Raw genomic sequence first — 52,628 nt, 5'->3', positions numbered from 1 at the left:
TTACCGAGACGAAACCGACCGATCTAAAATGATCCGGTCGAATGCATTTTTATGCCGCCGATTGTGGCTTTGAAAAGACCGTTGTATGTCCACAGATCGGCTGGGCCTGCAGGTGGCTACGTCCACAGATTGGCGACTCCGCTGGGGAAAACTAGGACACTTACGTCTTTGTGATCCCTAGATGGTGAGACTCGAACGAGGTCTTGGTTGGAATGCATTAATTGATATTACGGTCACGGTCGGGTTCCTTGTCCGGGCCCACAACCTAACCCTTTATCGACCAATTGGCTTGTCTCGTTGGCGTGAGTTTTCTCATCCCCGGGTTTCGTATCCCGATTGAGTCAAGCATACCATTGACGTTACACATTTCTGTTTCGTCAAAGAGCTTTCATCACTTTCGAGCACTAGGCTAGGGCACCTTCCTTACACATTTTGTTTGGATTGGTATCCCTCTCGCAAATCGGGGTTTGATTGCTTGGTGTGTAATCCACCCTCCTAAGCCAAAACTCGTGTCAGCATAATGCATAATATAATGAACTGTGAGTGCTTATGTGCTACTTGATCATAAGTCCTTCCGTGTCATTTTCAAACTTCCAAAATCACCTTTTTGCGCCGCTCTAATGGTCGTTACAAACCTCGGTCTTTCGCCGACCGTTGCACGCCTTTCTAGGCCGTCGTAATACGATTTTCAAACCCGTTTTTTATAACCATTTCAACATGCTTTTCTAGGCCGTCGTAATAACGATTTTCAAACCCGGTTTTTATAACCATTTCAAACACGCCTTTCTAGGCCGTCGTAATGACAATTTTCAGACTCGGTTTTTTACAACCATTTCAAATCACCTTTTCACGCCGTTATAATCGCCGCGTCTAGACACGGATTTTAACCCGTCTTGCGCCGACAATGGCTCTTTCAAAACCCGAGAAAAGCACATACCCTTTTCTCGAGACACTTTCGAGATCCCGAGGACCATGCACCTTCCCCGAGACCTCTTCAAACATTTCAAACTCGATTTTCAAAACATACAATTTTGAATTTCAAAACCTTCTTGGGAAACAATACACTGTTTTCCGAGCCGATTCAAACTCAAGACCGTCTTTTGCAAATAAACTTAAGACAACTCTTTCAACTGACCGACTTACGGAGATCTCTATCTTCGGAAGCCGTCTGCAAAGTGACAAATGAATCTTTTTGAAAATTTCTATTTTCGAAAACTTCAGTCCACCATTCCAATTCCGCCTCGTATCTATCAAGTCGAAACAAACGTACTTATGGGTCTTTACTTATGAGTCGTCTCACCACGAGACCCGTCCAATGGCCTCGCGCCGTCATGCTGGACACGTGTTAAAAGTTCGGTCAACACCGTCATGTCATAAATCGAGTCAGCACCGAGGGACCACACACGATCACCCTCGTCTTTTTGAGTCTGATCTTTGTCTCGTCCTTGTGTTGTCTATTTTCAGTCTTTGAACCGTGTCGGATTGAGTTGTAATGTGAGCCGTTTTTCTGCCTCAGAGCCATGGCCCCGTCTTCAACTTCGTCTGTCAACAACAACAACAACAATGATAACAATAGAGATGTCACGACTTATCAGCTAGCCAGCCTGCTCACCGCTCTTATGGTCACCCTGGATCGCGTCGAGACCCGTATCGACGCCCTTGAAAACAAAGAAGTTGGAGAACATAATACTCCACCTCTGACTGGAACCGAGAAGAGGCTAAAGTTCTTGGAAGAACAGCTCCTAGCCCGGGTAACAATATCCATCTTGAGAACAACCGAAGGTTTGAACCTGTTGGGGATCAATTACCCGACAACTTTACCCTGACTGATGTACCTAAGTTCAAAGGAGTGGAGGACCCGCTCAATCATATTCGAGCTTTCAAAGACTACATGGCCATAAAAGGGGTCAAACAGGAGCTCTTCACCCGGATCTTCCCATCATCCTTGGAACCGATCTCTAGCCAATGGTACTACTCCCTTGACCCGAAGAACCTTACTACTTGGGATGAGGTCGCGGTTGAATTTGCTAAGCAATACGCTGACAATGTTGAAATCCAAGCCAATACTCGTACCCTTGAGGTCCTAACCCAGAACGACAAGGAGGGATTCACCGAGTTCTAAACCCGTTGGAGGAGGGTAAGTACTCATCTGGTCAGCAATCCGAGTGAATCAACTTTGGTGGAAAAGTTCGTCAACAATCTCCGCCCAGTGTATGCCAACTTACTGAGGTATCAAAATATTAAGACCTTCCAGGATCTGCAAATTCTGGGGACACGCATTGAAGATGACCTCCGAAAGGGTGTCTTGGCCAAGACCACTGGCAGAGGCTACCAGGGATCCACCTCAACCGGATCTCGCCTTTATGGTCAAACGAACAAGATCGAGGAGGTCAACCTCGTTGAACCATCTGCTAAGAGAGCTGAGCGCCCCCAGAGAGTGTTCACTAATATAGGGTCAACTTATGCAAGTACCCTAAAGAGGCTCATGGACCAGGGAAAGTTACAACCAATCGGACCCACTCCGGATCCGACCGATGCTAAGAAATCCCGCTTCTGGAATCCCAATGCCTACTGTCAGTACCATCAAGGGAAAGGGCATGATACAGAAACCTGCTTCAAACTCAAACACATCATCCAAGACATGATTGAGAAAGGGCAATTGCCTTTACCCCCGCCAACTAAGCCGAACAACAAAACAAACCCTATCGGAATCCACGCTATCTCCAATGATGAACCAACTCTGGACTGCTCACACCTCATCCTGCCGGTTGATAACGAGGTGAATTCCTTTGAGAAAGATCCCTCGGACGGGATATTTGTGTTTAGTGTCGCAACTATGCTCACCATGTTCCAACAGGTTGAGGAAGCCATAGCCAGTCTCTCCGAGAGGATTACCCGACTTGACGATGCCTACCGCCGGCTTATCTTCAGTCCTCCACCACCACGCCCGAGGGAGAGTCCCCCGAGCGCCCAAAACTACCCTCACCAGAATGGATTGATCCCGCGACCATTCTGACATGCACCCCACAATAATCACCCTCACAATAATCAAACCCACAAAAACTACCCTCACAAAAACTACCCTCACAAAAATTACCCTCACAAAAATATCCCTCACAAAAAATGCCCACCAAGAAATACCCCTCCAAGGTGCCTTCGAGATCCTGAAATCAATGGCATCTGGAGAGACGACGTTGAAGATGTCTACCTTGTCCCAGAGAAAGAGAAACGGGCAAAAGAGATCGGTCACCTTACCCGGTCCGGACGCCTCTATCAGAACCCGAACAATCCAACGGTCGTTCCAACAACAAACGACCATGTTGTCCCGGAAGTAGACACTCAACCAAAGGCTCCTGAGAATTCAATCCTCAAACAGCTTTAGAAGGCAAAAGCCGAGATCCCGATCTGGCAACTGAACAGCGACATCCTTTGAACATCGACAGGCTTTGCTACAGGCCTTGGGAAAATTAACTGTGCCCTCAAACTCTTCCCCTGAAGAAATAGTGGCACATATGACGAGGTATGCCCCTGACTTGAATAACCCAGTCGTCTTCTCTGACGAAGACATCCCTCCATTCGGAGCTAATCATAACCTTGCCCTGTACATTACCGTGCAATGTCTCAAGAAGAATGTGCCCATGGTTCTTGTGGATGATGGATCCACGGTGAATGTCATTCCCCTAAAGACTGCTCACAAGCTGGGTATTAAGGAAGCTGATTTGGTCCCGACAAACCAAGGAGTACGCGCCTACGACGGCACTCGTCACAAGGTCGCAGGGCTTATCACTCTAGCTGTCGCAACCGGACCACTGGAAAGGCAAACCAGTTTAAGGTGATCGACATCGACGCCTCTTTCAATATGCTCCTGGGACGTCCCTGAATTCACGCCGTCAAGGCAGTTACCTCGACTCTCCACCAGAAAATCAGGGTCCCCTTCAACGGGAAAACAATCACAATTCCTGCTTCCCCGATCAAAGACGTCATGAGAAAGGAAATAGCCTCCCAAGCCATTGAGGAGGATGATAATGAAATGTGGGGATTCCAAGCTGTGAATGCCATAACTGATGAATCAACACCCTTTGATTGTGACCCGTTTGCCAACCTTACAGTCAACCGCATCATGATGCGCCAGGGTTATTTCCTGGGTTTGCCCCTCAATCCACTGAAGAGCACCTTACCTCCCTTAAAACAGGCTAAGGTCCCCAACATTCCCTTCGGACTGGGAAATGAGCCTACCGATGAAGATATCCAGAAGATGGACCTCCTAGTTCGAAAACGCAAGAAGCACGGAGTTATCCTCCGTCCCTATCATCTGACCCTCAACGGATACTTTGTCCCCGAGGGAGAATCATAACTCTACCATGGCTTTCCGGAGCCGATCTATGACTCTGTGGCCAAGGCCAGATACCCGGGTGTGGAAGTCTTCCAGGACTGCTACTTCATCCCCGACAACACCGAAACTGCATCAACCGAGTCTAAGCCGTCGTCATGCCTCGATGGACAAGCTGTTACTCTCCTCTTTGGAGAAGATAACATCAAGCACCATGACTATGAGGACATCATCAACATCGCCCTGAAGGACAATCAGTTTAACCCAACTGCCTTGATCTCCGACACTGACCGAGAGAAAGCTACACAAGGCTGGAGGAAGACCGTCAAGTGGATAGATCGCCAAGGCCGCATTCTCAAGATCACAACTGGAGAAGGCCCTATGTTCAAAGAGGGAAGTGAAGAAGAATCTGAATCTGAATCTGAGTCGGAGTCAGAGTCTGTCATAGCTCCTAACACTCCTGATATCCCAGTCAAGGTCCCCTTCCCACTGTTTTATCACAAGGTCGTGGCTGATCCAGAGGCTGAGTCTACTAGGGTCACCCCCACTCCCATGAAAGGTGACAACCTAGAGCCTGTTCCAGGGACCACCTCCTCTGTTGTGTCGCCTCTGACTGACCACGATATGTCTCTCCTCTCCGAGCTTTTCGCTCGTGTCAACTTAATGAACGGTAAGTTTGTTTATGACTCATCTCAATTTAACTGCAATGCAATTCTGAATGACTATGAGGAATTTGACTTGAGTGACTACCCACCTCACTTAGCCAAAGAACTTGACAAACGGGAAACCAGAACCCCCATCATTGAGGAGACCGAGCCTATTAACATAGGAACCGACAACACGCCTTAAGAACTTAGGATAGGGACAACCCTGGACCCCTCGGAAAGACAACATTTCATTGACCTCCTCCACGAATACAAGGACGTATTCGCCTGGTCCTACAGAGATATGCCTGGGATTGACAGAGAAATTGCAGAGCACCGGATACCCATTAAGCCCGGAGCTAAACCCGTGAAGCAAAAGCTACGCCGGATGCGCCCTGAATGGGCCCTGAAAATCAAGGAAGAAGTAGATAAACAGTTCAAGGCCGGTTTCATCAAAGTGTCTGAATACTCTGATTGGGTGGCCAACATTGTGCCCGTACCAAAGAAAGACGGAAGAATTCGGGTTTGCGTCGACTTCAGGGACCTGAACAAGGCGAGTCCAAAGGACGACTTCCCTTTGCCACATGTTGACATTCTGGTGGACAATACCGCCGAGCACACTCTCCTATCATTCATGGATGGGTATGCTGGGTACAACCAGATTAAAATGGCTGAAGAAGACATGCACAAGACTGTGTTCACTACCCAATGGGGTACATACTGCTACACGGTCATGCCCTTCGGCCTTATCAACGCCGGAGCAACTTATCAAAGAACCGCTACCACTCTCATACATGATATGATACACAAGGAGGTAAAGGTGTATGTCGATGACATGATTGTTAAATCAAGAGAACGGGACAGCCAAATAAACGCCCTTCGGAAATTCTTCGCTCGTCTGCGGAAGTATAACATGAGACTAAATCCTCAGAAGTGTGCATTCGGGGTCACCTTCGGAAAACTCTTGGGACATGTCGTCAGCAAAAGAGGCATTGAGATTGATCCAACCAAAATCAAAGCCCTTCAACAAATGCCTCGGCCTAGAAATGAGAAGGAGATTCGGGGATTTCTCGGTCAGGTTCAATACATCAGCCGCTTCATTGCCAAGCTCACTATGATTTACGAACCGATATTCAAGAAGCTTCGCACCTCCGATCACACTGATTGGGACGACGATTGTTAAAAGGCCTTCGACAGGATAAAAGAAATCTTATCCAAACCTCATGTCCTCATGCCACCTCAACCGGGGATTCCTCTATCCCTATACCTGACTGTTACCAACACGGCCATGGGAGCTATGCTAGCACAAACAGTCGGCATCGAAGAACGAGCCATCTACTACATCAGCAAAAAGTTCATCGAGTACGAGACAAGGTACACCCAACTGGAAAAGACATGCCTTGCTCTAGTATGGTCAACAAAGAAGCTGCGGCATTACATGCTCAGCTACACGATCAACATCTACTCCAAGATGGATCCGGTTAAATATATCTTCGAAAAACCCGTACTAAACGGAAGGCTGTCTAGGTGGACACTCATGCTGTCCGAGTTTGATCTCAAGTTTGTACCCCTCAAGGTTATCAAGGGAAGAGCAGTTGCCGATTTCCTAGCAGAGAATCTCGTCAACGAGGATCCAACGACTGACACATGTTCACTTCCTGACGAAGACATCCTTTGTGTCGATTCCGACGCATGGGACCTATACTTCGACGGTGCATCTAGTCGGAGAGGCTTCGGGGTAGGAATCCTTCTAATATCACTGAAAGGAGAACATGTTCCGATCTCAGTCAAGTTGGACTTTGCCGTCACCAACAATGCCGCTGAATATAAAGCATGCCTCATTGGCCTACAAGCAGCCATCACACTTGGCATCAAGAGATTGAGGGTCCATGGTGATTCCTCGCTCATCATCAATCAGGTGTCCGGATCATGGAAAATCCAAAGTGTTAGCTCCCTACCGAGCAAAGATCAATCAAGAGGCTGAGTTCTTCGACCAAATCGACTATTTCCACTTGCCACGAGAGGAAAATCAATTTGCTGATGCCCTGGCAAAAACTTGTCGCGCTCGTCAACATACCTGACGACATGACATTGATGCCCCTATGTGTCGAGAGAAGGAGCGAACCAGCTCACATTTGTGGCATCAACGACGAAGAGGAAAGCCATGATTAACCTTGGTACCAAGCCATCCTCAACTACAAAACCAAAAACAAATTCCCTCCTAACTCTGATCAAAGAGGACAAAGACCCATCCGTTTACTCGCATCACAATTCGTGATAAACCAAAATCAACTCTACAAAAGAACACCCCAAGGAATTCTCCTCCTTTTCATTGATCATCACAAAGCCAAAAAAGTTATGGGAGAGGTCCACGACGGAGAATGTGGCCCTCACATGAGCGCAATGATGCTTACCCGGAAAATCATGCGGCTAGGTTACTACTGGACCACTATGGAAGCTGATTGCCGTAACTACGTCAAACATTGCCACAATTGCCAAATCTTCGCCAACATACAACACATACCACCATCCCTTTTATACACCATGACATCACCCTGGCCTTTCTCGACCTGGGGCATCGACATCATAGGGAAAGTTAACCCGGTGGGCACCAAGGGACATTGTTTCGTCCTCGTTGCCATCGACTACTTCACTAAATGGGTGGAAGCGCGGTCATATGTAGTCTTGACCGCTAAACAAGTGGCCAAGTTCATCCAAAATAACATCATCTGCCGATATGGGGTACCCCATGAGATCATCAGCGATCAAGGCTCTCACTTCCGGGCGGAAACTCAGGCCTTGCTGGACAAATACATGATCAAACGACATCGATCATCCTCCTACCGTCCCCAAACCAACGGAGCGGTCGAGGCAGCTAACAAAACTCTCGTCACCATTATCAAGAAAATGCAAGACAACTACCGCGATTGGCCGAGCAAACTGCCATTCGCACTCTGGAGATACCGAACCTCCATTCGAACACCGACAGGCGCCACACCCTTCTACCAAGCATATGGTATGGAGGCAGTTCAATCGGTAGAGTTAGAGGTCCCTTCGATACGCATCCTACTGGAGAGTCAAGTCCCTGAGGCGGAATGGACCCGTCGAAGGTACGAGCAACTCACTCTTCTAGACGAACGGCGACTCAACGCCTTGCACAACGTCCAGCTATACCAACGACGTATACAACGGGCATTCAACAAGAGGGTCAAACCCAGGAACATTAAGGAGGGCGACTTGGTCCTCAAGTCGGTCAGAGTACCGCTACCCGTCGATCCGAGGGGAAAATTCAAACCCAACTGGGCCGGGCCATACCTGGTCAAGAAGATACTTTCGGGGGGGCGAGGTGAGACTGAGTGACCTAGATGAGGAGGAATTTACAAACCCGACCATCCTAGACCAACTCAAGAAATACTACCCTTGAACCATAGCAACCAACGATCCAAGCCTAGTTTTACAACTAGCGTTCACTTTAACCCTTTTCAAGTCAAGTTCCTCAAACATGTTCTGATTTGAAATTGCATGTTTTATCGAGTCTAAGTTGCGGCACCTTGCCCGTTTCGAATGTCCTTTGATCTGTCAAAGGTAACGTTCATTTTCACTAAAAAAAAAAAAAAAAAAAAAAAAAAAAAAAAAAAAAAACCTGAACTACGAGCATGGTTTGATTTCACCTCTTCAGGTGGATACGTAGGCAGTCCCTCTTATACATGAGGGATACAACCACAAAGCCCAATCAAATTTACAAAGCATTTCGAACTACGATCATGGTTTGATTTCACCTCTCCAGATGGATACGTAGGCAGTCCTTTCTTACACAGGAAGGATACAACCATCCCCATAATCAAAAAACATCATCCACATACAAAAAAAAAGCATCACCCATATCCCCATCAAAAAAAAGAAAAGGGAAATCCATTCCCTTTCCCACAAAAATACAAAAAGATCCTTTCTCCCTTCACAAAAATCCCACTTTCCCAAGTGCAAGCGTTTAGGACGTTTCAATTCGAATTGCCTTTACAAAGTGGATGGAAGAAACGAGCGTTCACAATTTTTGACATGAGTAATCCTCTTATTTAATTAATAATGGGAGGGATTATAATTTCAACAACAAATAAAGTTCGACGAGTCTGCAACTTGTCAAACTTAAGGTGTCGACTAAAACACCTCGCATAATAAAACTAGCACAAAACACACAATAACTAGCTAGTACAACATAATAAAAACTCACAACAATAATACAACATAATAATAAAGTGGGTAATGGAGGTCTTCACTCTTCCATTCTACCCTTGACTTTTCCCTCGGGGTACATCTTCCCCTTGTTCTTCTTGTTGGCCCGCCTAGTATAGATTTCCTCTTCAGAACGGATCCTCTACGGATCTAAGACGGCAACGGCTTCCGGTCTAGTGCAAGACCCCATGTTCGGCCCAAAACGAGCCCATACAGAGCCCACCATGTTCTTGGGACCCGAGCTTCTCCTCTTTGGTGGTCTCATCACATCCGGGCTAGCTCCATCAACGTGCTCCTCGAAAAAGGCACGGTTGGCCTTTTCCTGGTAGATTGAATAAAGCTGATTGTAATGTGTTAATTGAGAAGATTGTTTCTAGAGTCAGAGGGATTGGGGCAAGAAAGCTCAGCTATGCTGGTAGACTTGTGCTAATCAATTCTGTTTTCAATACCCTTCATAATTATTAGGCTTCTATTTTTCTGATTCCTAAGGGAGTCATCAAAAGAATAGAGGCAATTTGTAGGAACTTTTTGTGGTGTGGTGAGTCAGACTATAACAGAACTCCCTTGGTGTCTTGGCATGATGTTTGCTTGAATAAGAAGGAAGGTGGTCTGGGTATTCAGAATGCAGGGGTGTGGAATGTAGCAAGTGTGGGTAAGCTTGTTCATTGGTTGTATACAAAAGCAGATAGATTGTGGGTGCTTTGGATAGACCATGTCTATATGAAAGGGACTGATTGGGTGCATTATCAGCCTCCTCCTGATTCCAACTGGAATTGGAGGAATATTTGTAGAGTTAGAGGTATTCTTGAGGGTGGTTATCAGGGTAATACCTGGATAGCCTCTCCGGTGGTTACACTGTCGATTCGAGTTACCATTGGATGCAGGGTTCACACCCCCCTGTCCTATGGTATAAGGATGTGTGGGATAATTGGTTACTACCCAAGCATTCTTTTATTGCTTGGTTGATTCAGAAAAAGGCTCTTAATACCAGAGATAAACTTCACGGGATGGGTATATGCTTATCTGCTAAATGTGTTCTATGTGAAGTGGGAAAGAAGACATGCAGGATGGCAAGATTGGTTGCGTTCTATATGATTTGGAATGAGAGGAATGTTTGCAGGCTAACTCTTCAGCTTAGCAGACCTGAAATTTTGGTGTCCAGAATCTCACAACAAGTGCATAACAGATTGGTTTGCAAAATGTCTACTGTGGTGAAGGCTAATGACTGTGCTTGGCTAAGTAGTTTACATATACGTTGTAGTTTTTGTACTTAGTCTTTATGATGAAAGTTGAAATTGGATGATATTGTAATATTTTTGATATATGAAATACAAATGCTCACATGTTACAAAAAAAAACCTCTCGATACTTCAAGTCGACGACCTCGTCCTTACGGAATTTGGACCTCTCTTCCAAGGACGGAGCTCTTGACCACTTGACATAAGCGGTAGTCACCCATGTCGTGGCAACGGGGTTTGGTACCTCCCAAATCGGCCGAGTGGCCCACCATCTTTCAAAGACCTCCATAAGCTCGGAGTTCCGGAAAACATTCTCTTGGACAAGGGTATCTTGAGCGGGAACCTTTTGTTGACGCCCCATTTGCCTCATGAGCCTTTCGGGATAAATGAAGGAAGCAACCTTCAAACCCGCGACCATCAAAGAACGAGGACTAGCACCCGAAGCGGGCAACCCCGTGAAGGACCTCAAGTGCCACCATGGCACCACCCAACGGATGTGAGGACCACCCTCCTCCGCCAATCTTGCAGCCCAATAAGCCTCGGTAGAAGCAAAACTATCCGAGTACAACTTCTTCCTCATGGTAAGGTGACGGAAGGAATAAGAAGAAGAATCAACCGGAGGGTCTACGTACCTTAGCCTCTCCAATAGCCACACTTGGAGGATCCTTGGGGATCCGAATGAGGGAGCTTCCCCGAAAGAGCCTTCCTGGTCCAAAGCTTGGATGATCTCTCCAAGCACCAACCACGATGGATCTCTACCATGCTCCATTTGCTCGACCACATGAACAAGGGTCATGCTACCGTAGTATTTCGGCCCCTCCTTCTTCAAAACATCAACAAAGAGGTATACATGGACAAGGCAAAAGGCAAGAGCCCTTCTCCTAGCCACCTCCGAAACATTGGCATCTAATCGATTGTAAAAGATGTTGATAAGAGCCAACATGTCCACACCATGTGGAGCAAGAAGGAAGTTGACTTAACTTGTCGACAAACCCAACATGGAACGGAATTTCTCCTTGTAGAACAACCGAGTCGGGGGAAGCACCGGAACACAACCCGGCCACCCACCAATGGCTCCAACTTCTTCGGCTAGTGGACAAATTTCACCCTTCGGGAAAACGAAAACATGGTGTTTTGAATTCCAAAACCGAGAACATGCTTCGAGAAATGAGGGTTGCACCTTGAGTTGACGGAGCACCAACAATTGACCAACTCCCATGCAAACGAGTTGATACTTTTCGGGAGGCGACAAATCCCGGCACCATTGTCGCAATGCATTCTCAAAAGCATCCATGAAATATTTTTGTGGAAGAAGAAGAAGAAGTTTTGTAGAGATGTTTTTCTGTTTCGGATGATGAAACAATGAAGCGCAAATATCACTATTTATACAAAAATGCTCAACGCGTTTTTCAGAAAAAGGGGAGAGCTGGCTTCCATCACCAGGCAGCTCGCGCCTCTTTAGGCCTTCCCCAGGACTCCCGCTTTTGACTTGTCTCTTTCAAGTTGTGTTTTCTCCTGACACCTCAAACCTCCCACCAGGATGCTCGCGCCTCTTCGGGATGATCTAGGACATTTTGTGTTTTCTCACACTCACATTTCCTTTTTTTCGCGTTTTACGAAATCCGACACGGTTTCCATGACGCAACTTTAAACATACGGATTTTTCTTTCTTTTTAAGGGGCGAAGGGCTAGTCGCCCCAATCCGCGACGGATCGTTTCAATGTCAGTCGAAATTCCGAAAATTTTTCGCTTTTTTTTTCAAATTTTTCCATAAAAAAAACGAAAATTGATAACACGGCATCAGTTTTCCTCAAAATTCAAGCACTCACAAATTCGAGTCTTGACCTCAAAAATCAAATATGCTCGTAAAAATATTTTATAAAAATTCATCCCTGACGATTTGAGTTTGAATTTTTCGAGTCACAAATCAATTACAACATTTTGATGCAATTTAATTCACGACACGAGTTAATTGCTCAATTTTCAAATTAATTCCTTTTATCTGAAGTGACGACTTGTCGCGGAATTTTCAAATATCATCTCATTTCAAATTTTAACATCAAGTCATCTTGGTTAATTTTTGTTTTTCAATCAAATGCTTTTACGTGTTTGCGTTTATGTATATGTGTTGTTTGTTGCCTGTTTTCTACACTAACGATGCAGGGACTAGTGCAAAACAGAAGGAGAATTGACAGCCGACAACGCTCCTCCGAAACACAACACAAAAAAAGCCAAAAATCACAAAATGCGCCACAGTCCAAAAACACAAACATACAAACCGCCTCACGCAAAATACATCGACACACGTTTGATGCAAACGACTTACCATACAAACAGGATCCAGTACAGACATTTATCATACAGACACTGGCCTAAAACAACTATCTATCATACAGACACTGGCCTAAGAAAACGAACTGGGGGCTATCCGCCACCTACCGAACTAAGCACTCTCTATCCTCTCAGACGGAAAAGAAAGGGAGCAACACAAGAAACAGAGGAGCAACAACGGAAGCAGAGGTGGTTACCACAACGGTAAAACCTCGTTCCTGCTCCACGACAAAAAGAAAAATGATGCCTGGCAGACTTCGGACGACACGACAACCAAGGATCATAACTCAGCACATTACCCCGACGTTGGCCTCCAATCAGCAGAATTCAAGAGTGAATGAGGACCATGACAACGGACACTACCCCGATGTTGACCTCCAATCACCAGAATTCGACAACGATCAAAAGTGGCAACATGGGATGACACGCCCGTATTGAAACCCACTCATCGGGCATCCGAACCTCTGCAGACAACGACCAACGATCGATACCCAATCATTGGCCGGACAAAGGCCGCCAGGGAGAAACACAACCAAGCCTGTAACAAAAAACAGTCGCCTCTCCTCCTCCAGGATCATCCTCCTCTTCCAAAACCTCCACGACGGACCCTATAGGTCCCAAATGGTACCATGCGATCAAAAGAATAAACAAAGAACGTCAGCCGAAATTTCGGCATTATGACGGCGTAAAATGGACAAATCCAAAAAACAACGACCTGCAAAGCAAAACAAGGGCAATCCCGCCCAAACCCAGCCAAACAAAACAATTCACAAAAAAAAACGACTCGCTCCTCTTTTCAAGCAAAAGACGAGTCAAAACAACCACAGCAAAAAAAACGGCACCCCAAGACCCACACGAGGTCCGCCAATGAACCAAAATGCATTCCCAATGCAATGGAAAAATTTTCTATTGCTCAAAAAGGCAATTTATACGCCGATTTGAACGCAAAACGGTCAAAAATTCAAAAACGACCGCAAAAGGCAAACGTGATTTTATCACACCTCAAGGTGACCTAAACTACAAATAAGGTCCATTTTAAGGCAAATTGACTCAATTTAAGCCCAAATAGGCGTTTATTTTGTCAGACATAAGACCGTCACAAAAGGCAAAAATTCCAATTTTGCCCACAATACCCAACAAGGGTCCATGATGGCAAATACGATCTTTCCCGACTACAATGCAACCTAGTGGGGCCCATTATCCAAGCAAATAAACTTGGCATTGTGAGATGAGACGGTTTCTCCACCTCACTCGCGTTTTTTTAGCATAGGGAGCGGGAACGGGGACCAAAATGCAAACTAAAAGCACCCCTATACTCCTAAACGAGTTTCTAACCTAATGCAATCATCAATTTCACTCGAAATGGGCTCAATAAAAAACGCCCAAATCAATTTTCTAGGGTAAAATTTTCGCCCTAATTCAATCCATCAAATGACCAACAAATTTAAATGGATTCAAGAGGAAATACATACCTTGAGATTACATTATGGTTGATAGCACGAATGGAAGCAAACAAAGGTCCTTCAATGGCGGATTTTTGCGAAAGGTTGAAGGCAATGAATGATGAATGACGAGCAACCAAACCTCGCGTCTTTTACAGAAAAATAGGGAAGCCCCCTTGGTTCGCCAGGATGCTCGCGCCTAAACCAGGCCTCCCCTTGCTCTATTCAGCGAATTTTGGGCTTTGGCCCAATTTCCCGTAATAAACTTCAAGTTTCAATGACGATATTAAGGACCATCATTTTCTCAGATACAAAAAACAAATAGTAAAAATATAAATTCACTATTTTCCTTCAAAAATTTCAAACAAACGGCGATCAAAACCGCCATTTTCCCTTCAAAAAAAACAAAATAATAGTGAAGATTCAAAATTCACTATTTTCTCAAATTTCAAACGACGGCAATCAAAACAGTCAATTTCAAAAAAAAAAATAGTGAAATCTAAATTCAATATTTTCCTTCAAAAAAAAAATTTCAAAAATAATAGCGAAAATTCAAATCCGCTATTTCTCCAAATTTTAAACGACGGCAATTAAAACCGTCAATTTCAAAATAATAGTGAAAACTCAAATTCGTTATTTCTTCAAATTTCAAACGACGGCAATTAAAACCGTCATTTTCAAAATAATAGTTGGAAATTAAATTCTGCTATTTCCCACACATGTCAACGGCGGCACATAAACCGTCACTTCAAACATAATAATGAACATTCCAAATTCACTATTTCCCACACATGTCAACGGCGGCACATAAACCGTCACTTCAAAAATAATAGTGAAGATTCCAAATTCACTATTTCCTTCAAATGTTAACAGGGGGCTTCCTCGCGGAACCCGCTCTTGTCAAAAACAGTGATAGTGAAAATTCGAATTCGCTATTTCCACGGCGGCATCATGAGTCCGCTACTTTCAAAACAAGCCCATCCGACGCGGCTATTCTCACGGTCCATTAACCGACCGCATCATGGCTGGCGAGCCTTACTACGCATCGCGGCTGGCGAGCCCTCCTCAGATACGCCCCGTGGCTGGCGAGCCTTACTACGCATCGCGGCTGGCGAGCCCTCATCATATACGCACCATGGCTGGCAAGCTTTACTACGCATCGCGGCTGGCGAGCCCTCCTCATATACGCCCCATGGTTGGCGAGCCTTACGACGCACCGTGGTTGGCGAGCCCTCCTCACGTACGCACCACAGATGGCGAGTCTTTGTCCGCATACGCGCAAGGACATATCCGAAGATGCCTCAGGTATTACTCCTTCTTATGGATGGCGAGCTTTTGTACGTAGTCTAACGGACTTTAAACGACCCGCACGGATAGTCGACAGACTCTAAACTGTTCCCGACGATAGGTCCTTGGCTCGTACCCTCGAGTCGCCTTGGCGTCGCCATTCCCGACGGCAGGTCCTTGGCCCGAATCCTTTCAAGCCGCCTTGACGTCGCTCGGGTCTCCAGGTTCTAATCTTCGATTGACCTGGGGCTCTACTTTGACTTTCACCATGTCCAAGCCTCAGTCAAAGTGGGGGCTCTGTAGATACCCAGTATCTGCTGAGACAACAACAAACACCCGATGATTATCGGACTATAACATGCTTTGGAATCGCGGCAGTTGATCAACAGTTTGTGTACAACTTTACGTCGGAAAACTTAAAACGATTTCGAAAATAAAACATTTCAAAAATACCTGGAGTGTTTAATGCACGACGTCGGGGTCGCGATGACACTAACTAGAGTCAAAATCGACACCGGACCAAAAACCGACTCAAAAATTCAAATCCCGACTCCAACAACGAGTCAAACCGAGTCAACCACCAAAAAAAAATGTTCAAAGCCTTCTATGTTAAGGTTTCACGGAATCTTACATATTCAAATATCAAACATGTTCATCCAAAACCTAGGATAGAACAAATCATGATTGCACTTGTGTGAAAGTGACAGGATAACTCGAAAAACCACGACGTGGCTCGCGCCTCTTTGAGCAGCCCAGGTGGCCACGTCGCTCAAAACTCACACAACCACTCATTTCCCTATAAATACCCTCAAATGCCCCCATTTGAGAACTTACGCGAGTGTCCGCTCCCTCTTTTCTCCCTTAAAATTCTCGACTCGACTTCTTAAGTCACAATCCGACGCGTATTTACGACCTACCGATCGTAAATACAAGCCTTACACATTGTTTGGTACCGTCATCGTGCATTAAATCACTTGACCGACCACTTCGACCACTACACCGTCACTAATCTTAAAACACTCTTTTTATTTACCAAAACGGTTTTAAACCGAGTTTTTTCCAACCAAACGAGTTGTTACACTTACGTCGGTCACTCGCCATAACCAAACATGTAAGTATGAGGGTGTAAAAATCCTTCTTTTATCATGTTTTTATTTGTTTCATGACTACAACATGCTAAAACATACATAACATGAACCAAAACATGGAATAAACGAGCCAAAACTGATTTTTGGCCTGAGACAGAAGCCCTTGGTTCGCTGGCTTGCCCGCACCTCAAGGAGTGTCCAGGTCAGAACTCAACCGTGTTTGTTCTCGTCATTTCCCTTTAATTCATTTTCATATTTACAATCGGTTTTACCATTTCAAATATTTTCAAACCCTTTTTTATTTTATTTCATTTGTTTTGACCTTAAAACATTTTTCACCCTTGGTTCCTCATACCATGATGGTTAAATCCGTGTTTCGGTGATAATATTTGGTTAATAACATTTAAAAGGTATTTTAAAGCCTTTTATTTCATTTTTGGAAGGTATTTTAAAGCCTTTCATCATTTCTTTACATTTCCAAAACAAGCATATTAGTCACCAACACAAAGTCATCCTTGGTTCTACATACCATGCCGGATTTTAACCCGGGTACGATGATGAGTATCGACTAATGATATTCAAATGAACTTAAAACAATTAGTTCATAATTATTTTCAAAACTATTCATGTCAAGCTTGTCAAGTCGAACTCGATACCGAATATTATCAAAATAATGATGATTATTCGAGTCTCATTCCTCAAATCAACAAATGCAGTCTAAACGACTCTTTCAAACCAAATCGGGTCAAATACCCATTTTTCAATACGTTTCCTAAACGTTTTTTTAAAGGTCAGAACACGGCATATCACTGTAGGTTGACCCGCGCCTAAAACAGGCCTTTCAATTCTCATTTTCAAAACCAGGAGAGGCCCCTTACACCGTCGGCTGGCTCGCGCCTCATGTAGCCGTCTGGTACATGGCCTGTTCCCTTTCCAGCATTAGTCTAGGACGATCCCGACTCAGGTTAGCCGGGATATAGGACGGATCAGATGACTATTTGCTTATTCAAAATCATATTTGCAAAATGCTTTACTAAGACAAATGGATCACGTTATGCACCATAAGCCTAATATGGTAAATGGATGTTTAATTGCCGTCTTGCATGCAAATCAACCATTAATCCAACTCGACATCTTATACTTGATACTTGGATTAAATCAACCGACTTAGAAAGCTCTCAAATGTTAGGTTTAAATTATTGGATGCGCATTAATGCATTTAAACCGTTTTATCAACTTTTGCATTCAACCAACCAAGATCGATCAGTAGAGGCCGCTACCGCGGGCGGGATTGGGTGTCTGATTAAAGGGCTTCCTAATACGTACCTTCACCTCTTACTCAGAAACTTTGGATAGTGGACAACCTTATCCAGAGCGTACGAGAGTCATTCTAGAGATAGGATGCTAAAGAGGGACGATTTCCTTATCTTTAGTACCTATGTCAAACGCTGCTTTGTGCTTCGATTTGACCGAGGTATAAAGTGGATTTTGAACGGGTTCCAAGCATCCCACAAATGCTTGGTGGCAACTCCAAATATCTCTAATCGTTTCAAGACCCTTACCGAGACGAAATCGACCGATCTAAAATGATCCGGTCGAAAGCATTTTTACGCCGCCGAGCGTGACTTTTAAAAGACCGTTGTATGTCCACAGATCGGCTGGGCCTGCAGGTGGCTACGTCCACAACCACGTAACATGAAACTTCAATTATCAATTCAAGGTTATCAGGAAAAGTCATCAAGAAAATCAAAGATGAAGATTGTCAATAGTGTTAAAGTCATGTGTTGTAAGAAGATCTTTAACTCGAATTTACGTCTAGGTGCAAAAACAACAGTTCAGTCAACTGTTACTTACGACTCGTCCTTCAAAGAATTATTTCGAAAATATTGAACTATTGTTAAAATGCTTTCAATGTTCACAAATAGTTTTCTGAAAATGTTTTTATGCCTTTGAAGAAAATAAGAGCTTTCAATATCTTGCTAAAGAGTTTGCTTGCACAATAAGACACTTACTATAAATGAGCTATGTTTTTTACATTTATGTAAATGTTTATGGTTCCATAAATACAATAATTTATGCTTGTTTCTTGATGAAAAACCCAACCATATTTGTGTGTGCACCAATCTGATTTCTTGCATTCTTAGCCTCTTAGGCACCGATTTCTTGAGGAAGAATACTCGGTTGCTTGATGAAGAATTCGGTTGTCTTGTGCATGTTGCCCAAGCAAACTATTTACAATATTTTAATCACTTGTGCTTATGAGTGTGAAATATTTTAATCACTTGTGCTTATGAGAGTGAGTGGTATTGGACGGTGGAGTTTTTTGTGCATGTTTTACAGGTTGAGTTTGAACTTCGGGGACGAAGTTCGTTTTAAGAAGGGAAGACTGTAATACCTCAGATTTATGAGCTGTTGGATACTCTATCGAATAGGGTTTACTCTGTCGAGTAAGTCAGTTTTATGTTCTAGAGTGAGTACTACATGTAGGGTACTTCAAGAGAGTCGCTGGCTCATTGTCAATCTTCAAGGAAGGCAACATATCATTTCCTTCCGTCCAATGCAAAGTGTAAGTAAAATCCACACTAACCAAATATAAAACAAATGTAAATTCACCATAAAAAAAGGCATTAAAGACACTTATCACTTTATGAAACATGCGAGTTCAATAAAGAGAACAAAAGGTAGCAACCATTACAAGTTAAATCATTTATAAAGAATATACATGACCCTCTATGAGAGATACACAAATCAAGGCAAACCATCTCATTTTTTTTTTTTGATTAGGTAAGAAAACTAGGTTGATCCTCGAGGGTAGGACCAACCTATCTTATCCTTTCGAATGAGGGAGGTAAGTTGAAGCCACCGGCTATCAAACCATCTCGAAAGAGTTGGACATGAATGTCCAATAGAAGCCATGAAGTCAGCAACCTTGTTGGCTTCACGAAAGCAATGTTTAATTATCACTTCATCAAAAAAATGAAGGTCTAATTTCACATCCTTGATAATACTAGAAATTTTCCAAGGGATTTGCCAAGTACCTCGAATTGAGTTAATAACACATAAATTATCACCCTCCACAATTAATTTTGAGATTCCTAAGTATTTAGCTGCTAAAATACCTTCTTTTAAAGCGAGAGCTTCCCCAACAAGGATACTATTGGATCCGCACTTTTTTGCTCCTAACAAAACGATTTTATCATTGTGATCTCTTATAGAATATCCTAAAGAAGCTTTATTACCTTCTATTCTCGATCCATCAAAATTTAGCTTTAGGAAACCGTTTCTAGGTTTTTCCCACCAAATTTCTTCCTTACTAGAGTTGTTTTTAGCTGACTCTTCTATCTCGGGATTGTTGGGATCTTTAAATCTAGTCACATTCCAGGTCTTAATGCTATTATTACATAAAGTAATAAGTTTACTGATACTTAAATTAACATTATTAAAGATAATATCATTTCTAAGAAACCATGCATTCCACCAAATAAAAATAATCTTAATGAAATCATCTTTTGGAATTAAATCTTTGAGATAATTAAGTTTTGTTAGAAAACTTTGACTTGTAATATTATCATAATTTGACAAAAACTCGTTGAAACTAATAATGTTCAGGTCTTGGATAATAGACCCAATCAAGGGACATTCGTAAAAGAAATGATCTTTGTTTTCAATAGGATTGTTGCACATAACACAATGAGGTGGGACATCAATATGACTCTTGAGAAGTCTATCTTTTGTTGGAAGGCCGCCAACACATGCTTTCCAAAGAAAAAGTTTCAATTTTAGAGGAATATTCAATTTCCAAATCCACTGAAATTTGCACTTGTCAAGAGCTTGGTCGAACAAACCTTGCGCTAGCCAAGTTGCTGTTTTGGTAGAGAAATTTCCATCCACGGACAACCCCCAAATGAGGGTATCTAGAATATCATTATGTGGCAGTGGGATGTTAGTAATCTGACTCACAATATCGTTTTTCACTAAATTGGATAATTTACAAACATCCCATTGTTTGTCAGAGGTTATAAAATCTTTAACCAAAAGGTTAAGATCACGACTACTATTATCATCATCCATACTGCTCGTAAGAGGGTGTGAGAAAACCCAATTATCAGACCAAAACTTAATATTGCTACCAGTACCTACCTGCCATCTCAGTCTTTTTCTAAATAGAGTCTGAAGGCTCATAAGGTTACGCCATTGCCAAGAAGAGACTGAATTTGGCTTATGATCAAAGAGTGAACAGTTTCTCAAGTATTTTTTAGTTATCACTCTAACCCATATACTTTCCTTATCCATAAGAATTTTCCATAGAAGCTTAATTTGAAGAGCTTTATTGGATGCTTCCGAAGATTTTATTCCCAGTCCTCCAACCGATTTCGGTAAACAAACTTTATGCCAACCAATCAAATTAGGGGAACGTTGTGAAGGACTCTTATTCCATAGAAAATCTCTATTAATTTTATCTAATCTTTTATGGATTGACGAGGGAAGAAGGAAACTTTGCATTTGAAAAGTTCTCTTCGAAGCTAAATTAGCATTGACGAGAACTATTCTACCTGCTTGCGACAAAGAATTTGCTTTCCATTTCGATAATTGGGTGCAAGAAGACTGAATAATACTTTCAAAAGTATTTTTCGTCACTCTGCTGTCAATTATAGGACATCTTAAATACTTACCCAAGTGAGCTTCCTCGTTCATACGAAGAATACCTCTAAAGGATTCCCGAAGAGATCAGTCAATATTTCTAGTGCATTGAAAAGTGGATTTGTCAAAATTAACAAATTGTCCTGAAATCATGCAAAATTTATCTAAAATAGACTTTATGGTTCTACAACTCTGATTAGATGCTTTAGCGAAAATGATAGTATCATCCGCAAAAGTGAGAAAAGGGATTTTCTCCACCCCAGATCCAATTCTAATACCAATATCACTAGAACTAAGATCACTATTTTTTGTAGTGATCTTGCTAAAATTTCGGCACACATAATAAATATATACGGCGAAAGCGGGTCTCCCTGTCGAATACCTCGAGTGGGTCTAAAAAAGTCGTATGCTGTTCCATTTACTAACGCCGAGAAAGAAACAGTTTTTATACATTCCATAATCCAAGAAATCCACTTAGCATTAAAACCCATTTGCTTAAAAGTTTCCTCAATAAAGTTCCACTCTAGTCGGTCGTATGCTTTTTCCATATCAAGTTTAATCGCAATCCAACCGCCTTTGCCTTTTTTACGTTTAAACGAGTTGAAAATCTCGTGTGCTAGAATAATATTATCTTGAATAAAGCGGTTAGGTGTAAATGCACTTTGAAAAGGATGTATAATCTTATGCAAGACACTTCGGAGACGACTAGCCAGTATTTTTGCAATAATTTTATAAATTGTTGAACACAGACTAATAGGGCGAAAGTGGTTTGTTGTTTGAGGATTATCAACTTTGGAAATTAATGCTATAAAAGTATGATTTATTTTTTTAAGCAATTTATCCGAGTGAAAAAAAAGCTAAAACTGCTTTAGTAACAGAATTTCCTACGATATCCCAATATTTTTGAAAGAACTCGGCAGGAAATCCATCTGGACCTGAACATTTATCAACAGCTAAACTAAACACAGTTTGTTTAACCTCTTCCATACTAATATTTCTAGTAAGAAATTTGTTATCTTCATCTGTAATTAAGCCACTAATAGACTTAAAATCCTCATTTTTGTCGAAATTACAAAGTTGATTTTTTGTAAACCTAAGTTTAAACTCGTCAGAAATTTCTTGTTTAATAAGTTCTTGATCAATAATACAAGCACCATTCTTATTAATAAACTGCTTAATACCATTTCGACTACGTCTGATCGTGGCGTAACTTTGAAAAAATTTGGTATTGTTATCTCCAAAATTCGCTTTGGTTATTCGAGATTTTTGTTGCCAATAGATACGTTTATAGTCAAGAAGTGCATCACGCTTTTTCAGCCATCTCAGTTGTGCGTTTTCTAAATGGGTAATATGAGAAGAGCCTTGTTGTTTTTGAATAGTTTCTAACTTTTTTTCAGCAATTGAAAGTTGTCTAAAAATATTACCAAAGGTAGACTGATTTCTTAGCCTTTTGTTTTAAAAATTTGCATTTTTGAGAAAGACAGAACATATACGATCCTTGAAACTGATATTGCCAACAACTTTTGACCATCTTACTAAAATCATTCCGCATAGTCCACATGAGTTCAAAACGAAAAGGAAGGGCTTTTTTATGAACCTGGTCATGAAAGTTCACAGAGATAGGACAATGTTTTGAGCTAGTAAAAGCATGGTGCATAAAATGCATATTTGGATAAATGCTAATCCAATTAGGGGATGCTAAAGCTCTATCTAGAATTTCAAAAACATTATCAGAACCACATTTCTTTTTTCTCCAAGTAAAAAAATTACCGGAGAAAGGGAGATCTATAGAATTGGTATTATTTAGAAACTTACTTAATCTCACACAACGCGCATTGGTAACCTTTGCACCCCCTTCTTTTTCACTAGGGCTCTTAATCTCGTTAAGATCTCCTAGTAATAAGAAAGGCAAATCAATATTAAGGACAAAAATCTCCAATTCATTCCAAAAGTCCAACTTGTCAGCAGGTTGTGGTGGAGCATAGACAAAAATAAGGCAAAAGCTCACATTTTTCGTTAAGTCATATACCTCACAAACAATGAATCTTTTTGATTTAAAAGTGGTCTTTATCGAAAAATTCATGGCGATGGTTTGTTTCCAAAATAACCAAATTCCACCTGATAAACCAACACTTGGAATAAAATCACATTCACTAAATCCAAAATTGGCAATCAAGAAAGGTTCGGGTTTATCAATCGATTTAGTGTCACAAATAGCTAAGATTTTAATTCCATTTGACGAGCAAAAGAAATTAAGTTCTTCGGCAAAATTCTTTCTTTTAGTACCTCTAACATTCCAAAAAGCAATATTCATGGGAAATTCATTGAAAGAAAAAATAGTTCCGCTACAAACTTCATAGTGTAGCGAAGAACTAAAGACAACAAATTTCTCAGAGTCCACCAAAAATAATAGTGTGCAATTAGGCCACAAAGACATTCTCTCTGGTAGCATGCACCCTCTAGGATAGTAACCAAACATGAATTTGTTTCATTAAGTCTCAATCTCTCTTTGGATCCTTTAAGATGGCTATAGATTACAAATATGCCAAAAACATGAGACAAATTGAAATCGATCGTAAAAAAAACGGGACATCTTGATGTCAAGACTAAAATTATTCCGTGAAAAACGAAAAGCACACCAAAAGAATGTGGCCAGGTCAAAAAGGAGTCTACAGACGAGGCAGGCACGTCGGAAGTTATTGGTAATATAATTTCCATAATGCCAAAAACCGTCAACAACAATGCTTGGAAAACCATACAGACTAACCTCATTTTCAAAGGATAGAGTGAAATCGCCTAAAGCTAGAAAATTACTGCCAGAGGTAAGAATAAATTTGTCCAACAAACAAAATATTGTCGAAACAGTTGCTTTAGTAAAAGCCACGAAGCAAATTAAACACGGGACAATAAATCATTCACACATCTCATTTGACTCACATTACTTAGTTCAAAACATCACTAGTAAGGGAGGACAAGTTCAAATCATTCACACATAAGTCAAACGCAACTCTCTCGTGACATGTTTAAGGTGGGAGTAACTAAAAAACATGACCCAAATCCTCTCAGTAGGACGACAAATATAATACGACCCTAGTCTAAGCTTAGCGCCTGATTTTCGGGATACATGTTTTCCATTTCGACATGCGATAACATTTCACATTCAAGAATCGATACTTGGCTCACAAAACATGACCAACGGCGGAGTAACACCAAATTCGATAATATGGTCCTTACAACGTGACCAACAATCCGGAAGAGGCGAAAGAGTGAGTCAAATAGTGAATCAGTGCACAATGATATTACATCGCATAAGTACAACATTTGATGGCCAAGTCGATCAATACTACCTTAAATAATAGGAAAAACAACGATAAAAAAAAAATCGTTGTAGACAAACCGCGGGCTTAAGTCAGACTATGATTTATCAAATCCGAGTCGAGTAAAAGCATAACCATATATACGGTTTCTTTTTATTTATTTTTTTCTACTTTTTTTTAATCCAAAAATCTTAATTTCTTATTTTCATTTTGAGTTAGTTTTTGATATTTTTTTACCAACTACTAGTAATTGTTATTGACTTTCTAAACTTACAATAGCTTCCTCCTACCTTCCCCCATTTCCCGGAACACCGCCAATTACAACCAACCCCATCCACCGGCTTTCAAGCCTATACCAAACCACTGGCACCACTCCAACTACGTCCGAGCATAGACCACAACCACCTACCTTATCCCACCATAACCTAGCCTCCTTCTCTATCCAAATTTAGCCTTGTGTTTCAGTTTCCGACCACCACCGGTGGCTTTTATCTGTAATCTCTCTAACCACAACCACCACCACCACCTTTCTTGTGTCGTCCTCCTCTGATGCTTCATTCCACCACCGCCACCTTTCTTGTGTCGTCCTCCTCTGATGCTTCATACCACCACCAACACCTTCCTCACTGGTTATTTTGGGGACATGCTTCACAAGAGATAGGTGTCATTGAAGGTGGTCAACTTGTCGTGGTGGGTTGGTCTACGGACGGTGAGGGTGAGGTTGGGGGATGAAGTGAAGTTAGGATGAGAGAAGTTACGAGAGAGGACACTAAACATTAAACACTAAACTAGATTTGTATACATAGATTCGTTATTTACGATTTTTCCAAGTATTCAATAACCTTATAGTCAATTTTGTGATTTTTTGAAACCGTATATCCAATATAGTTTTCAAATTATATTCAGGTATACAGTTTTGCTCACCCTAGACCTAATTGGCGGGTTAGGATTCGTCATTTGCTAGTGAAGGCCATCTCTAAATCATGAGCTGGAACAATTTTTTGTTCCTTTTTTGCCGGGTTAGGATTCCGTCATTTGCTAGTGAAGGCCATCTCTAAATCGGTCTAGTGTAGGGACAAGTCGCGTCTAACAGACGTATCAGACGGGCTACGCTATTGGTCCCCACCCGCCAAGCGGTATTGATATGCCTGAGTCGGATGCTATTGGTCCCCACCTCTAGAACACAAGCGAGTAGTAAATGCTTTTAGGTCTACTTAATGCTCAACAAGTATATTCTCTCTTATATGAGTCGGTATGGAAATGAAGATTCTCAATCATAAAATTTGGATGGAAGAGGGTTCAGGAAAATATCAAACATTGGTGCATCCATATTTGTAGTAGTGCATGGACATTTCACAACAAAATAAAACATAGTTCTTGCTTTCCCTTCAAGAATAAAACTTGTCATATTGGTTATAAAATGCGAAGTCATTATATTATTAGCCTATTTTCTTTCATTTCTTCTACTCGCAACTGAAAATTAAAGGATTAAAAACTGAATTATTTGCATATTATTGAAATAACACCATTACTACTCAAAAATAAAGAATAATATGAACCTTCATGATTAGCCTTAATTAATTCATGCACAAGTTTGATCTCTGTGTTACTCTCTTTAGCGAGTTGACACAGACAATTTCCTGCTCTCCACATACTTGCCAGCTAGAGAGTCGAACAACATGCCAGCTCCGACACCAACACCGAGGTCGATTGTGTAGTGACCTCTTGTTCCTAATAGTCTCACTATTTGTAAGACATTGAGAATATCGAATGTCCATGCCAATTTCTTCCTTTGCATCCGCCTCATGTCTAAGGATGCAATCACGGCACTAGCAACATGCCCAGAGTAGAACAGGAAGAACGATACATTTCCAACAGGGAAATCCGCACCTGAACCCAAAAATTCCTGGCCACAAATATCAACTAATTATAATGATTTACACCAAAAATAAATGCACAATCTATACAGAGAGGTAGACAACAAAAACATGTGTTGTAACTCTTGTAAGGAAGTGAAAAGCATCAACAATAAGTCGATTGAGACACATTTCGGACTCTTGTAAACAAATACTCCGTACAAAATATCAAAAACGTTCCTAAAGAAGCTAATGGCGGAGTCAAACCTAGTTTAGGGGGGCTGACCGCTCCTTCATTAACATATGGCTAACTGCTACAAAATACTCCGTATGTGAGAAGAAGTCTTACTGCTACGAAGTATTAAATATCACCTCTTCAGCGTATTTTAAAGATGTTGACATGATTCATGCTTGTTCTCTAACAAGTAACAAGTACATGTGGAGAAGATGAGGAGTACGTGAAATGCAATAAATTTCAGTATCAATTACAAAATATTCATAGTATGGGAGACGAAAGTTGTGAGACTAATAAAGAATGACAAGCAGAATAACCAAAACGCCAAGCAACAAGATGCTAAACTTGTTCCTACCCTCCTACGCGAAGTTTGTGCCTTAACTAACAATACTCCAAATCCAGCATAAACAAATAGAATGATATTTGGTCCCATTACAGACTAGCCTGGTTTACATCCACATGAATTGTCCCTTCTACTTTCAAAATTTCGCATTATCAACAAGTATGATTGTAGGCTTGCAGCACTCGGTTTATGACAAGAAGATAAAGAGTATGAACTTGTGGTTTTAATAGACTTCCTCAAAAACTAATCAGTAAAGTAATTAAACCAAAGGACCGTGTAAAGGTACGAAGGGAGGAAATTTAGCTAGTCATAGAGTCGGAAATTAAATTAACTTTACAAAGCTCCAACTATCCCCAATCTTTCATTTCTGAATCATATTATCCAAATTCCGCGAAGATAAACAATGACTAGTCATTGACTCATTGGACAAGTTTTATTATCAACATACTCCAATTACTCCCTCCTACCTCAATACCATTTACATTGTGCCCATTTGACTTTGTTCGTCAATTCAAGTAGACAATGACCATTAATCTTTGCGGGATATATGCAGAGTGATGATTTGAATTTTGTAATGTTCAATTTATCAACACACACACACACAAAGAAAAAAAAAATTCATACTGTCATTTAAACAAAATATCTAAAATTATATTACGAGAAAGATGTGGCGGTATAAATGGCATGAAGGTCAATAATACATAACTAAACGGAGTGGAGTGACCAATAGCAGAAGCCTCTTCATGAGGGCAATGATGACAATGAATGAAGATAAAACCGTGTTCCAAGTAAAGTTGTAATCATCAAAGATTATAAGAGGAGAGATTGTTGGATTATTAATCGGTTAGAACTAAAATTAGATTAAGTTTTAGTTCTAACCGATTAATACTCTTAACATTAATATTGACAGTGGCTTCCATCAAAGTAATTGGATAAACATATCATACATGATTCCTCACTTGTTAAAATAAAACAAAAGATACAGGGAATTGTGATGGACAAAACCAATGTCAATTGTGGCAACTAGAACAAATGGATTAAGGCTCTATTTAAGTTTGCAGAGAATTAGCGACACACGATAAAACTTTTCAATATAAAATTAAAGCATCCGACATCACATGCAGAATCTCACGCAGTAATTGGCCAGATTAAATCGTGCTATAACAATGAACCACGAACAAGATTCGTACGTTAATTTGATTTTAACATAGCATAAGCGGCTCTGATACATGGTCGGTATCAGAGCCGCTTATGCTATGTTAAAATCAAATTAACGTACGAATCTTGTTCGAGGTTCATTGTTATAGCACGATTTAATCTGGCCAATTACTGCGTGAGATTCTGCATGTGATGTCGGACGCTTTAATTTTATATTGTCAAAAGTTTTATCGTGTGATAGAGCCTTAATCCATTTGTTCTAGTTGCCGCAATTGACATTGGTTTTGTCCATCACAATTCCCTGTATCTTTTGTTTTATTTTAACAAGTGAGGAATCATGTATGATATGTTTATCCAATTACTTTGATGGAAGCCACTGTCAATATTAATGTTAAGAGTATTAATCGGTTAGAACTAAAACTTAATCTAATTTTATGTTTACCTAATTTATTTAGGGCATTAATCTGATTAGTTTAATTTCATGCCTAATACTCCCTCCGATCCAGACAGATGGTAACACTTACCTAAAATGGATGAACCACACCAATGGTAACATACCATATTTGGCATGAATAATAACTAAATTACCCTTACATCCACTACCAATTTACAACTCTACCACCCACTCACCCACTCACCAACTACTTATTTAATCCACCAAAACTCATGTGGCCTCAATCAATATTTCCTATTTTACCCCTCACTTTTCCACCTTTTCTTAAATAATTACTTTTTGCTTATGTTTACATCTGTCTGGATCGGAGGGAGTATATATTTGATATATGTTGTTACTCTTAGACTCATATTTATTTGCGACTAATTTTATAAGATTAAATTAGATAACACGATTTATTGAAATTGTTTCGTAAATATTGTTCATCAATTCCGAGTGGTCGGATTTTGATGAAAGAGTAGTGTTTTTCGCATGTAAACGGCATTCTAAACAGGACTGCAAAGCAGGGTCTGCGTTTTAAGGTCAAATTCGAAAGGTTCGATTGAGTTATGGACAGTTTTTGATTTAAAAGTTGGAAATTTTAATATTTTATTAACCTATCTTGAGATTGTTAATGATATGTCTTTGTTTTAATATGAGACATGCTAATGTTGATTTCTTTATGTATGAGATGCACATAATATATACATTTGTTCATTAGTATGCATTCATAATCGACATATATGTTTAATCCCTCAATCTGAATATTAAGTTTATGCCTTTCCAACCTAATGACTAAAATAAACTTACATCATCAAGTGATGGGTCTGCCAAAGTAGAGGATTCTGGTTATGTAAGTTGAGCAGGTGGATAATAGTTATCCACACATGTAGGTTGGTTGTCTTAACAAAGTTTTTCAAAACAGTTTTGAACTTTGAGGCATGTAGTTAAAATTCATATGATGATTGTTAAACAAACTGAGAGTTGTATATGAGATGCAATTAACATAGAGATGTTTACCTTAATCCTTATAATTTGGGCGATGAGCCAAAGCTCACTTAAGTTATAAGTATTCAGGGTCTTGGAATATTGTATACGTATGAGGGTTACTTGTACAATTTTTATAATTATCTTAAAATTGTTTAGGATTCATTTGTTGCATATTTGAACATGTTACTTATACTTGCATATTTATATTGTTGTAGATAATGTCTCATACCACCAATTCATTTTCTCTCCGTTCCCTCCTTGAGAAGGAAAAGTTGAATGGTTCAAACCTTTTGGAATGGTATCGCAATTTGAGAATTGTTCTTAAGCAGGAGAAAAAGGTATATGTCCTTAGAGAAGGAATTGCCTAAGAAACCAGATAGTAATGCCCATACCACCGCTAAGAACGCGTGGAAAGAGCATTCTGATGCTAATACTGATGTTTGGTGTCTGATTCTTACCACCATGAACTCTGAGCTTCAGAAGCAATATGAGAACGTGGAGTCGGCATATGAGATTGTTAAAAACCTGAAAGCTATGTTTCAGGAGCAAGAACTGAAAGGAATAATATTGTTAAGGCTATCTTTGACTGTAAGATGGGAAAAGATGAGCCAGTTAGTCCATATGTCATAAAAATGATAGGTTATTTTGATAACCTTGAAAGATTTGATGCCGGAATAAGCCAACAGTTGGCTACTGATATTGTGCTTCAGTCCTTGAATCCAAGTTATAATGTTTTTATTTTAAATTATAATATGCATAATTTGGACAAATCTCTGGAAGAATTGCATGGGATGCTTAAGACAGCTGAGCCTAAGAAAGCTCCTACCTCTAATGTTCTAATGATACAGAAGGGAAAGGGCTTTAAAAAGCAAGGTTCAGATAAGGGTAAGGGTAAGGGTAAGAGTAAGGCAAATATCGCCAAACTCAAACCTAAGCCCAAGTCAGTAAAGGGTGCCTTGGGTGCCTTCTGAAGATGTCTATCATTATTGTAATGAAAAGGGACATTGGAAGAGGAACTGCAAAAAGTACTTGGAAGATGTGAAGAATGGAAGTGTTGCTTCCACTTCAGGTATTCATGTTATAGAAGTAAATGTTACTACTCGTTGTTCTACTTCTTCATGTTATAGAAGTAAATGTTACTACTCGTTGTTCTACTTCTTGGGTATTAGATACCGGTTGTGGTTCTCACATTTGTTGTAATGTGCAAGAACTAAAAAGGAGTAGATCATTGGCGAAAGGTGAAGTGGATCTACGTGTGGGCAATGGAGCAAGAGTTGCTGCTTTAGCTGTAGGAACATTTCATTTATCGTTGCCTTCTGGCTTAGTTTTAGAACTAGATAATTGTTATCATGTACCTCAGTACCTGCCATTAGCAGGAATATTATATTATTTCTGTTTCGTGTTTGGACATGAATGGTTTTGATATTCGATTAAAAGACAAATGTTGTTCTATTATGCGTAATGGTATTTTATATGGTCAAGCTCATATTGTTGATGGACTATATGTTCTAAATTTAACTAAGGAGGTCTATAACATTAATGCCAAAAGATTAAAAACTAATGATTCTAATCCTACTTATCTATGGCACTGTCGTTTGGGTCATATAAATGAGAAACGTGTACAAAAGCTTCATAAAGATGGACTTTTGGATTCATTTGATTTTGAATCATTTGAGAGATGTGAGTCTTGTTTGTTTCGCAAAATGACAAAAACGCCTTTTACCGGTCATAGTGAGAGGGCGGCTGATTTATTAGGCCTTGTACATTCTGATGTTTGTGGCCCAATGAGTCATACTGCTAGAGGTGGTTTTCAGTATTTCATAACATTTACTGATGATTTCAGTAGATATGGTTACGTTTACTTGATGAAATACAAGTCTGAATCCTTTGAAAAATTCAAAGAATTTCAGAATGAGGTGCAGAATCAGCTTGGCAAGACAATTAAAGCTTTACGATTTGATCATGGAGGAGAATACTTGAGCCAAGAGTTTAGTGATCATCTTAGAGGTTGTGGAATCGTTTCACAACTAACTCCACCCGGAACACCACAATGGAATGATGTGTCTGAGAGGAGGAATCGGACCGACCTTGATATGGTTCGGTCCATGATGAGCCATGCTAGTCTTCCTATTTCATTTTGGGGTTATGCACTTGAAACTTCTGCGTTCACACTTAACAGGTGTCCATCAAAGTCCGTAGAAAAGACACCATATGAGATATGGACCGGAAATGTTCCTAAGATGTCTTTCCTAAAGATTTGGGGTTGCGAGGCTTTTGTAAGTTAATTCCTGAAAAACTTGGCACCAAATCCGACAAATGCTTCTTTGTAGGATATCCTAAGGAGACTATAGGGTACTATTTCTACAACCCATCTGAGGGCAAAGTGTTTGTAGCTCGATATGGTGTCTTTTTGGAAAAAGAATTTCTTTCCAAAGGAACCAGTGGGAGTAGAGTTGATCTCGAAGAAATTCGAGAGACACAGGAAATTCCTCCACCTAATGAGGAGGAACAATGTTTATAGATTTACAAAGAGTTGTAGTTTCTACTCCTGTGGAACCCGCCCTACGTAGATTTGAAAGATCTAATTTTGGTAAGGATCCCGTAAGATATGGGTTCTTAGTGACTGAGCATCGTGATCTACTTTTGGTAGAGAATGATGAGCCAAGGTCATATAAAGAAGCAATGATGGGCTCTGACTCCGAAAAATGACTCCGAAAAATGGCTTGAGGCCATGAAATCCGAAATGGAATCCATGTACCATAACCAAGTATGGACTTTGGTTGATCCACCCGATGGTGTTAAAACCATTGAGTGTAAATGGGTCTTCAAGAAAAAGATTGACATGGATGGAAATGTGGATATATATATATAAGGCGCGACTGGTAGCTAAAGGTTTCAAGCAAATTCATGGTATTCACTATAATGAAACCTATTCTCCAGTAGCGATGCTTAAGTCCATTCGGATTCTCCTAGCAGTTGCTGCATTTCATGATTATGAAATTTGGCAAATGGATGTAAAAACAGCTTTCCTTAATGGAAATCTGCAAGAGGATGTGTACATGACACAACCTGAAGGCTTCACAACACATGCTGGGAAGATTTGCAAGCTTCAACGATCCATTTATGGATTGAAGCAAGCATCTCGGAGTTGGAATCTTCCTTTTAATCAGGCAATCAAAGAGTTTGGTTTCCTTAGAAACGAAGAAGATCCATGTGTGTACAAGAAGAATAATAGTGGGAGTGCAACAGATTACGGTTCTTTATGTCGATGACATTCTCCTAATGGGAAATGACATTCCAATGCTACAATCCGTTAAAGATTGGCTTGGGAGTTGTTTTTCCATGAAGGATATGGGTGATGCGGCTTACATCTTGGGTATTAGGATCTATAGAGATAGACCTAACAGACTTATTCTCGGTCAAAGCACTTATGTAGATAAGGTGATTCGACGTTTCAATTAAATTGATTCCAAGAAGGGTTTCTTGCCTATGTCTCATGGCATTACTTTTAGCAAGACTCAGTGTCCTTCGACACCTGATGAGCAAGAGCGCATGAGAAAGATTCCCTATGCTTCCGCCATAGGTTCTATCATGTATGCCATGTTATGCACTCGTCCTGATGTAGCTTGTGCATTGAGTATGACAAGTAGATACCAAAATAACTTGGAATGATTCCTAGCATTTCTAGCCCCATAGATGTTTATTGTGATAATAATGGTGCTATTGCACAAGCTAAGGAACCGAGGTCACATTAAAAATCCAAACACATAGAGAGAAGATATCACCTTATCAGAGAGATCATTGATAGAGTGATGTTAAGATATGCAGAGTACCGACTGATGCAAATGTTGCAGATCCCTTAACAAAGCCTCTCCCGTAGTCTAAGCATGAGAGTCATAGAGCTGCCATTGGTCTAAGATGCATTAGCGAGTGATCTTAGTCTTATTATGAGATCTTTGTTTTAGTGGGAGTTTATTTGACATGTTTAATTAGTAATATGTAACATTTACTTCATTTATTCAATAAAATTGTTATTTGATTTTATTCATTTTATTGTTTAAATTGAATGTTTGTTCCACAATAGTCAACATTGATTAATAGATCACTAAGTACGTGACTTAGTTTTGGAACTCTATTTAGATGATGTTTTTCTATTATAGTCTCTAATCAGGGCATTAAATTGGAACACTTAAATGCCTAAAATGATTAGTATATGAGCTGGTTGATGACTAAGTTCCTTAAGTAATGATATTGGGATATCAAACCAAGCATATGGGTACATGTTAGAGAACATGTATTAGACAGACCCTTTAGGAACTTTACTAAGGATTCGCTTAGTGTCAGTAAAGTTTCTTATCACTAGTTAATAGTGAATATACGGTCTTTAGACCTGAGTTTTTCACTATTCTGTACATGCTAACTAGTTTGTTTTGACATTGTCAAACGTCAGCCGTGACCGGTGACTATAACGGCAATGCTTGGACTTACTATGGATCTTGTGATACGATGTGGTTAAACAACATGGGATTCGTTCCTTCCTTCCTTACTGAAGGAAGTTTATTGTTTCTGGCCTCTCGAAGAGTGTGAATTGTAAAATGCGTGGCCGCGCTCAGACGAGGTGATTGTTAGTCGTTTGCTGTAACAATTCAACTCAGAGATTCGAGAAAAATGATTAAGACATTTAAGGTTGACACTTTTCCTACCTTAGTCTTGATTGGAACAATAGAAGCAAAGAGACATGTTTAATTGTACACGGTACAAGGTGGGAGACTGTTGGATTTATGTCCGGAGTCCAATTAAGGTAACCCGGTTTATATTCTATTTAACCGTAACGTTTTGCTAGAAGCCGCTTACGGGCCGAGTCTTAAATAAGTTTAAGGACTCGTGTAGAATTAAACGGGCCCATTGGGTCACCCACAAGATGAATATGGTGTTTCCTTTTATAGTCAGACTAAAATATGAAAATAGGGCTCTAATTAGATTAGGACCAGATGCGATTAAAGTTAGAGTTTGATTAGGAAACTGAGTCTTAGCTTTCCTATATATAGAGATATATGGGAGTCAGTTTCATCCATCCTATTCCTGTCTGAGAAATAACAAACCCTACCCTTGTACTAGCATACAAATCGTATCTTCTATTCATACGTGTGGATACTAGTGGAGCACTACAATTGGGGTGCTTGTGATTATTTGTAGCAGTTGGGTTATTAAGAGCCGGTTCTTATTTTTCTTATTTGCTGGATATTATTTGCTCACGGATTAATTCCGCTGCGAGGTAATTCGATTGCCCTTCTATTTAGTTTAATTTTGATTTCTAACTGGTCGTGGAGATTTGTCTTTTAAAATTGTTTTAAGGACCGACAAATTCCTTCAGAGATACCTGAGGCAAAGGAAGCTGAGTAGAGTAACCAAGAATTCCCCTACAGGTGAAGGAAAACAATGCAGCAAGTCCGGGTCTAGCTCTTCCTTCTACTAAGAACACCCATAATATGTATGTTGTTTGCATCCCCACAAACACCTGTCATTTATCGAACAATCAACCAACTTAATACCGAAACATACTAGAGTGTGTTGTCCTAGTTGTTGCGGGAACCCGAAGGAACTGAAGAAATGGTGTCGTAGTTGTTGCATCTCAATCAGTCGATCAACATTGATAAGTTAGACCACAAAGTCAAATGAAACCAATCTTTTTCGAACTGCAAAGACTAATATTGACTGACCACTAATGATTGTGTCATATCAGGTTGATTGACTGATTGTGATGCAACAACTACGACGCCATTTCTTCAGTTGCTAAAATTAAATTAAACCACGAAAATCTATTACTCCCTCCGTTTCAATCATTTCTTTATTTTTATTAAAATCTCATCTCCCGTTCCATTACCTTTCTCTTTCGACACATTATCATGTACATAATAAAATACTCCCTCCGATCATTTGTTGTCCTTTTGTTTTGGCACAAAGACCGGGAAAAGTGAAGAAAGTCAATTACTAAATAACATATGGACCAAATTGAGTGTGAATGATCAAATTGTTCACCAAATGTATTCCTAATATAGAAAGGACAATAAACAAAATGTAAAAGACAACAAATGATCGGGACAGAGGGAGTAGATAATAATTTATATTAAACTAATGACGTGTCACAAGGGAAATATAGTGGAACACAAGTTGGGACAGATAATGCGCACTCGACAATCAGGCAAAATTGAAGAAGGAGAAGAAGAAGAATACCGTATTAAGGGCGGCACAAAGAGTATTAAGATTAGGGGAATGAGATAAAAGGCGATTAAGAGAGCGCGTGGCAATAAAGCCAAGATCGAAAGGAGGAGAAGAAGAAGGAACCATGAAGAGCGTGTACTCGACGGACATGAAGAACAACAATGACATTACAAAAACACATGGTATTGGATGATACTTGATAACACCAACAATGTCAGCATACCCCCATTTCATAAACGACGCCGTTTCCAACAACCCTTTTATACCCTTGTTATTATTAGTAGTAGTATCTTTCTTCATTTCGGAAGTAGAATTGGATTGTGATATCTTGAGTTTTCTATTGTGGAGATTGACTGTCATTTGTGAATTGTGAGAATTGATAGGATTTGTAAATGGGGCATTCTGGTAATTGTGGTGGATTATTATAATGTGTAAAATGACGGAGATTACAAGGTCGGAAAGTGGGGTTTTTAGGATTTACGTGGAATTTAGTGGGAATTAAAGGATGGTAAGCTTGTTTTTTAGCTCAACTTGGAATCACAATACTCACATTCACTCTTGCCGCGCCTACCTTAGACCATCCCAAGCAAAGATCGCGTTAAGTACGTCACGACCTGATTTTACTCTTAATCTCATATTATTAACCTTGACCCATTTTTATCATCCCAAACAGAAGGTCACGACCTACGTCGTCAACCCAATCATTATCCACTTTACAACATTTTCAATCATTTTCCACATTTTCTACCCCACTTTTCTCTCTCTTACTTTTACAATTACTTTTCCTAACATTTTATAAATATTGTTATTTTTCTATTATTGTAAATATCGTAATAAAAAAAACTACACCAATATTAAAACCAAGTAACTCATCTAATTATTAAAACCGAGTTTCTATCTTAATACAAGTCGAGTAACCAATTAATCAATACTATATATTAATTCCAGAAACCAAAGGACTTCTATATAATTAAATAAATCTATACACATTAATTATATTATATAGTTTAAATCACTAGCGCTGTGTGATAGACCTGAACGAGCGACTTCAATTTAAATATTATATAGTTTTGGTTAAAAGTATAAATTTAGAGAATATTAGAATATGGCGAGTTTCCTTAACATAAACGGGTCCCACTTATGGTATTAATTAGTATAAATATGTTAATTACTTAACATACGTAAATATAATATAAGTATATGTTATATTTTGGAAACTATTAAAAGGTAAGTAAATCAATTCAGATTTCCAAAAAATATAATATTCCATAATTCATTAGATTTGTAATTTAGTTAGTAAATAATAATGATTGCTCTTAAATAATATTTTAATCTAATATTTCAGATTTATTTAAATATATAACACTAATACGACTAGATAATCAACTATTATGATAGTAATCTTCCACGTGAGTAGTAAAAGCAACAATAATATATAGCAACGGGAGTAGTTTGTAGTGAAAGTCATATTAGCAGCAACGGGAGTAGTGAAATTAACAATAATAAACGCGGGAGTAGTGAAAGAAAAAATAATGACGGCGGGAGAAGTGAAAGTAATAGTAATCACAACACATGTAATGAAAGTAACACTAGGAACAACGGAAAGAGTATGAAAAATAAATTAACAATTCGATTTTAAGAAAATATTAATTTATTTAAATATAAGAGCTTGACAAAACTAACGGGTTAACCGTAAAAATAGCAGGAATAGTAAACAAACAACAGTAACCGAAGAAGTAGTGAACGTAATAGTATTAACAGGGGATGTAGTGAAAGTAATAATATTAACAGCGGGAGAGGTGATCAACATGTCTCATAATTTGTTGATTAATTTTACCTCTCATCATAATTTCAATATATAAATTGTAAATGTATGTGTTAACCAAATTTAGGAAAATCATATTTCATAGAAAATAAAATTTAAATGTTAAATAAAGGTAGCTCAGGCGTAGCTGGGCACCAAACCTAGTACAAGTAATTCCGAATAACTATCTTAATAAACAAATCGAATTCCGAGTAACCAATTAATAAAAACCGAGTAACTCATCTAATTCCGAGTAACCAATTAATGTCTATACATAGCCGATCATCTAATTCCGAATAACTATCTTATCTAGGGTTGTAAAAAAAACCTTGAAACACAACCTACTCACACAACAGCCGATCAATCTCTATACACAACCGATCATCTCCATCTCTCTACACAACCATCATAGAGATCTTCTCCTTCTTCATCTAATACACAGCCGATCAATCTCTATACACAATCATCATAGAGATCTTCTCCTTCTTCATCTAATACACAGCCGATCACAGCCGATCAATCTCTATACACAACCTAAATAGAGATCTTCTCCTTCTTCATCTAATAAACCGTCATCTAATAAACCATCGAGATCTTCAACCCAGCATCTTCAATCTAATGAACTCATCTAATGAACTCATCTCCTTCTCCATCTAATAAACCATCATCTCCATCTCTATCTTCAATCGTCTCCTTCTTCATCTAATAAACCATCGAGATCTTCAACCCATTATCTTAAGATCAATCGAGATCTTCAATGTACACCAACGACTCCATCTCCATCTTCAGTTGCCATGGTTAATCTTACTTTGTATATCAATCTGCTGAAATGAAGAACGGATGTAACTGGTTTGATCAATCAAAATCTTTCTTTGTATATTAATATGCTGGAAAAGGTAATTTTGTTTATTAAACTCGGTTTTGTGTTGGTTGTGTTGTCTAATTGTTGGTTTTGTGGTGTTTATTCAAATCATTCTATAATAATTGCTGGTTTTGTGTTGTTTAATGGCTGTTGCTACCGTCGTTTAATATAAATTGATGGTTCTATTTTTTCGCTGCTACTTCTTGCTAGTGTCGTTTAATTACTGTCTCGCCCACTTAAAACTGATGATTCATGATTAAACAAAGCATTAAAAACTTAAATTAAAACAGAAATAATTAAGGGATATTCTACATGGTACCCCTCAATTTTTCGACTTTCTACATGATACCTATGGACGCGGGCCCACGGGGTTCGCTTGGGAAAACAAGCTTTGCATTTGTGGAGTCGCCACCAATTTATTGTGGAAAATTGGAAACCGTTCGAATACCTCCCGTCATGTCAAGACACAAAGTAGTGACATAGACACCAAGAACTCGTTACCCTTAGCATTCTATGTCTAGAATGACTCTCGTGGATGCCAATGAACACGGATGTTCACAGAGATCTGGAGCAAGGGGTGAGGGTACGTATTAGAAAGCTCTTTTGATCGAACACCTAATTCCGCCCGCTTCGATAGCGGCCTCTACTAATGATTAGAGAAAATCGTCTATACTCGATATGTTGAAGATTATATGCATGCTATGCAATATCCATTAGATTAATCCTAACATGTGAATTTAGACTAAGTCGGTAGACACGTAATTTAACATGCATTAATGTCGAGTAGAAATTTAGGTTAATTGCATGTGAGAGCATACAAACAATATGGTAAAGAAATAAATACAATAATAATAAAGAAAATTACAATAACTACAACGGGTTAATTGATCTACATCGAAAATACACTTAAAACGGATGGTTTGAGAAAAGAAAGGGAAAATAAATAAACGAACAGATTAGTAGGTGATAATACGATTAATAGTTAATTAATAAGTAAACTAATAACTATGTCAAAGCAACAACAGAAGTTCAGGGGCAGAATTCAACCCGGAACAGGCGCAGCAGAGCTGCGTCCCTTGGAAGAGGCGCAGTGCTCACTGCGTTTGTTCCTGGGGTGAATTCTGGCTGTGAAGTCGGAATTGCAAATCGTTAATGTTCATTGGTGATTTAAACGATTGATAATAATATTTGACTCGGATGGAAGTGTTTTAACATATTATTTACATATGAATTGGTCATAAAAGTAATAAAAGACGGACTCAAATTAATTAGAACGAATTAAACGCTAATTACAAGATTAATTATGAATTAAATTGGTTAAAACTAACTAACTAACTAATTAGGTTAAATTAATGTTAAACTATTGACAATGATGACGATGAACAGATACCAAAGGTCGGATTCCAGAGACTTGATATTGATGAATCGAATCTCTAAAACCCGGATTGATTTAATGACGAAAACCCGCAAATATTAATTACTTGGGATTTAACACTACTACAGATACAGGCTATAACAACGGTTAAAAACCGTTGTTATATAAAAAAAGTGGTCGTTGTTAAAGCGTCCGTTGTAAAAGGTTTTAACAACAGTTGGTTTTCTTAAAGAACCCGTTGTTAAAACTATTAACAACGGTTTTACATATAAAAACCCGTTGTGGAAAGTGTGACTCAATTTTGGTGGGAAAGTTATAACAACGGTTATAATATACAAAACCGTTGTTATAACTAAAGACAACGGGTTGTTTCCCAATAACCGTTGTTGTTTGTTTTTAAAAATAAAATAAAATTAAATTAAATATTACTAGATGCATGCATAATTACGGCCCGTTATAATTTCGATGCATGCATTATTACTGCCATCCCTGTGCATATGAATGGACAATATGGAATGAGAAGGGTTATAATAAGATTTGAAGCAGCAGAGAGAGATATGATGATGATTATGGCACAACTTCCTAACATATATTAATTAAAAAACAACTCAAACCACACATTAGTTAGTATAAATACATGCATTATCTCAACTAACATTCCATTGTCTCACTATATATCTCCAAACCCTAACTGCTAAAACAAACTCCAAATAAACCCTAATTAATCTTTCAAGCAAACTCCAAACTTCATCAACAAAATGAATGATATCATCCTTAAGACTCTTACTATGATCGAGAACAACAACAGTTTCATCCGCCGGTTGCTCCACATTGAGGACAGTTTCAGGAGCTACCTTGTGGATGCTCGATCCGTAGTGAAGGACGCCAAAAAAGATGGCTTGACAGAGCAGCAGTTGTTGCAGCTATATGACGATATAGCAACTGCTGAACGGAACCTCCAAATAGTTAAGGAGGAGATGACGCATATCATAGAAGAGAATAAGACTCTCTATGAAAATATAAGAATTGCATTTTTATTAATGTAATTTTTTTTTTAATTTATGTATGTATGTGTGTCCACATTTATATTGAGTGCATAAGTTCTATTATGAGCCATTGAATGGAGGGAAATGGAGGGATGAGATCAACCCCAAAAAGTGTGTTTATTAGCTAATCTCACCATCTCTCTCCTCCTTCACTAATCCACTCTAATTAATCACTAATTTACTATATATTTGTTTTCCACTCATCCATTTCTCTTTCATCTTACACATTTCATTTCTCTCTTCTCTCAAACTCTAAAAAAAAAACCCAAATAAATAAAAAAAACCCAAAAAATCCAAATAAATAAAAAAACCCAAAAAATCCAAATAAATCAAAAAACCCAAATAAATCACCCACTCCTCTCATCTTCATTCACCACCACCCACCACCACCCCACCCGACACCAACTAACCACCCACCACCCCCGCCGACGCCACCCCGCCGCCGCTGCATTTTTTTTTTTTCAACTCGTTTTTTTTTTTTTTCGTTTTGTGTTAATTTGTATGTTTTGAGTTGTTTTTTCCATTCATTATTTTTTTTTGTCTTTTATTTTATTTTAGTTGTCTTTTATTTTGTTAGTTCTCATTTTTTATTCATTTTCTTAAATCGATTTCGTGTTTTAAATCTCGTTTTTTTTTTGTGAGATACTTTTTTTTCATCTAAGACAAAAATGGTCTAAAGTTATACAAAAATGAACCAAAGTTATACAAAAATAGACTAAAGTTATACAAAAATTGGACTAAAGTTATACAAAAATTGGACTAAAGTTATACAAAAATGAACCAAAGTTATACAAAAATGAACCAAAGTTATACAGAAATGGACTAAAGTTATACAAATATGGATTAAAGTTATACAAATATGGGCTAAAGTTATACAAATAAGGACTAAAGTTATACAAAAATGGACCAAAGTTATACAAAAAAGAACCAAAGTTATACAAAAATGAACTAAAGGTATACAAATATGAACCAAAGTTATACAAAAATAGACCAAAGTTATACAAAAAAAGACTAATGTTATACAAAAATTGGACTAAAGTTATACAAAAAATTGGACTAAAGTTATACAAAAATGAACCAAAGTTATACAAAAATGAACCAAAGTTATACAAAAATGAACCAAAGTTATACAAATATGGACTAACTTTATTCAATTTTTGTATAACTTTAGTCCATTTTTGTATAACTTTGGTTCATTTTTGTATAACTTTGGTTCATTTTTGTATAACTTTAGTCCAATTTTTTGTATAACTTTAGTCCATTTTTTGTATAACTTTGGTGCATTTTTGTATAACTCTGGTTTATTTTTGTATAACTTTGGTTCATTTTTGTATAACTTTAGTCCAATTTTTTGTATAACTTTAGTCCATTTTTGTATAACTTTGGTTCATTTTTGTATAACTTTGGTTCATTTTTGTATAACTTTAGTCCATTGTTGTATGACTTTAGTCCAATTTTTGTATAACTTTAGACCTTTTTTGTATAACTTTGGTCTATTTTTGTATAATTTCAGTCCTTTTTTGTATAACTTTAGTCCATTTTTGTATAACTTTAGTCCTTATTTGAATAACTTTTGTCCTTATTTGTATAACTTCAATCATTTTTTGTATAATTGTAGTCCAAATTTGTATAACTTTAGTCCAAAATTGTATAACTTTAGTCCTTATTTGTATAACTTTAGTCCTTATTTGTATAACTTCAGTCCAAATTTGTGTAATTTTAGTCCAAAATTGTATAACTTTATTCCATAAGAGTACAACTTCAGTCCAAAATTGTATAACTTTAGTCCAAAATTGTATAACTTTAGTCCAAAATTGTATAACTTTAATGCACGCAGTGTATAACTTTAATAGACAAGATGTATAACTTTAATGCACCCAGTGTATAACTTTAATGTTTTAAGTGTATAACTTTAGTCGTATAACTTTTATAAAAACCAAATAAATATGAAAAATCGTAATTAATCAACAAATATTAAATCTGAAAAAAAATTAAATAATAACAAAAACCAAAAAAACTCATAATAATAAAAACAAAAAACCAAATAACAATAATAAAACCAAAAAACCAAAAACCCAACCCAACCCGAAATCTGAAATAAACCAAATAACAATAAAAAAAACCAAATTTAAATATCGTGTGTATAACTCTAATGCACGCAGTGTATAACTTTAATAGACAAGATGTATAACTTTAGTCCAAAAAATCAAATAACAATAACAACCAAATAACCAACAAAAAATTAATAACCAACAAAAAAAACAAAATAACAAAATAACAAAAACCAAAGAACCAAAGAACCAAATAAAGTAAATCTGAAAAATTTTAAAAATGTACAATGAAAATAAAACAAAACTCATACAAATACGAGATCACTAACAATAAACACAAAAAAAAAAAAAACCAAAAAAACAAAAAACAAAATGGAAGAGATCTGTTAAACCGAAAAAAACAAAACCAACAAAATATAAACAAAATCAAAAATCAAACCAACAATGACTGAAAAAAAAAAAAAAGAAGAGGAAAAGGGGAGGAAGGAAGGACGGCGGGACGGCGGGAGGAGGAAGGACGGCGGAGTAAAGGGCCGGTGGTGGCGGATCCAAGAGGTGGTGGTGGGACTCGTGATGCGTGCGTGTGGTAGGGAGGGAGATGCGTGTGGTGGTGTGTTGTTGTTGTTGTTGTTGTCGTGGAGTTGTTGCGGTGGTGGAGGGGGAGGACGGAGTCGCAAGAAAGGTGGTAGGCCGGTTACGGGGTGATGGTTGTCGCGGTTTGTTGTTGGCGTGGTGGATGGTGGCGGGTCAGCGAGGGGGTGGTTGTGGGTTGTGTGACGGTTGCTGAGGTGAGACGATGATGGTGATGGGCGGTGAGGTAGAGGAGGACGGTTTGAGGTGGTGAGATGCGAGGGTGGTGTTTGTTGTGGGTCCGGTGGAGGGAGGGAGGTCGTGAGGTGTTGTGGCGGGTGATAAAGAGGAGAGGAAGGAAGGTGGTGGCCGGGTTGGGTGGTGGTCAGCCGGAGGTGTGGAAGAGGGAGTGGGTATTTTTTGGGTTTTTTTTTGTTGATTTGGTTTTTTTTTTGTTTTGTGAGAATGAGAGGGAAATGAGAGAGAATGAGTGAATGAGAGAGAAGTGAGAGGGTGAATTATGAGGAAGTGAGAAGGGAGGATTAGAAGGAGGATGGAGTTATACAAATTAGGATGGAGTTGTACATGGATTAGGAAGGGAGATTAGGGAGGGAGATTTATGGCCATCCATTGAGATGAAATCTCATCCCTCCATCCCTTCCATCCAAAGGCCCTTATAAGGACTTAGGGACTCAATGGATGTAAGGACCTTAGAAGAACCCCTCTATATATATATATATATATATATATATATATATTAATTAAGTTTATCATGCATTCCTCTCTATCATCTTGCTTCTTCTTTGTTTTATTTTACTTAATTTGTTTTACTAGCTAATTAGGCGAATAATATTTAGAGAAATAACATAATGATCAATAAAAACACATACATGCAAATGAAATAATTAGAAAAAGGAAATAATGACGATGCAAGACGATGAAACCAACAGTGACGGCGAGATTTACCTGATAATTAGAGAAAGTAAGAGACGATGAAATCAACAGTGACGGCGAGATGATAAAGCGACGATGAGAAAGAGAGAAAGAGACGATGAGATGTGTGTTTTGTGTTTGTGTTTGTGTTTGTCTGTGTTTGTGTTTGTGTTTGTGTTTGTGTTAAGGTTTGTGTTTTGTGGCTGTAGCTGATCTGTGTTTGTGTGGTTTATAGTATGGAAAGTATTGACAACGGTTGTTAAACAAAAACCGTTGTTAAAAAGTTTTAACAACGGGTTTCAAAAATAACCGTTGTGATTACTTTTCACTAACTTTGCGCCAATTTTGCGCCAAATTATTAACAACGGTTGTGCATGTTTGACCCGTTGTTAAAACTTATAACAACGGTTATATAACCATACCCGTTGTAATTAATTTTAGTAAAATTCGCACCATACGTTCTACAACGTCTATTGTGATTTTCGTGAATAAGCGTTGTTAAAGGGGCGTTGTAGTTGCCTGGATTTGTAGTAGTGTAAGTCGGGAATTTAAAGATGAATTATCAATGAATTGTATGTTAAAATTATTATGTTAAAATTATTGTGTTAATGAAATAAGAACAAACAAAGACAAAGCAAGAAATAACAGACGAAAATAACAGAAGACGAAGGAAGAAGAAGGAGAGCAGGAACTGCGGCAGTCTCAGGAAGAGGCGCAACAGGTGCTGCATCCCTTCGAAGAGGCACAGTAGTTGCTGCGCTCCTTCTCGACGTCTGTCTCCCGTTAATTCGTAAAAAGGGGTTTGAATAAAGGTTTTGCAAAAAGGGTTTTGAATATACTTTCGACGTAAACCTTACAATAACGATTACAAAAATAAAGTACAATAATAAAAGATGGGATTTACACCCTCAGACTTACATGTTTGACAAAACGAGATTAACTAAGTTAATTTTTAGTGATTGCTCGACTCGAATGTACGACGAAAGTGCCCTCTAAGAGGAAAACGAACAAGATTGATTAAGTTGATTGATGTGGAGTTGGTCAAATTGGTCGGTCATGCAAAACGAGGCTGGTACTCAGAAGGATCCGAGCTTACGTGGTCGAAAGTTCAAGCACGTAGACGCCAAAAAGCTAGAGCGTGGTCTTAGAATGCAAAGGGAGAAGAGAAGAGCGGACACTCGCGTGAGAAATATGTGGAACGAATGTCCCTATTTATACTAATCACGGAATTAGGGTTTAGGAAAGGAGAGAAAGATCCGGAAACAACCGACTTAGGTTAAACACGGAAACTTGGACAAAAAGAAAGCCTGGAGAAAAGGCGCAGCAGGTGCTGCGTTCCTTGGAAGAGGGGCAGCACTTACTGCGTCTTTTCCCCAGCGGTTTCCTCCTGCGCAAGAAAGCGCGTTTGACAGCCTGTCGTATTTTAGGCATAACTTTCTCTACAAGACTCGGATTAAGGTGATTTCGGTGGCGTTGGAAAGCTAAAAGAAAGATCTAGAACTTTCTGTGAAATAGGCCTGACCCAAAACAAGTCGTTATCACCTCGTAAAACGGGCCTAAAGGTCGGGTTATCATTTTAGCTAAATGAAATGCACATTTTGTAATGTAAACTTTAAGTTTAGCCCAAAAAAGTGACATGTGACTTAAAATGATATATAATCATAACATTTTATGACATCCTAAATTTAGGTAGACAAGCATATTGCTTTGACTCGGGATTTGACGGTTTTAGGAAATGAAGACGGTTTTTTACCCAGACTCCAAATGTACTCTAATTACTGCCAAAACGACCGTAATGACACCTAGATGACAACTATGAGGTAGACACAAGTATTTGAGCTATCACTTGACGATAAACTTATGAATTGTCATAAATCGTTCCGTGTACCAAACATGCGGCCCAATCATCACAGGTGGCTTGCGGGAGGTGCAGAAATGAGGTATCTACAATACCCCTACATTTTTTAAAACATACACGATACCCCTAATTGTTGTCATTATCACTAATGTACCCCTAAACTTTATTTTCCATCAATTAAACTCAGTTTTAGGCGTTAAGTGATTACTTGGACGCGTAACCAAGCTTGTCACTTATCATCCCATGACATAAGGAGTCTATTAGGCTCAACATTCATCTTTGGACGTGATAATTTGGTAAGGAATCAATAAATTTTTCGTCGAAATTTTTTATCCCATATATATCAATAAATATTAGGATCGAGATGGATATTATGCCTAATAGAATCCTTATATCATGGGATAATAAATGACAAGTTTGGTTATACGTCCAAGTCATTACCTAATGCCTAAAACCAAGTTTAATTGATGGAAAATAAAGTTTAGGGGTACACTTAGTGATAATGACAACAATTAGGGGTACCATGTATGTTTTAAAAAGTGTAGGGGTACCATGTAGAAAGTTGAAAAATTGAGAGGTACCATGTAGAATATCCCTTAGATAATTAAAGTTGGGACATATATTTGTCTATTAGCTTATCCTTCATTTCTTGATCTTTAGGGTTTAAATTTTGTTGCGAGAGCAATGTGTTTAGCCAATTCATCTCGCTTTCAGTTCTCCGGGATTTTATTGTTGGTAGGTATTGGTTGGAGTTGGAGTGAATGAAGGTAAGTGGAGATATTCACAACATATTCACTGGCAAACAATATTGAAAGGAAGTGCACTGGCTATATTGAAGGGAAGTGCAAGCTGTAATGTACTTCATCAGTCATCATGCGTGTGCAGTAGCAGTTCATTGGAAATGTAGATTTTTTTTATTATTTTTTATTGTTCCACCAATCAAATTTGGACACATAGGAGGTCACAAAAGTGGTCAATTTTGTTCAAGTATGGTCACAAATTGACCTTTGGTCACCAATTAAGTACCTTAATTACCTCATTAATCATGACCAAGCAAGGTCATGACCAAGCAATTGACCTTGCTTGGGGATGGTATTATGATGAGTTCTGCGATATGCGACTCTTGTCCCAAGTGAAACACTGTCCATCCTAATTAAGTGTGATTTTTTTCATTAAAGATTTAAAGTTCCAATTATGAGGTCATGGATCGTCTTCGCTAAATCTTTGAGGATATCTCTAGGAGTCGTTAATCGTTATATTTTTGATGCCATTAACCCTAACAACAAGTAGTCAGCCTCGATCAATTTTTTTTCTAAATCTTTCGTCTTTTTTGTTCTTTCAAAAGGTCTTTCGATTGTGTGTGTACGAACAATTTAATTTCGTTTCTTGTTCTTCTAAATTGACTATTTACTTATTATATTATGCATGTTTCTTATTTGGTTGACGTTGTGTGCTAATCTTTCATGGTATTATTCTAGTCTCGTCTCTTGTCCTTTTCGATGAGGTCAATAGGAGGAAATTGGACCTAAGATTAGATAGTCGTTAGTTGTCAATCTCTAGAACGACTTTTGCCCTCGTTCTCTTTCTTTATGGTTTTTGTTTAAATATCGTCTAATGGTTTGATGTAGGTTTTGGATTTAATGAATTGAATCCTCTATCTGGTACATTTCTTATGAATTTGAGACGATATTTATTTGAAGGGGAACGACCTTAAAAAAAAACTTATGTAATCTTAGGAAAGACTTGACATCATCAAAAGGGGGGAATTTGTTGACTCTACGTCCTGTTAAGTTTTGAAGCATGTCAAGTTCATATAAAGATTGTTTATTTCTAAGTTTATCTTATTCAATTAGTCTTACTTAAGACTTAGACTATCCGTCTTATTAATAAGACGAATCATTTTGATATCACATTGTACAATATGGGCTATATAGCTGAAAACAGGTTGGGAGTGTAGTTAATAAAAAAATAGCCCTAGTACTAGTAGATAGGGATAAGCATGCACTTCGAAATGACAGTACAGTGACTTTCTTCAAATCTTTCGTATTAAACACACTACCTTTCACACTCTACTCCAACCACCTCACATTTTACCTCTCACACCTCACATTTCAGATCTCTCTCTCTCTCTCTCTCTCTCTCTCTCTCTCTCTCTCTCTCTCTCTCTCTCTCTCCTATACTCATTCTCCCTATTCAATTCCTAAAAAATTCAACTGGAAAAAAAATTAAAAAGCTTGATAAATAAAATTCAAATCTTTACTCCTTTTCTATTACAAACATTTAGCTTGATAAAAAATGCTATTTTTTTCGCCCTACATATTTGTCTCCACATCCAACCCACATCACTAGATATCTCATACTCCAACCTAGGAAATTTAGGAAAGATAGGACATATTTTGTGCGTCTGCCTATCGCGTTTTGCCTTGACCTTCAAGCATCAATGCATCATCAGATGGTCCTAAAACTTGTAAAGACCTTACACCTTGAGCCTCGTCGTGCGCGCCTTTACCCATTCCAGAATATCAATCCCATTTGACACCCTTGCTCACTTAAGCTATGCATGATATGTGGACAGACATTGATCTCGTCTAGTTAGACTAAGGAGCAAGGATGCAGTATTGCACTTGCATCATGGAGTGAGTTATAACAAAGTTAATGGTGAATTTTAAGAGGATGAAGGGTAATTAAGGTGCTATTTGATTATGTGTAGCCGTTATTAATAATTTGTTGATGTGTAAAAAAAAAGGGAGTACTGACTAATAAGAGCTTCTAAATATGCTTATCAGCATTAGACTTTTGCTTAATCTGTCTATCAATTACGATTGCCTGAAATTAATGAATGGGAGGGTTAAGATTTCGAAACAATCCAAATTCAAATTCCAATTCCAATTCAAAGGAGATCGCACATGTGCATCATTGGCATCGGGTTTATGGGAATATTAGATACATGCTCCATAGTTAGTATTCCCTGTGGGAATTATCTGTATGCTTCCCTTTAAATTTAAGGATTATAACGAATTTATTATGATGAATACGAGTCATAAAATAAATTGCATAAACAAAATCGTAGATGAATAAGAAATAACCTTCGGTCCTAGCTAATAAGGCCTATGAACAATATCGCAATGATATTCTCCTATCAGTTGCACCCAAGATGATATGAGATATGCCCTTGTTCTTTTGCTAGAATCGATCCCCTAAATTAGCTGATTAATTTTAGGTTTTGTGTTTTTCTTTGATGAGAAGAGGCTAGGTCAAAAATTAGGTTAGAAAAATTCTCCTCTTAATCTCCCTTTAACCGTGTATGTGGGAGTGATTAGGATAGGTTTTTCTTTTTTTTAATTTTTCGGCCCATATATCCGAAAATAAGAGGATATATTTCTTCTTATTTTCGGTTTTAGCAACAACCACAAATCAGGATAAAATCCTCTTATTTTTGGTTATTCTAAAATTATATATAATGTGTACATTTTATTAATTGTCATATATGTTGTCCCATTTTAATAAGTCCATACATAACTGATTGTAGTCGATTTATTAAATCCGGCCTGACAACATATATTATAACAATCTCGTGTAAAATATACTTTTAACTATAAATATCGCATATTTATAATTAGCTAATTAAATATAACCGATTACATTTAATTACGAATTAACATATTAATTCGTCCAAGCTAACATTATATACATTAATTAAATATAACATATTATATTCAATTTACGAATTGACAGTTAATTCGTCTTAGCTAATATTATTTAATCGGCATTAAATAATCGTCTCATCAACACATTGACTAACTGTTTAGTCATATAAGGCATCAATGTGATTACATTTCCATAATCACATCTCTCAAACACATCCTTTAGGTGTGACTTTTAGGGACCAGTTGATCACCGCCATCTGTATGATAATAACGTCAAACTTTCTAGCAAGCCAACCGTTATTAGGTAATTGTTAATCAACTGATAAAATACGAAGTATACCCTTGTGAACCTATAAGAGATTTATAAATGTTATCACACTAATTTGTGGAGGACACAAGCTCTAACAAACTCCCACTTGTCCTCACAAGTGTATGTGCGATAACCGATTCTCATATCCTAAAATTTCTCCCACTCAATGTAAAACAATTTGCAAAATCTGTATTCACAAAGGTCGTATTTTACAAGTGATCTGTATCAAGAGTGGTTTCCCCGACTAGAGAGTAACTTAACTGATAAACGAATCATCATTCGAGCATGACCATGCATTTCAGTTACAACTCCTCGAGTGGCCCTGAGAAATAACTATACCTGATAAGGGTTGGATATTTTCCTCAACTCGAATCCTGCGATGTAAGCACAAAGATGAAATGTCCCGGAAAAAATCTACTTAGTCTCCATTCACGCACACGACCATGAGAAAGAAACCAAAGTCACCCAAAAACTGCCTTAATCTCAAGAGATAGTCGATAGTAAAAAGAATCGACTCTAGGAACACAATGGATGTCCTATCCACGACCTGGCACCGAATGTTTTTAAACATTTAGGACTCCATTACGTTGTCACAAAAATAATTGTCCTACGAGGTATCGTTATAACCCGTATTTGTGATCGATCAGTCAACTGTTTGACTTATGGCTCATTGAACCCACCATCAATCGACTGCACAATATAATAGCCAGAGTTATCAGCTCATTAAGGCGATTACGAATCAAAACAAATATAATGTAATTCAGTTCACTTTGTGGCGTTCAATGTTGTCGGTACAATCCACATGAAAAACAAAATATTATAAAAACGATGAAGTTATAAATAGTATATGAAAAAGATAATGTATCAAATCCATAATCAACTACTACAACTCAAGAACACGTTTAATTCCCATGGAAATAACATGCCCTTCATGCTTATCAAAATTCAACGGTTTAGTGAGAGGGTCCGCGATGTTATCATCCGAAGCTATCTTGTCAATCACTATCTCTTCTTGCTTCACGTAATCACGGATCAGGTGAGCTTTCCGATGTACATGTCTAGATTTGTTGCTAGACTTAGGCTCCTTAGCCTGGAAGATGGCACCTCTATTGTCACAATAGATGGTGATCGGGTCATTCGAACTAGGAACTATCGTAAGTCCTTGTAAGAATTGACGCATCCATATAGCTTCCTTAGCTGCTTCCGAAGCGGCATAGTACTCGGATTCGATGTAGAATCTGCTACAACACTCTGTTTGGAACTCTTCCAGGTGACCGCAACACCATTAAGAGTGAAGACGAACCCGACCTGAGATTTTGAATCATCTCGATCCGTTTGGAAGCTAGCATCTGCGTAACCGATTGCGCATAGCTTAGTATCGCCTCCATAAGTCAATACCCTATCCTTAGTCCTCCGTAGGTACTTGAGGATGTTTTTAACAGCTATCCAGCGTGTTTCACCTGGATTCTTTTGGTACCGACTCGTCATACTCAATGCATATTCCACGTCTAGACGTGTGCATATCATGGCATACATGATTGATCCTATTGCAGATGCATAAGGAACACGACTCATGCGCTCAATCTCTTCAGGCGTCGTGGGTGACTGAGACTTGCTCAACTGCATCCCAGACGTCATGAGAAGGTTCCCCTTCTTGGAGTTGGTCATGCTGAACCTCTCAAGAATCTTATCCAAATAAGACTTCTGACTAAGTGATAACGTCCGTCGTGATCTATCTCGGTAGATACGGATTCCCAAAATGCATTGTGCCTCACCCAGATCTTTCATCTGGAAATGGTTCTTTAACCATCCTTTAACCGAAGATAAGAGAGGAATGTCATTCCCAATCAAGAGTTTGTCATCGACATACAATATCAAGAAAACAATTTTGCTCCCACTCGACTTGATATATAAGCATGGTTCCTCGACCGATCGAGTGAAACCATACTCTTTTATCACCTGGTCGAAACGATGATTTCAACTCCGAGAAGCTTGCTTAAGTCCATAAATGGAACGCTTAAGCTTGCATACTTTCTTAGGATGTTCAGGATCTATGAAACCTTCGGGTTGCACCATGTACAACTCTTCCTCCAAATAACCGTTTAAGAAGGCGATTTTCACATCCATTTGCCAAATTTCATAGTCATGAAAAGCGACAATCGCTAAGATAATCCGAATGGAACGTAACATGACTACGGGTGCAAAAATTTCATCATAATGCAATCCGTGCACTTGAGTGAAACCTTTTGCCACTAGTCGTGCCTTATAGGTATCTGGTTGCGCGTCTACAGAATACTTTATTTTGTAAAGCCATTTGCACTGTAGAGGTTTTGCCTTATTAGGTAAATCAACGAGATCCCATACGTCATTCTCATACATGGAGTCCA

At 38.7% G+C, this 52,628-nt stretch overlaps 2 protein-coding genes across 2 annotated transcripts; both read right to left on the bottom strand.

Moving 5' to 3' along the window:
- Positions 1-22,068: 22,068 nt before the first annotated feature.
- On the bottom strand, positions 22,069-23,668 carry LOC141601001 (uncharacterized). Its single transcript, XM_074421262.1, has 2 exons — positions 22,725-23,668; positions 22,069-22,642 (listed from the first exon to the last, which is right to left on the bottom strand). Exons 1-2 carry the CDS (start codon positions 23,666-23,668, stop codon positions 22,069-22,071), a joined length of 1,518 nt encoding a protein of 505 aa, XP_074277363.1.
- A 2,231-nt stretch (positions 23,669-25,899) lies between these two features.
- Positions 25,900-36,348, bottom strand: LOC141599709 (phosphatidylcholine:diacylglycerol cholinephosphotransferase 1-like). Its single transcript, XM_074419811.1, has 3 exons — positions 35,798-36,348; positions 34,944-35,081; positions 25,900-26,454 (listed from the first exon to the last, which is right to left on the bottom strand). Exons 1-3 carry the CDS (start codon positions 36,143-36,145, stop codon positions 26,164-26,166), a joined length of 777 nt encoding a protein of 258 aa, XP_074275912.1. The 5' UTR covers positions 36,146-36,348; the 3' UTR covers positions 25,900-26,163.
- Positions 36,349-52,628: the final 16,280 nt, after the last annotated feature.

Source organism: Silene latifolia, chromosome 9 (genome assembly GCF_048544455.1).
Source record: "Silene latifolia isolate original U9 population chromosome 9, ASM4854445v1, whole genome shotgun sequence".
Taxonomy (NCBI): domain Eukaryota; kingdom Viridiplantae; phylum Streptophyta; class Magnoliopsida; order Caryophyllales; family Caryophyllaceae; genus Silene; species Silene latifolia.
The sequence above is the reverse complement of the archived record's forward strand: the minus strand, read 5'-3'. Positions and strand labels throughout refer to the sequence as shown.

Bases quoted from the DNA above. Each gene is read 5' to 3' on its own strand.
- LOC141601001 (XM_074421262.1), bottom strand. From the start codon at position 23,668: ATGTCTTTGTGGCCTAATTGCACACTATTATTTTTGGTGGACTCTGAG. The intron at 22,643-22,724 runs GTATATGTTCTG...TAATATTTTTAG, and splicing joins CAATATCAGTTTCAAGGATC to ACAACTTTCAATTGCTGAAA.
- LOC141599709 (XM_074419811.1), bottom strand. From the start codon at position 36,145: ATGACAGTCAATCTCCACAATAGAAAACTCAAGATATCACAATCCAAT. The intron at 35,082-35,797 runs GTATTCTTCTTC...GATAAATGACAG, and splicing joins TTTGTGCCGCCCTTAATACG to GTGTTTGTGGGGATGCAAAC. The intron at 26,455-34,943 runs GTATCTCTGAAG...ATTTGTGGCCAG, and splicing joins CTCAGCTTCCTTTGCCTCAG to GAATTTTTGGGTTCAGGTGC.